At 37.9% G+C, this 72089-nt stretch overlaps 1 long non-coding RNA gene across 1 annotated transcript; it reads left to right on the top strand.

The window, feature by feature from the left end:
* Positions 1–15751: 15751 nt before the first annotated feature.
* Positions 15752–37315, top strand: LOC113257721 (uncharacterized). Its single transcript, XR_008961601.1, has 5 exons — positions 15752–16120; positions 17075–17988; positions 31600–31863; positions 32252–32326; positions 36672–37315. It is a non-coding gene; the product is annotated as an uncharacterized LOC113257721 (long non-coding RNA).
* The last annotated feature ends 34774 nt before the right edge of the window (positions 37316–72089 follow it).

Below are 72089 nucleotides of genomic sequence, written 5' to 3'. Positions count from 1 at the left end.
TCACCTTTCTCAGTTGAATATAGAAAGTACAGAAGATCGAATTAGCACACATATAAAACATAATCACATTGTTTTTCAAGTACACATGGTACATTTATCAAAATAAAATCAAATGGAAATGCTAGGAGTAACAGGGATAGTTACAGAAAGAGAGAATGCCCTTGTCAGGGCCCATTTGTACACTGAACGAGCTAAGGAAAGATTAGTGAGTGAACTTGAAGACAGGTTAAAAGATACGGCCCAAACTGAAACACAAAGACAGAAAGGATGGAAACCGAGAGAACAGAGCATTCAAAAGCTGTGGGACAACTTCAGTCAGCTGAATAAACATAGAATTGTGACGCCAGAAGGAGAAGAGATGGGACAACCTCAGTCAGCTGAATAAACATAGAATTGTGACGCCAGAAGGAGAAGAGAGAAAGAATTGTACTGTTGCACTCCTTAACCATTCTTGGTCGTAATATGTTAATTTTTTCAGTTATTAATCAGATTTTTTAAACTAATATTGTATTTGTAAATTGGGCTGTGTATTAAAAAAATGAAATTGGCCTATAGTTTTTTCTCTCTCTCCCTTTTTTCTATCTCTCTCTGTCCCTCCCTCCCGCCCCCTCTCCTCTATCTCTCTGTCTCTCTGCCTCTTTCTTTTTCCCTCTTTCTTTGTTACTATAGGACGTTTTGGTGTTAAGGTGTCTGGTTTGATAAAATGAACTAAGAAGCTCTATGTTCTTTTACTATGGTCTAGGAGAGATCCAATTTATCCTGAAATTATCTGTATGTAAGATTAGGGAAAATCAGCTGTGAAAGCTTGTATTTGTGCCCTTTATGATGAAAGAACTTTCATAGCATTGGTATGTGTTCACTTTTACTCAGTAATGCTTGCATAGCACACCAACTCTACATTTTTGAAATTTAAACAGCAGCGTTTTATTCTCAGAGGTCTGCACATCATCTGAGGCAGCTCTGCTTATCTCAGTTGATCTTGCTTATTCATCTCCACATGTGCTGGAGATCACTGGTTTCTGCTGGGCTTGGCTGGCTCCTCTGTCTCACGTGTCCCTTGCACCCTCCCTGGAGACATGGCTAGCGAGGCCATATCCTTTTTGTGGCTGTGTCAGGGGCAAAGAGAGAGAGCAGGAACACCTGAATGAAGCTTCTGAAGGGCTACGCTCAGAGTGCCATGTTTTCCCTTCCCCCACATATTCATGGTTGAAGAAAGTCTCACTGCCAAGCCTAAAGTCAAGAGGTGAAAAATACGCAATGACCAGGGTGCGGATGTATGTACTGTGAGGAATGTACCACACGTTGTAAATCCCTTCTCTTATAACAGTTTATATAAGCATTCTGCTCCTGCTCGGGTAAATTTTTATATTTTGCAAAGAAATTAGTTTCCTCTGGGTCTTGAAAATACCTATCATAATTTGTAGATGGCATTCTTTAATAATTCTTGTATTACCAACTGCATGATATATTCTCCTCATTTCTAAACTTTATATCATTTTTCTTTCTGTATTTTTCCTTTAATCAATCTTGCTAGGAATTTTCTTGTTGGCCTTTTCAAATAATGCAATTTGGATATATCTATGCTTTCTTAAACGTTTTGTTTTCTAGCTTTTCCAACTTTTGTTATTAACTTTGTTTACGTATTTTCTTTTGGTTAATTTTGTTGGTCTTTTTCTAATTTTATACCATGTAACTTCTTTAAATTTGAAAGTATTCCTACCTTAGCTATACCCTATATTTTGGTATAATGTTATCTCTTTAAAAATTTTGAAATTTTAATTTTTAGCTTGTGATTTAAAGTTTCTTTAGAAAGATAATTCTTAATTTCCAGAGAGTTCTATGTAATTAAGTTTCCCCATTACCTTTTCGTATCTTATTGATTTATGATCAGTACATTTATGATTTATGATCTGTAAAATCTCCATTTTGATTTCATCTAGGCTTCCTTTGTAGCAAAATAATTGATTTTTCATTGATACCAGTACAGTTTAAAAACTATAAAGATAGAAATTAATCTTGATCAGTTTCAGTTTTTCAGTTGAAGGGGTGCAGGATGAGACACCCACAAGGATTATTTTGAGTTAAAAGTAATAAAAACCCAGCAAATGCAGGAAAAGCTCTCTGCCTCTTCCTCAAGGCTTAAATTTACATGGGAAAGAAGAGCCTGTACCAGGAAGATACTCCCCACTATGTAAGGGACTTATGTGCATAATAAGATAACCTTTGTTCTTCCAAACCTTTGTTCTTCCTTTCACCTTCCTGCTAATGGCTTTTCTCCCCTTTCTCCCCTTTGTATCCTCAGGCCCTGCCCCTCTCCAGAGCCCAATATTCCATTGTCTTTGGAATCTCATGTCTGTGTGGATTCCCCGAACATCAGCCTATTAAATTTCATTTTCTCCCGTTTATCTCTCTCATGTCAATTTGATTCTAAGTCCAGCTAGAAGGACTCTACAGCAGAGTCCTCCCCAACACAAATAATGTATATGACTTTATTTTTGTCCTCTTCATATTGCTGTGTATTTGACTTTGCTATTTAAAAAATTTTTTTCCACTTGCTAATTTAGAATTTAATTCTGGCATCTACTCTACTTGTCGTTAAACTTTATCATGTTTGCTACAATGAGGTGATGGTGTTATTGATGGAGAGATGCCAACAGAGAAAATGCAAAATGTTTTTAATGACCAAGGATACGGAATGTGAATATCACTAACAAGGAATGAGGATTCTACTAGACAGAGAAGCTCCTTTTGCAATTCTCATGGAAGTCTTTATTTCTTGATCTCCCTCACATCTGCCTGTTCAGAAGACTGGCCTGCTCATGAGAAGCAAGTGGCCAATGTAAACAATTCCAGCACATTCCAGAATGTTCACTGAGATATTGGGTACAACAAAGATCAATTTCCCAAAAACCCGGAGCATTCCTCAGCAGATTAGGGCTTCAGTTTGTCTGCAGTCACCTGCTGCTACCCATTCTAGTACCTAAAATTCCATCTGTGTCAACTCAACAGCCCTCATCTTCTCTTTTTTCTTCTTTCTTTCTTTTTTGGGTTGTTTCCTTAATATTTTTCACATCACAGCCAGAGTATAAGGAGGAGGATGTAATCTATCACTTAAACTTATCAAAGTACAGTTGACCCTTGAACAGCATGGGTTTGAACTGCACAGGTCCACTTAATTCTGGATTTTTTTTTCAATAATACAGTACAGTACTATAAATATAGTTTTTCTTATGATTTTCTTAACATTTTTTTCTCTAGCTTACTTTATTGTAAGGACACAGTATATGATACATGTAACAACAAAATATGTGTGAATTACCTCTGTTTTCAGTAAGACTTCCAGTCAATATTAGTCTATTAGGAGTTAAGATTTTGGTCAAAAGTTATATCCAGATTTGTGGCTGTGTTGGGGGTCAGTGCCCCAACTCCCACGTTGTTCAAGGGTTAACTCTATTTGATCATTGCCATTAATGGAATGATTTATCTTCTCTGAACTTGCTCCATTTTTAGTAGAAATTGATCACTGACCCCTTGACGACTCCCATCTGTAGGTATGATTTTTCTAGCATACTTTATATTTTTTGTCTTTTTCAAGCATCCTCATGTACATGTAGGCTATAGCAGGTTCAAATGATTTCAATCAGTCCCCTTTTCCCAGAAAGTCTTAAATCATATTACTACTTCCAATTCAAGTAACTTTCTTTTTTCACTCTGTTTTAATATGAGTTTATTAATACCCTTCCTTCTCTTTTCACTAGATTTGGTATACCATGCTAGAATAGACATATCAAACAGTGTGTTCAAATTAGTGTTGTCCCTATTTTTTAATTCTCCATTTCCCTCTTCGATAATCCTGGAGTTGGATCTAAGTCTGTTGTTCCCATTAGTATACTAATTCTGTACAAAGAGTAAGAAGGAAATTCCAGCTCTTCAAGGGCACTCCGAATACTACACAAGCATAGTATGTATGATAACTCAGCGTCCTGTTCAACAGATAAGGGACATCAAATGGACATTAGAGACAAATAGAGTTCTTTGGATTTTACCTCAAATTATCTTCTAACTGTTCATGTTCATAAGCATTAAAGTCATATGTAAATTTTTATCTCAAGCAGTTTTAGTAGTGTGCTCTAGTTTCTTGAAGACTTTTGGAAAGTTGTAGATGTAATTATTAAGAATACTGTAGTCATCAGTATGTCTCAGTCCAGTCAAAACCAATTAAGAAAGAATGCTAGAAAATACAATCAAATTCACATCAAGAAATGTCAGCAATGTTTACAACTTTGCCTAGAGTTCAAAGTGGGGCAATTTCTTTAGGTCACAGTTTTTTTACATTGTTGTGTTCCACCAGAGGCAGCTCATAAAAGACACTAGCATCTTTAGATTACGTACAGCTGTGGATGATACCACCCACAGAGAGTGAGGCTCTGACCAGGTGTGAGAAATTCCTTTTTGCCATTACCAACGGGCTTTGCAAAGGGTGGGGTCGTGAACACCCACCACCCTTCCTGACCCGCCTGTTCTCCAGACTCTGGCTGCATGCCTGCAGTGAAGGTCAGTTCCTCAGAAACACCCTTCCTTTTTTGATGCTTGTAATCAAACACATATTTTCCCCCTTTTCTGCAAAAATAAGATACAAACCCAGTGCCTACCACACTAAGGCATTCTTGTTCCCAGCTGTGTGTCTCCTCACTAAGCTAAAACCTGAGCACGGTTTTACTTCCCCGTGCCTCCTCGTTGGCAGGGGAGATCTCTAAGAATAATTCACTTCTGCCATCTCACCCAGCCACATCTTACTAATTCCCAGATCGTACTAAAACAGCTAATCTTTTTAATTCCAAACTAATATTAGATTTTTCCTTTGAATATCATTGTCAAGAATCCTGATTTAACATTTGATTGAACCATTTGAAATTGTTGATATGCACACATTTCGAGATATAAAAACGGCAATTTCATATGGTGCAATCCGATACTTACATCACCTGTTTCCTTTCACTTTATTACCATTCATTTACATTTAACTACACATGCCAAGATTTTTTGAGTACCTTATTTTATCTTGGCATCTCTATTTCATTTATTGTTAGATTTGAGTCCCTTCTTGGCGAGTGCTCTTCTCTATTAGGACCTAAATGACACAAAAAAGATAGCGCAGTGTTGTGTAGTGTATGAGGACACAGCCTCTAAAGCCAAATACCAGGATTCAAACCCCAGCTCTGCCAAATCTAGGTGTAGGAAATTATATAAGTTTTTGAACTTTAACGGAATGAGGATAATAATAGAACCCACCACGTTTGGGCTAATATTGGTAAAGTGCTTCAACAGTGTCTCACGTGGAGTACAACTGCAGAACTATTTTCGATTCATATAGAACTGCAAGTTATCTTTCTTTTAACCTACAGGTAAAAAAAAGAAAAAAAACCCAAAAACGTTTAAAAACATAATCATTGACAGGTTTTTGTCTTCTCTGGCCTCTCTGATTAGATGTCTAGACCTATGGGATTTTGGACACCCCTTGATGACGGCCCTGGCAGTGACCTGCTTTATTCTGAAGCTTTGGGGAAATGCAGAATATGTCTAAGAGGCATACTCCATTTGCTACTCATACTCAAGGGAAAATGACTTTTCTGATGAGGTCTAGCCAAGAATTCAAGACATCATTAATGTAAAGGAAAGGGAAAATGCAAATAAGGGCCCTGAGAAATTCAGTGCTGTTTATGAGCGGAAATAAGACCGATATAAAATGTTAATTAAATAAAGATTCCCTTCAGTCATTAAGTTGTAGAATGTAGAAAATTCCCTGTGACATGTCCCTGCTGTTTTTTGTTTTGTTTTGTTTTGTTTTTTACCACTGATGTCTCACTGAGTGGAGTATTAGGATGAAATCCTAAGCAAATATTTACACTATTTCAAGAACTACTCTAAGCTAGTTGGGAGAAAATGGATGATGTCAAGAAGGAAAGAAATTTAGGCTTTGGTAACCTGTCTCTGCCACAAACCTATACCGATTTGAGGATGAAAGAAGAATACAAGGACTGCTCAATTAAAAAGCTTTATCAGGGGTAGGCTACAGGCTTGGCGGGTGGTCCATTAAAAGTGAAGTAAACATGGAAAATAGAGATAAATAGAGAAAAAATACAACTGGGAAGAAGTAAAAGTTGAGAATATAAATATGCCATGAGTAATCTGGTGAATCCACCAAATAAAAAGAGAGATTAAAATTAATTTTAAGCGGCAACTTGGGAGAGCAGACTGTACACCTCAAACAGAAACAAGGATCAAGGGTAGTGTGGGAAAATAGGTCCAGTGGAATTCCTTAAATCTCACTATAGTCAAAACTGGCCAATTTCTCTCCTATTTGTTTTTGTTGAAAGCAATGACCAGGAGTTGATTACTTCCAACTTTACTATTTGGTGTTGTAGGTCAATAACCATACTGAAAAGGAAATACTACGGTGTAATGGAAAAGAAAAGAATTCCTGGAATCGAGATGTTCATGAATGACCAACACTGAATAATTGAGAGTGTCTAGTCAGGTTGGGCTCACCAGTAATTAAAGGAGTTGTTTCTACTGGGATAAGACAGTATTTCAAATAAGTCCAAGTTGAATGCATAGATTCAATAATATCTTTGTAGTTTGGAAGATCAGTTTTTAAGTAGGGAGTTCCATTTCTTGAAATGATGGGCTAAGACTCTACCAGAAAAAAAGGAAATCTATAGAAAGTAATTATAACATCTAGAAGTAACACATAAAATAATTACCTGAAGGTACTGGGTGGTGAACAGAAGACAGACCTGATGGGGAATCCTCCTTAAAGGAAGGAACAGAGGGAGCTCTCTTTAAGTAAATTCCCCTCTTGATAGCTCTTATCCAGGACTAAGTGCCATACAGGGGATATAGAAAGGGTTGGGGCTCCACATGGAAAGATCTAGACCTGGCCAGCTGAATTAGAAGCATGTATCCACAAAACCTGATCCACACAGGTAAGAGCCAAAAACGGGATCCCCAAGTTCTGTCTGCCCAAATTTCTGACTCCCTGAACCTTGCATGCATGAAGTAGACTCCGAGCAGCCTAGCTAAAGGCAGAATGTCTAAACTGGAATGGAGGGGCCATTCAAGAAATCCAGAAGAGTTTGAAGTTCAAGCCTAATGGAGAAAATTACTTGCTAAAACAGAAGAAGCAATCCAGAATCTCCACAACTTAAAATTTATAATCCGAATACAATCCAAGATTACCCAAAATATGCAAAACCAAGAAAAAGAAACACAATCTCAGGAGGGGAAAAAATTAGTCTGGTGAAGAGGAACTACATGTTAGAACTATAGGACAAGGTTTTTAAAAGTGATATAACTGTCTTCAATAAAGTAAAAAAACAGCAAAAACAAACAGGCAGAAGAAAAAAAAACATGCTTTCAATGGATGAAAGTCTCAATGGAGAAATGGAAATTCTGTTAAAAAAAAAAAAAGAAAGAAAGAAAACTTAAAAGAACCAAATGGAAACTCTAGACTGAAAAATAAACTTTATAAAATAAAGATGACTTAATAAATGGAGGGATTGTTTCATGAAATGTAAGGCCATTTTTATGCAATGGAAGATTCAATTTTGTTAACTTAGCAATCTTCCTTAAAGTAATCTGTAGATTCGGTGCAATCCTATTTAAAATCCTAACAGGCATTTTTGAAGAAATTGATAAACCTATTTTAAAAAAACTCATGTGGATAGGAAAAGGACCCAGAATTCACCAGGTAGGTGGGATTACGCATGCTCTTCACTGGTGGGCATATATCATTCCTAGCAAGGACAGAATAGCACCATCCCATTTACCCAGCAACTCAGGTATCTAGAAAAAGCGGATGACATATAACAATGTCTTTGTGGAGGAAGAAAATGGCTACTCAATACTCCTCCTTTAAGTTATGTAAGAGAAATGAGAAACCTCTCTTCCACCATTACTTCAGAACAGGTTAACATAAAGTACTTTGTGTTGTTTTGTTGTTGTTGTGTTTTGTTTTTATTTTATGTAAAGTAGTTCTAAGTGAGTATGTGTGTACATGTGTATTGATGGAATATCAGGTCCAGGACAGGATCCTCAGAAAAATAGGATTTCAGAGTCTAATACGGTTGGGAAATAATTCACACCTAATATCTCTGGAGAGTCACCACGAGTGTTTACTGGAGCCGTGGCTCAGAGTTATTACAGGTTCAAAGGTACTTCACATTGTCTTTCAGTATACACAACTGGAGAAAATCATTTGGATAGCATATAAAATTAATATTCATTTGAAAGTCTTGGACAACTATTGTATGCTGGTGGCATTCAGGTCTTCCTAGGAAGGATAAAACAGCAAATCAGGGGCAGTGGGACAGTGGCTATGAGGGAATATTTAAAAGAAGAGCCATCACCAGCCATCATCTAATTAATGAAAAAAGAAAATGAATCCTTCACAGTCTAATAGATACCAAAAAGATGCATGCCATTCTACTTAGCAAGGCAGAATTACTAATAAAATGATCATAATGACAATAATAGAGAAAAATTGATATTATACTCACCCCACATATTTAATTACCAAGTTCTATTGATTTCTACCATCAGTATGTCTTTAGTGTTTGTTCTGCCTTCTCCATGTTTAACACCGCTTCCCCAATTCTGGCCCTCATTTTTATCAATTATTGAAATATGATTTTTTTTGATTAATGTGTACATTTAAGGTGAGGAAGTATATTACAGTGGTTAAGAATGTGGATACTAAAATGTCTACAGGCAACAATTGAAATAATGTAGAGAGGTGAAATCTCAAAGTAATTTAAATAAGTAATTTAATTATATCTTTCTAAGATTTCTTGGGATTTGAACTTCTTTATAGCATTTAGCAGAAAAACATCTAGTTGGGGCACCTGGGTAGCTCAGTCAGTTAGGTGTCCAACTCTTGATTTCATCTTAGGTCATGATCTCAAGGTTGTGAGATCAAGCCCCACATCTGGCTACGCATTAGGCATGGAGCCTGTTTGAGATTCTGTCTCTGCCCCTCCCCACTCTCTCTAAAAAAAAGGAAAAAAGAAAAAAACTTTCAATTGCACTGATTTACTTAAATTGATTCTTATTTTCTTAATCTGTATGATGATTCTAAAGATCAGTAAGTAATTAAGACTCTGGAAGGAAATCAGAACGATTGAAATGTGTCTACCATTCAGATGGGCCAACCTCAATAGGCTTTGTGTGAAAAGGAGTTACTAAGCAGTAGAGGAAAGGAAATATTAAAATATGATGTATTATGGTATGTTCAAGGACATCAGCCTTAATTCCCATGATCAGTGTCCAGAAGAATAAGAGTAGACTATCAAATGTGCATTGGTATAATTGGTTACCCCATTTTAAAAAATATCATTGACTTCTGGATGTCATGACAACATGGAGGTCAATCAGATCTTTTCTCAACTTATGTTTTTCCAGATTGCATTTCTAATAACTTTAGTCAGACTTCACCCACATGGCTCCTAAAATGATTTTTACTTTTCCTAGTGTATTTTCCAGTGACATTACCTTTCTCTTGAGTGGGCCAGCTATTTCACCCTTCCTCAGAGAACGGGCCAAAGACTGCCTACATCAGAAACATCTGGAGTGCTTGTTAAAAATATACACTTCTAGGCTTAGCTGAAGACTCTGGTGGAGAATATGTATTTACCATAAGCACCTTAGATGATGTTTGCATCCATTAAAATTTGGGAACCATTGAATTATTGGATAATGCTGAAGGGGCAACTAGATAATTACAACTTCACCTATCTAGAAAAGCAAAATAATGGCTGTCTCCTTCTTCAGGGCAATCTTTCCAGTTCTTGAGAGTCTGAATAATAGGGTTAAGACTCTCAATCAGCGGAGCGCCTGGGTGGCTCAGTCATTAATCATCTGCCTTTGGCTCAGGGCGTGATCCCGGAGTCCTGGGATTGACCCCCGCATCGGGCTTTTCTTCTGGGAGCCTGCTTCTTCCTCTCCCACTCCCCCTGCTTGTGTTCCCTTTCTCGCTGGCTGTCTCTCTCTCTCTGTCAAATAAATAAATAAAATCTTAAAAAAAAAAAAAGACTCTCAATCAGCTTTAGAATAGGGTTGCCAGTTAAAACACAGAATTCCTAGATAAATATGAATTCAGATAAACTATAAGTAGTCAGTATATATATGTCCCTAATCTTGCACGGGACATACTTATACTAAAAAAAAATCATTGTTTATCTGAAATTCAAAATAACTGATTGTCCTATATCTGTATTTGTTAAATTTGGCAACCTTACTTTAGAATTATATAGTCTGGGTTTGGATCTTCCACTTATTAGTTGGAGGATCTTGGAAAATTTTCTTCACCTTTTTTTTAAAAAAAGATTTTATTTATTTGTTAGAGAGAGAGATAGCAAGAGAGAGCACAGGCAGGGAAGAGAGGGAGAAGCAGGCTCCTTGCTGAGTAGGGAGCCCAAGGCAGGGCCTGGGATCATGACCTGAGCTGAAGGCAGATAGATGCCCAACTGACTGAGCCACCCAGGCTCCCCTTTCTTTACCTTTCTAAACTTCAATTTCCCAAACCATAAAATGAAGCATCAACTACAACAACAACAAAGAAAAAACAAACAAAATAAAAAACCAAACCAAAAAATCCCACACAAACTTTTCTTACTGAATTATCAAGAAAATTATGCAATATTTATTATATAATGTTATCTTTCTACGTATAATACACTGTATACTATGTACACTGTATATAATGTCCAGAATATATTAAAAGCTCAGTAAGATGGAGCTTTTATTGTTATTGTCAATGCTAATAATATATTACAAGTCAAAGGGAACTTCTAAGCCGAGTTAACAAATACTTTTGGTTGAAAATCAACAACTATAAGCTTTCAGACAATGTGTTAATGGAACATATAAAACAGCTGATTCAATATTCTATCTTCTGTCCACCACTTCCTTCTTATGTTTGGTTCTTTATTACCATTGCATCACAAATTTAAGAACAAAAATGTGAATCCATGGATTTTTCATTCAATGCACTCTCTTGTGGTTATAAGTTTTACAGCAGATTTAGGAAATCTAAGCAGTGTACTCCTTACTTGTAAAAAAAAATAATACTAGATATACTCCACACAAGTTGAGGAAAGATAATTATATTTTTCTGAGTATCAAGCAGTATTTCAATAATTAAAATTAATATTGTCAATGTATTTCACTCCAAATATTAATAGTAAATATACATGGATATATTTAGTTTCTTATTTCTGTTTGCTTAAAAAATATTTTTGTTGAAGGAAACTCTTTTTGCTAAATTATTCCGATGAATATTGGCAGTTATCCAGAATCTTGGTACAAGTAAGGAATGAGTGGTGCCTGGGTGGCTCAGTCGGTTAAGCATCTGTCTTCAGCTCAGGTCATGATCTCAGGGTCATGGGATCAAGTTCCCTGTGGGGCTCCCTGTCAAAGGGGAGTCTGCTCCTCTCTCTCCTTCTGCTCCTCCCTCCAGCTCATGCTCTCTCTCTCTTGAATAAAAACAAAAAACAAAAAACCTCCAAGCAAGGAATGAGTATGCCATTCAGTATCATATGTCAACTTTCTTGTTCATTCTTGGGGAAATTTCCTACAAAATAATTGCTTGTCTACTAGCATTTGTCCAAACATGAAGTTTAATTTGGCAGTTTTGCAACAAGACATACTTTTGAAGTTATATGCAATATTTTGGAAAAATAGTTATTTACAATGAATGTATTCCTTCCAGAATGCATAAACATTATAAAGAGTACATTTTAGGTTCTAAATTATTTATGTACTTCTGAGCACATAGAGATAACTCAAAATCAACATCTATAAATCACGAACGTATCATGTTGAAAGAAAAGTTGTAGAATTCAATGTAGAATATAAGACCTATATATTTGTATAAAACAAGCAAGTCCGTACTATACAATGTTTATAGATGCATTCAGTTCTAGTAAATGTACAAAGCTATCCAAAGGCATAATATGCACCAAATGTGGATTAGTGTTGACCTTCATATATGTCATGGGTGGAGGTTTAAGATAGGTTCTAGGTGGGTGGCATGATGAGCTTAACCATATCTATTCTATGTTTTAAAAAGGACAGAGATCTGAAGAAAATATGACAAAATACTGAGATTTAATAGGATTGGTGATTATTACATACAGATATGCATTATATCATAATTTTCTGTATGTTTGGGATAGTTCATTTAAAATGAGGTGGACCCAACTCTCGGTCACTCTTTCCTACCACACTCACATCTCATTGGCCAGGAGCTGGGTAAGCAAGCCACCGATGGGTCACGGCAGGCAGTAGCCACTTGACAAAACTCTAGAATCAAATGCACTGCTGGGTGGGCTTCAGAGAGACTGTTCAGGCCCAGTGGGGAGAAATCAGAGCCCAAACTAGTTAATTCCTGTGTGATTCAGGAATCTTAGAGAAAATGGTGTGTGTGTGTGTGTGTGTGTGTGTGTGTGTGTGTTCACGTGGAGTTATGGCAGAGAGACCAAAGAAGAGGGTCTATTTATGACGCATGTCTGTGGAAGCAGGATGGAGTGATGTTGCTCCAGTGGTACGAAGGAGGCTCCACATGGAACCTTTGGGAGTGGGGACACCAGCGGATGGAATGTGACATATTGTTCTTATTTTCCATGTGGGAGAACTGGCTCTTTCATCTGCAAAACTAACATTGTCCAAGTGTGTGGAAGAAAAGAATGACTTAAGATAGGGTCTTGTCTTCCTTCGTGGAGCTCATGGTACAAAGGAAGTGGGGTAAAGACAGACGAGCAAATAAGCCACTGTCAGGTGTTGTCGGTGTTATGTCAGCGGGCGTGGCACTAAGCAGGTGTCAGAAAAATCCTTTGCATCACCATAGATTGCATGATTTTTCCTTTGACTTGAAATAATGTTTTACCTTGTAAATTTGCAAATTTTCTTTCTCTGCTAGCAGCTTTCAGTCTTTATAGTTGATACAATACTCTGAGTAACAATAGATTGAGAATAAAATAATCAAATCAAAAAATGAGCATGCACTCTAAAAAAGTTCATACAAAATATAATTTAAAAGCTTCCTCTTGGAAATATTTAAATTTTTAGGGTAACCTTTCCCCCTCCAAATTATGATGCTACCATTTATCTATGGCCATAAAAAGCATATCTTATTTTATAGTATAAATTTCTTTCTAACACTGCTTCATGTATTAATTTCAAGTTTATGGGGGGGAGCACTTTTCATTGCTCCATAATTTTGTTCCCTTTTCATTGTTTTCCTGTTATATTTTTCTGTATATATAATGACACAAAGTATGTACTTATAAAAATTATGTTCCACAAATGATGTAGATATGTATCAAAGAGATTTTACAATTTTTGAAGGCCTATAAAAGTTTAGCAAGTATCCACTTTTAGACACAGTGTGGACTACCTTAATTATCCAGGCAAAGATTGCAACAGCAAATTCTATTTTTTAGTCCTCTGTTTTCATCATATGACTTAAACTAATAATGGCCAAGTTACCAGAGTGAGGTTAAAAGGACAGACTAAGTTGTCTTCTTTGGGTCTTGAACATTGTAAGTCACCCATGATTCTCAATATGATTTATTGGGTTGACAAGAAAACAAAACAAAACACTTCTTCAAAGTCCAAACTTATGTAAATAAAGTATAGCATTTCAGTCTTATGGATATCTCTGTGTCTTGGATTCTTTTAAACAAACCCTTTAAAGGAATTGTTTTAGGATTTTCATCAAAACAAGAGTACCTTCTAAACAAAGTGTGCAGTTACTTTGAAGGCCTGCTCTGAAGTCTTAATGGGATTTTTCTGGAGGGAAAACCTGGGGAGAGGGAAAGGAGGGTTTGAGATGTGAAAACCCTGGCAGATATAGTGTGAAAATGAGTATTATTTAGACCACCCACTAGAAAAATTCATTTGAATGCATTTTGCTTTACAAATTATTTTATCCAGCTAGGATGTAATGCGAACGATTTTTCTTAATTAGATTAGGCTAAAGAGTTAGAATTTAAATAAATAAAGCAATTAGCAGAATTCCCCATTAGCCCCCCCCCTTTTTTTTTCCTGAGGCACTCCTCAAATTTCTGGGTCATCATAACTGTAAAACAAATTCTGAGACTCTCTAAAAATCTCTGTGACCTTAGGTCTCAGATTTGTCATTTTTATTCTGTGCTTTTTGTATCATGCAGAGAAAAACACCTTTCTGGGAATCATTTTACATTGAAATATACCATAGAAGTGAGAGTTTTGTTTCAAAATAAACTTTCTTTTTTTTCATAGAAAAGAAAAAGGTTGCTAGTCTGTCTTAGGAAAGGAAGCTTACTGGCAAAAACAGTAATGGTAACTCTCTCATGAAGCATTCTTTTCTAGAGTTATTAGCTTTAAACATAATGGCAATTCTGATACTGACAGACAAGCCAGAAAAATCTAGCTCTACTCTTTAATTTCATAGAAGAGAGTACTATCTGACTTTAATATCTGACGATATTTTTATGAATAAATAAGGTAGTTTTCTTTTGTACAATGAAGTTTATTTTACAAGACCATAGCTTGATAGGCCCATATTGGTTTTGTTTATCCTGGCTCTGGGGAAAGGGTCTGTGCTCTGTTTCTGATAAATTTCCCCTTGTTTTCAGTTATGACAGATATTCCTTTGAATATGGTGTATGAAAATATTCTAGCATCAAACCAAGGATATCTAACCTTATTTATGTCTGTATTCGGTCCTTAAACACAAACAGCTGTACACACATACATCTGTCTCACGTCTGACCAAGTACTGCTGTCCAGGACTTCATATACACAAATAAAGGTTCCCCCTTTTATGGGAAATCGTGGCTGGCGCAGCAGGAGTTTCAAAACCCACATGCATTTTTCAACTCTTACTTGCACAAACAAAAAGAGGAAAAATACAGACAAACCAGGTTTGGAATCCTGACTTTTAGAGTCCGTACCAAATGGCTGAAGAATCCCTATTTTGATAGAGAGAGATAGAATGTTTAAAAAAATTATAATTTGTCAAATTTTTTAAGAGTCTAACTTTTGCCTTTGAAAAAGAAAAGTAATTCTAAAGTCTTCATTAGGACAGCTTTCTGTATGATTGTGAGAAAGTAACTTACTGACTGATCATTGGTAAGACCAGATGAGCAAAATGTTTGATACATTTCTTGGTATCATTATTAAACACTTCGAGAAGTCACAGGTCAAGCAGAGATTCAAGAAATTCTTCATTCTAATGATAGGATTGGGAGACATTTTCATTCTTATTTCATTCATTATGCGCGTATGTGTTCCACAATTTTCTATAATGAACATAAACTACCTTTATAATCAGTAAGAAAAAGTTGTTAAAAATAATTTCCTATATTTGTCTTGAGGTTGATAGATTGAACTAGCTATGTTAAAGGCTGTGGACAGATTTTTAAAAATATACATTGCTATCTTAGTATATTTTTAGAAAAATGTTTTATTCCTTGTTTCAACCTTTCTGGAAAAAAAAGAACTCACACTACCCTGGAGAATTAATTCCAAAATAAAATGAGCGGATGAAACCAAGTGGCAGAATGTATTAGAAGCAAGTGGGAAGTCACGAAAGGTCCTGCAAAATATTACCTACTTTGTGATCTTTGGCATTCTTCTAGTTATGTTATAGTAGATGGCTCTATTTTGTTTAGGGTATCCATGTATAAATTAATTCTTCTATACTTGTAAAAGTCAAATGACACATATAAGGAAATTCGAAATCTTTCTCAAGGATTTATAAGTTAACTTCTGTTCTGATCACCAGCTGAAGACGGCAAACGAAGCCCATGTATTTAATTTACCGTACCTCTCTATTTCATTAAAGTACAGTAAAGATGCACCAAAGAAAATAAGTCTATAGCAGCACAGAGATATTAATGGCCCAGAGATGATGAGGAATCCCAACTGAAAGATAGGCGTGAGATTTAAAACTTTCTGAAACACAAACCAGTGGGAACTCACTCTTCCTGATCGAACCTCCACTATTTCTGTTTGGGACGGTGATGGGAGCAAAGAGAAGGCTGCAAATTGATTAAGGGACTGTATGCTTCAAAACAAGGTATTACTTATTTTTCTTTTTTTTTTAATTTAAATTCGATTAGCCACCTTATAGTACATCATTAGTTTCAGATGTTATGTTCAATAAATTATCAGTTGCGTATAACACCCAGTGCTCATCACATCACGTGCCCTTCTTAATACCCATCACCCAGTTACCCCATCCCCCACCCAGTTCCCCTCCAGAAACCCTCAGTTTGTTTCCTACAGTTAGGAATCTTTCATGGTTTGTCTCCCTCTCTGATGACTTCCCATTCAGTTTTCCCTCCCTTCCCCTATTATCCTCTGCACTGTTTCTTATATTTCACATATGAGTGAACCCATTTGAAAATTGTCTTTCTCTGACTGACTTATTTTGCTCAGCATAATACCCTCCAGTTCCATCCACGTCGATGTAAATGGTAAATATTCATCTTTTCTGATGGCTGAGTAATATTCCATTGTATGTATGTGTGTGTGTGTGTGTGTGTGTGTGTGTATACACCACAACTTCTTTATTCATCTGTCGATGGACATCTTGGCTCTTTCCACAGTTTGGCTATTGTGGACATTGCTGCTATAAACATTGGGGTGCATGTGCCCCTTCTTTTCACTGTATCTGTATCTTTGGGATAAATACCTAGAGGTGTAATTGCTGGGTCATAGGGCAGCTCTATTTTTCACTTCTTGAGGAACCTCAAGATACTGTTTTCCAGAGTGGCTGCACCAGCTTGCATTCCCGCCAACAGTGTAAGAGGGTTCCCCTTTCTCCGCATCCTCACTAACATTTGTTGGAAAACAAGATGTTATTAAATACAAACTAACTCTACAAACTCCAACCCCAACTCTACTGTGCACAAAGACCTTAAGAGCAGGCTAAAAAAATCCTCTAAAAGAGATGAAAAACTATGCAGGGGAGGGCAAGTTAGGAGGATGAGTGGTGGTTGCTGACTCCTCTCCTGATTTCACCTGCCAGCTCCCATCTCATGCAATGCAAAAGGCAGCTTGTCAGTTGAACACTCAAGAACATCTGAGTCCAGAAAAAACAGGTAATTCAGAGAAGAGAAGAGAAGAGAAGAGAAGGTAATGTATACCTATGCAGGTGTATGTGAGATACTGTTTAATATAGAGATTCTGAAAGAGGGAGGATCTTTCTTCCTTTAGGATTTGAAGCTGTAACTGTGTAGGCTTGGAGAGGCCAGCTCCGCAGTTTCCAGGAATGAAGCAAGACCCACCCCCTGAATACCCCTCTTATGTCATCAATAAATAACCTTTACAAAAGTAATATGATTAGAAATACATTTCAAAGTACAGAATCAGCACTGTCTCTATAAACTAAGTTACAAACACAGACTTTAAATTCTGTCCTTCCCCCAATCCAGACTGCCCGGGTTCACATCCTGTTTGAACCATGCAGTAGCTGCGTTACCTTAGGCAAGCCGCTGCAGTTCTCTGTGCCTTACTTCCCTCCTCTTTAAACAGCTATAATAAGAGCATATACCTCGTGGTATATTTGTGAGGATTAGATGAACTCATATATTTGCAGTATATATAGAGAAGACCCTGGCCCATAGTACTCATTATATTAGTATTGAGGTTATTATTATGAAATAAAGAAAAAAGTTGTTGCAAACACTGGGGAAAACTTTGAAAAGCATGAAAGAAACAATAAGAAAATCTTCATCTGCGTGAAAATTTAAGTATCTCTGTTTGATAAAATACAGGTGGGATGAAATAAAAATGAAACAAAAAGATCAAACTTGGAACTCTTCTTTCTGAGGAACAGCAAAAACAAAAAATAAATTGAGAAGACATCTGTAGAACGCCAATAATCTGCCCAAATTAGAAGAGTTGAGAACTGGACATGCAGGAGGCCACAGGCCGATAAAGGTCAGAGCATTTGACTTCATATTATGGCTCTATTCTAATATTAATTTATTCTTCTACTCATTTATCTATTCATTCAACAAATCTATATTGAGTCTCTACTGTGTGTCGGGCACTGTGCAAAACAGTCTACTACGTGGAACTTAATGTCTAACGAAGAAGTTAGATATTACATATAAACATTTAATTACGAATTATAGGTGTTTTGATGGAAAAGAATAGGGCACAATGATGATGAAAACAGTGTAAATTAAAGTATATTAACGGACTAAATGATAGGGCAGGACAGAATCAAGAACCAGATTCACACATCTTTAGAAACTTGATAAATATCAGGTGCAGGGATGGAGAAAGGAAAGATTATCCAATGTATTTTACCAGAATAGTTTGTCATTCAGGGCACCTGGGAGGCTCAGTTGGTTAATCATCTGACTCTTGACACAAGCTCAGCTCTTGATTTCAGGGTCGTGAATTCAGGCCCAGCATTGGGCTCCACGCTTGCTGTAGAGCCTAGAAAGAAAGAAGAAAGAAAGAAAGAAAGAAAGAAAGAAAGAAGAAAGAAAGAAAGAAAGAAAGAAAGAAAGAAAGAAAGAAAGAAAGAAAGGAAAAGAAAGAGAAGAGAAAAGAATAGTTTGTTATTCAGATTGGGAAAAAATGAAATCATATTATTACCTTTCACCCTACACAAATATAAATTGCAGGAGATTAGTAGTGAAACTGCAAAAAAAAAGCAAAACTTCAGTATTAGAAATAGAAGAGAAATAGAATATATTCATAACCTTTATATAAGGAAGAATTTATTGGGTCACAAGGATCATACAACATTAAAAACATCAATAAGGATGACTATATAAAAATACACATTTCAGTACAATCGGTGAAGGTTTTATACCTAGAAAATATAAAGGACAATAAATACATAACAAGGGGCGCCTGGGTAGCGCAGTCGTTAAGCTTCTGCCTTCGGCTCAGGGCGTGATCCTGGAGTTCCGGGATCGAGCCCCACGTCAGGCTCCTCCGCTGGGAGCCGGCTTCTTCCTCTCCCACTCCCCCTGCTGTGTTCCCTCTCTCGCTGGCTGTCTCTCTGTCACATAAATAAATAAAATCTTTAAAATAAATAAATATATATATAACAAAACAAAAAATAAGGCAATAGAAAAATGGTCAAAGGGCGTAAAGAGACAATTCAGAAAACAAACAAACAAACAAACAAAAACGAAACAAAAGAAGACCCTAGAGAGCTTTGGCTTCTCTGATTATCTTGGAGACAAAATCAGCTCACACTTCTGATGGTTATTCTGACCAATATAAGTGTGAAAAGATGTTCAGCCTCATTAGTGTCCTTGCTGTCCAGCCACAGGCCATGAGGAACATGCCTACGGTTGAACAATTTGGGTTTCTTACTTGTTGCATGAAGGATGATGCTCACTTTGGAACCAGGAGGTGCTCAAGGAAGAGAGGCTAGAAAGAACTTGTGGATGCAGCCTTGAGTTAGGTGGTTTGGGAGAGGGCTTAAGAAGTGTGGCTTTGCTCTGAATTGTGCGGGAGTGGGATAAATCAATGATCACGTATTTTATTAAATTTTATTTAGAAGGAGAGAAGTCTAGAATGAGTCTAAAGCTATAATTGGTAAAGAAGAAGCTGTCAGTCATATTAGCTAAAGAGGGATGTTTGGTCATTTTTGTTGAACAGTGTTCATGTTTTTGTCTATATTCAGGCATGATTACATGGTAAGCACAGCTAGTTTGTGTTCTGATCCATCACTACCATGGAACGGCTATGTTTGACGTTGACATTCTGTGAAATTGTTTGTGTTCAACTTGAAAGCATTGAAGTCGAATTATTATAATAGGAAAAAGTTGGAAACTACCTAAATCAAATTATTATAATGGGAAAAAGTTGGAAACTATCTAAATGTCCATCAGCAGGGGAAAATGGGTATAAAACAATATGGAACATTAAAAACATACCAACCGAAATTATATATATGGCATATTATTTGAAGTATACAAAGAATATATATATGCAGAATAGAATTTTTTAAAATGTACAAAAGATACAACATATTGTTAATGAATATATCATTTGTGATGAAAGTATAAAATATTTATGGGCATAATCAGCTACAAATTTAAGATAGTGGTTACATCTGGGAAGGAAAGAAAGTAAAGGGTACTGAGGAAAGGGTACACTGTAAGCTTCAATAATATGAAATACTTTATTTAAAAAAGATTTTTAAAAATTAAGGCAAAAATGCCAACATTTGATAAATTTCAGTTGTGGGTACATGGGTGGTTATTATATATGTATGGTGCTTGATTTTTTTCATAATTAGAGAAAATCAAATCACAGTTTCAGGAACTTACACAACAAAATCTTTTGGAATTTTTCTTCTTCATCCTCTACTTACCTGGAGAAAGTCTACTCACAGCTCCCTATAGTAAAAGAATCAACCATAAAATAATATCCTCGCAAGAGGTGTCTGTCAACCTCACACCTGCATAGGTAGAGTTCGTATGGAATGAGTCTGCTCCTATGCTTGAAGTTCTTAAAGAAAAAGAAGAGGAGGAAGAAGATCTTGAAGTCTAAAAACAGTTTGGGAAGCTAACTGCCAGAGGCCCTAGCTGAGTTATGTAAGCCCTTTAGAATTACAACCAACACATCCTGTTTATCTCATTAGTAGTTAGAAATGCCCCCCAGGTAGTAATTTTAATGCAGCTTAGGACCCTGGTATGAGTGATCTGAACAATCAGATTAGGGAGATTAAGGCAGGAAAGTGGAATGTTAACAATTGAACTGGTCTTCTCCATTCTCTGGGTTTGGTCCATCTGGTTATCACCTAACCTACCAACATTATTTTCAGAAAGAAAGAAGAAAACATGAAAATCTATTCTAGTGAAAGGAAATATTATTTTTTGGTATGATTATAATAAGTCTCACTTTCTGGATTGAAATACAGTTTTCAAAACAACAACTTTATTATGTGAAATTTCTTAGATTAAAAAGATTTTAAAATTATTTTAACAACAACGTCATGTTTAGGAAAAATGGTGTAAGTCTACAAGTTGATTAGAGGCCTAATGTTTCTTTTCCAAATTAAAGAAGCTCAGCTCTTTTACTTGACTTTGAGCAATTTTTTTTTTTACACTGCTGAGTATTACTTCTTTATCAAAGAATACTGCCAATCATTATGAGTTTATTTGCGAGCTTAATTCTGGGACTTGACAGGTTTCAGACCATTATTTATAAAATATTCCAAGCAGCTTTACTAGATATAATTCTACTGAGTCCGTATTTTTAAAAATCAATTTCTTTTGGTTCTGTGAACATTTGGAAAGGTAATGGTATGAAGTTAAAAATTCTGCAGAAACACATGGCACAGCTGTCACAATTAATCAAAAATTCACAAAAAGTGGTTGATTCCAAAAGATATTTTTAATGAAACAGAAGAAAGGCATTAAAAAGTGTTAATGAAAATTTTTTTGTGATACTTGCTAAAGATGGTAGGAAATATTTTTGTCAAGGGAGTTTTGCACCAGGGAAGAGAGATTGGGTTTAACTCTGAATATGACAAGGATAAGTAGAAATTTATAACCAAAGTACAGGGTGAGGGATAGTGGATGGAAAATTACTAAGAGGGAGTACCAAAGGTAAGGGGGTGTTGGGTCACCTGACAGGTCAGGATTCTTGCTGAAGGGAAGCTGGAGTGGTAAGATATCATTAAACTGACCCAGTAGGATTCTTGCTAAGACTGGCCTAAGTCGGCCAAGGACAGGGCCTAAGGTTGGGACCTAATCAAAAAGGGACTCTGAGAAATCTGACTTAGGTTTGGAGAGAGAGACTTAATCAAATGTTAATATAAATTTATGGCTAGCCCTTGGGAAGAAACCATGTTAGGGTGTCAAGCATTTGGAATAAAATGATATAAAATATAAATCCTAAACTCTTCAACAGGGCCTGCAAGGCTCTTTAGTATCTGGCCACGATTCTAGGCTTTAACTCTCTAGTCAACAGCTCCAATCACGGAAAAGAAATAAAAACATTACCAGTGATGGACAGAATTGCCCAGTAGTCCATAGCCACCTGCCCCTTAGGGAAACCTTTTTCAATCAGGATGATGACAGTCCAGGGCGAAGCTCCGAGGGTAACACACTGGTGGGAGGGGGAGTCGCATCTGCAGTGCTAAGCGAACAACAAACAGCTGTTGTTTCCTTCGCTCTGCGGCCTTAGTCAACACGAGTCATAATAAAAGATCCAAGGTCACATAGTCATGGATAAGATCCTTCTATCGGTTCTGCTGCCTAATAATAACCTGGGAGCAATGGCTCCCCTACTGCTCAGTGTGGAGCTACCCCACTAGCTTGGCCGAACTCTGAACGTTGTGGAGCACAGCCCTCTAGCCCCACCCACACCGAGGGAGGTTAAGAGTGTCTACCAGAAAGGGGTTTTTATTTTTCATTTATTTTTATTATTTTTGGAATTTATTTATTTATTTGAGAGGTAGCGAGCACACGTGCGAAAGAGAAAGAGAGTGAGAGAGTGAGAGAGCGCAGGCATGAGTTGGGGGGGAGGGGCAGAGGGAGAGAATCTTCAAAAGGACTCTGCGCTGAGTGCGGAGCCCCATGCAGGGCTCAATGTCACAGCTCTGACGTCATGATCTGAGCCAAAACCAAGAGCAGGCCGCTGAACGGACTGAGCCACCCAGGTGCCCCCAGAGAGGGATTTTTAAATTCGCGGGCCAAGGACAAGCAGAAACAGTACTAAATAAACAAAATTATTTATATGCACATCTGTTTCATCTCTAGTCTATAAATGTGTGTGTACGTGGAGTGGTCAAAGTGAGAAACCTGGATTCAGACTGAAGTCAGAATTCGAATCCAGCTCCTTCACGTAGTAGCTGTGTGACTTTGGATAAGTTATTTTACTGAGACTTAGGCTCATCATAATATAATTATAATGTTATGAGGAGCAAATGCAATAAATAAATTTTTAGTGCTCAGCACGGAGCTTAGCATAGAAGTAAAAATAGTAACCATTACTATTGTTATTATTATTGTTTGTTTTTATATCTCCACAACCTACCACACCACTTTGTGTATAATTTACGTTTAACAGATGTTTGTTGAATTAATTCCAAAATCAAAATCATAATTGTCTGTTAAGTTTTAGCTGAGTCTGGCCAGAGACCAGTGAGTGAGATATCTGGGCTCCCTTTTTGTAACTCTGGGCACCGCTGCTCATAAAATCATAGCTGGGACATAAAGCTGACATGGTGACTGTTTAATCTGCCGCAGTAAGCCACTGACTGGTTTAGAAGGTTGTAGGACTGTGGCATCTGCATAAATCTCCAGCCTGCAATTCAACTAAACTTAAATAGCCAAAGGAGAGTTAAATTGTGTGTTGCAGATGCCTCGCACAGAATTCCCACTTTTTCAGAAGATTTGAAAAGAGCTTAAGGATAAGTTCAGACATTTTGAGAACCTGTTATAAAATCTTCATTTGGAATGTTCCTAGACATAAATACTCTTGGTCACGGCCCACGGGGGAAAATGTGTCTGTAAGACACTGTAGCATATTGTATAAATGTTTATGGAACTGTCAATATTCTAATCGATGCTAGGCCTCCAGATTGTTTAATCCCAGCTGCAGAACAGAGAGAAGCAGGTCCTAAGCCTATCCTGAGAGATAAGTCACATTAGACGTGTGAAGCAAAGTCATTTTCCTGATATGAGAGGAAGATACAAGAGCCAAATAGAGCAAATGTAATAGTGTGACATCTGAATAAGAGCCAAGGCCAAGAACCACCAAAAAGAAGCACATGGTCACAGAATGGGAATTTGGGAAGGACATACAGATGGCCCAACATGCTTCCAGGAAGGCAGTAACTTACGGAGATTCAGCTTCTTTCAAGGGTGGAGGATACACATCGAATGCCTAAACAGCATCTTTGGCTTTCAATGTAAGACACGCTAGAAGGATTCAGTGGTGACTAAAAATGGCTGTTATTCACTGAGAAGATGGCCAGTGAGACGGCTGACCTGCTGATCTTAGGAACCAGGCGGTGTGGGCCTTCAGTCCTGGCTCTACAGTTTGCTTGCTGTATGAGGACGGCTACCTACACTGCCTGTGCCTCTGTTTGCTCAGCTGTATACGTGGGGATAAGGTTAATATTAGAGAGCTGTCACGAGGATTCAGTGAATTATCTTCACAATCCCAGGATGTCTTTTTTGACATATAGTAATAGTATGATCATCCAAGAAAATCAAAAAGTTTCCCAATACTCTAGGTAGATAGCACGGCAATTTTTAAAAAGTCAGTATTTACTTAGAAGGTCTTAAAAACAGTATTGGAAGCTGATGTTCTGAGCGACCTACCTTTGTTTCTCAGTGCAGTTCCATATGTAACTGGCTTCTGTCCCAATTCATTGGACATTTATAGATGTATTTGTTTCTCTGAAAATGTAGTCAAATGTCCGAACAAGATATCTTCAGACTACTTACATGTAGTGTTGCTGGACTAGAATAATTGTGTCAGATTATTTTGGACCCTGTTTTTTGGGAACTTTTGATGTTCTAAGATTTTCAAGTTTATAATTGTTAGAAACTTAACATTATTCTGGGTTTTATATTGGGTATATTGGGTATAGAAGAATGTCCAGCACACAAAAAAATCCTTTGTTGAACTTCAGACCTTTCACAAGTCTTCAATGTGAGCTCTGTTGATAAAAGATGACATTTATGGGGAATTAATATTGTTTTAACAGAAGGTTTCAGTTCTTGCCCTATTTCCTCTTTCCCTGCCCCCAGTTCCTGTTGGACCTGCTAATGGGCTCTTAAGCAGGTTTTGGCCTGTTCCAGCTCTTGAGCCAAGTCTGACTGGGCCAGGAAGTAACGTTAGCCAAGTCTTCTGAGGGGGCTTCAAACTGAGTCATGCTGGAGGCCAGCCTGGTTTACTGCGCCAAAGTGGGTGTCTACATAGCTGTATCACCTCTGGGCCTTTCCTTCTTCCCTCCCATTCTCTCTCATGTTAGATCAGACTTCTACCTCTTATTCCACTCCTCAGAATACTTTGTGAAAACAACAGAGACTTAGAAGTTTTATCGTTCCTGTCACTATACTCATGTTAATGAATGTATTGCTGTAATATGCCGTATTGGATGATAAACTGTCTCAGGTTGTATGTGTGTGTGTGTGTGTGTGTGTGTGTGTGTGTGTGTGTGTGTGTGTGTTGGGGCAAGGGCATTGAAGGAAAAATAGAAAACATGAATGGCTAGAAAAAGTTTGAGTCTTTGGTTTGATTTAGAATAGTCGCATCGGGGCATCTACCTAACTTCCCATGAGTGGGACGATAGCCCAGATAGTCACGTGATAAAATTTGCTTCCCTGTGAATTTACTGTTCTCTCTGGGATCACTCACAGCTCGGTATGATATAAGATTTCCTGAAATCGTTCTGAGTATTCACTGTTAATGCCACACTCAAAACATTCGTTCTTCTGGCAACTTTATTTACATATCTACTGAGCATGTCCTCTGTGCTGGGCATTAGGGAAATACAAGTGAGTGATGGTAAGAGCATCCATGTTGTAGAGACCAGACTGATGGAGAGAATGCTATTGAAGTACAGGATAGGAGTGCCTCACTCTTCCCAGGGCATGGAGTGCTAGGGGACGTTTCCCACACTAAGGCCTGGGGGAATGAATGAAAGAAGTGGAACATCATCCATTCATTCAGTGGATATTTGCTCAATGATAGAGTCATGAAGTACAACCTCTGAAACCGCTGACCTCATGGCACTTACATTCTGGTGGTGGAACAACAACACAAATAATAAATAACGTAGGTGTTTCAGGTGGTGATAAAGGCTATGGAGAAAAATGCAGCAGGGAAGAAGGAATGGGAGTTTATGGAGTAGACAGAAGCTAGGCTGGCCAGGAAAAGGCTAACTGAAGGGAATTTGAGGAGAAGGAGTGAGCCTCATGCCTATTTGAGGGAAGAACGATCCAGGCAGAGGGACACTGGAAGCTGACCTGTCATTTTGGAGGAGCAGTGGTGGCACCAGACTGGCTGGAGCAGAGCACAGATAAAGAGATAGGAGATGAGGGCAGAGAAGTAATGGGGAGACAAGAGTGTGGTGCCTTTTGGGTCATTTGCAGTCAGTTTGGCTTTTACTTGACGTGAACTGGAAAGACACTAGGATCATCAAGATCTAATTTGTCTCCTGACAAGATCACTTTGCCTACGTGTTGAGAAGAAGCCGAAGGGGAATAAAGCTTTCAGAGATGTACTGTTTTGATGCCTATTGCACGTCAGGGGCTGGGATGGGAACCCTGCCCTCAGGAACTAACCTTCTCATCATGGGAGAGAAATTTGACTGATTTTGTAAATACGATGAATGTCTAATGGTAGACATTAGTTGTTGACTCATCTGGTAGTCACCCCTGATTTTGGTTTAGGGATCCAACTCTTTCCCCCTCTCTGAGTAGGTGGTTTGATAGACCCCATTGACTAGTTAAGGGAGGGATTATAACCTTCGCCTAAACCGATCAACCAAAGGCCATCCTTCTAGCACAGATTCAGGAATGAGCATATGACTCAACGAAGCCCCAATCCAAATGGATCTGAGGACTTTGTACGTGGGCATCGCTCTTCTGGGATGAAGATGAAGGATCTGGATATGCTGTAGCCATCTTGTGTCTACATAGGGCCTGACAATGAAACCACATTAGCTTGTAGTTTGCAAGTCTTGTTGGCTTAAGTTTGGGGAGAATATAGATAGTACTTTTATTTTTATAAGTCAAATTTTTATTATTTTTCTATTGTGTTCAACAAAATAGCAACCTTAAAAAAAAATAGTTTCTACTGCTCAGGTGGTGCTCATTGCCAAACAGTACTGTGTTGAGCAGGAGTAAAACCAGGAAAAGACAAAAAAGACTTCAAGAAGTCCTCCCTTATTGGGACAAAATCATGAATCATTTCAACACTGACCATAGTTCAAAGGGCCAAAAATCAAGAAAAGGAAGTCAAAAGAATCAAAGGGAACATCCAGAACACACAGAAATGAAAATTACTTTTCAAATTATAAAGTATTCTGCTTGACTAACTCGGAACCTAAAAGCGGAAGTTGTGCCTTTTCTATAATGTGGAGTTTTTGCAGATACTTTTAAAGGAATCGTTTGGCTGACTGACCTTCAAAAACAGCTCCTAGTCTAGGACTGTACTCTGCCTGCTTCTGAACCAATTTAAGCGAAAATAACAGGATTTATTTAACTATTTTCCTCATTCGAATACACACCAACATTGCAGAGGCACAAGTTCACTTTTCCTTGCTGGATTTTAGCCTTGCGAGAGCTCTGTTAAAAATTGTAGAGTAAAATTGAAACACGACACACTATTTACATGCACAGTCTGTGTTGCAAAATTGAGACTTGCTTAATACTAATCACAATCACCACTTATTAAGTCCCTTCTAAATCTCAGAAATTTTGTGTTTCCTAATTCTTATAACAAACCCTTAAAATTTGTATTGTATTTCCTATTTTTACATAAGAATTGAAACTGAGCCATAGAGAAGTATGTGGATTGCCCAATGTCAAACAGCTGGCAGATGGGAGGTTTGGGGAGGGTTGGAGAATTTTCAGCCAAGCACTGTATTCAGCACTTTACTTGTGTTACTTGATTTCATTTTTACAACAGTCCTCTAAAGACGAGGAGACCTAAGAGGAAATTCAATAAAGATAGAAGCAAGACTTATTCTAGGATGGTCTGACTCCAGAACCCGAGATCGTACCAGTGTGTAGTTTGTCTTTCTAAACGACTTCTGAATTTTCCACTTGAAAGCATGTCTGAAGCTCAAAATAGGTTGTACTTGATTTCTCATTTGTTAATTCTCAAACAAGTCCAAAATGGTTATTTTTCACCCAAGAGTTCAAAATTGGACCTAAAGAAATGAGCGTTGCCTACATCTCTCCTGAAGAAGTTTTGCTTCAAAAATTGATGTGTGCCGACATTCTGGGTTATTAGTTTGTTAAAGTTTGACAGTCTTCAGATCCTTTCCTTTTCCACAGACGCTTTTTGGATAGTCTGCCATTTAGACACATGTGGAGTACTTAGTCCTCCCGCGTTAGGCTGAGATAGCCTTGAGATTACTCTAGCCTCAGAAAGTACTAGTTATGTGACTTTGGTCAATTAGACAACCTCTCAGGTCTAAAAGGAATTCTTACCACCATAAAGTATAATATAGTTAAAATCAATTCCCATTTGTCAGGTTATGGTTTCCCAACACAGTAAATGTGAGGAAATTTAGTGGCAAATTCAATGCATGGAATGATTTCACTGATAATATCAATAAGACGGAGAAAATAGATCTACCCAGGGAAGCTTTATCTCTTAAAAATCATTGAAGATATTTAGGAGTTTTTTTTGGACTTACACTTTTTTGTGTAAGTCCTCAAAAGCACCAACAGAGATTGAAGAACCATGGTAAACAGTGGGTTTTTATATTTAGGAAGAACTAGGTTTATTAGTATTTGTATCTAACAGTTTTCAGGTGGCTAACTTGAACAATGAAGACTTTAAGAATTATTTATAATAATTTGATTCATTCCTGAGACAATCCAGACCAAAAGATGGAGGGCAATTCAATTATTTTCTGATTTGTGCTTTATTTTACCCATTTGCTGAAAATTTGGAACCCAAGTTTGGGATCTCATGTCTTAATACAGATTCTTAAATGGGTCTCTAATAGTCATATTTGTTGTTGTTTGTAATTTTCTCTCTCTTCTATCAAAGTTTGTTATCCTTATGGGATCCATAAACAAATTCATGAGTTTGAGTCAAAAAATTATAACAGTCTACCATTAGAATTCATATTACTTAAGGATTGGAAGGCATAAAGCTAACGAGAGAAATAATAATCGTGCAATTTCTGGAATTATACATTCTTTCTACAAATATTTATTGAAACCCTAGTAAATGCTAAGAATGAACAGAATGGCTAAGGGCACAGACTCTGGAGCCAGACTGTCTGTGTGAAAATCCAGGCCCTAGCACTCACTCTCTGTGGGTGACCTGGGGCAAGTTTCTTCATTTTCTTGCTCCTATTTCCTCACCTGTACAATGGGGATGATAATAATAATAACAACATCTCATGCATATTGAAGGTAATTAAGATCAAATGAATCAATGTGAGTGAAAGATTAAGACCAGTGCCTGCCGCATTATGAAGCTTGAGTACGTAGTAGTTAGAGAATGGTTGTCATTATGATTATGTCAAGGAACCAGATCTGGCCAATTGCTTTCACAGCGCTGAGAGGCATTGTATTTAGACCACAGAACAGATATCCATCAAAGACGTCTCATGTTCCAGGTACAACAGAATTACATTATGTATTATTGTGTCTAACTCTCATAAGAACTGTTTCAAAGAAAGTTTTATGCTTTCCAGTTTAGAGGTGAGAAAATGGAAGTTTACAGTGATGCAATATAGCTCTGCTAAAGTTTCAGCCTGTAAGTGATGAGAGCAGAACTCAGACCACAGTGCTGTGCATTTCACTGTACACAGCTGGTCGTTTAGAGAGAATGACTTGACTTACTAGGAAGACAGTAGAGCCCAGTGGTTAAAAGCACAGACTCTGAAGACATGTCATGAGGATTTTAATTCTGCCTTTCCTCTTCCAGAGTACTGTTCCTTGGGCAATTTTGCCAACTTTTCTGTGCTTCAGTTTTCCCACCTACAAAATGATCATAATAATATCTCAAAACAGAGATGATAGAAGGATTAAATGAGATAAACTATAGCTATTTCTTGCTTTGTACTAAGCACTCCTTATTTGATTCATGGAAATTGGACAGTGTAAGCAGTTGTCTATTTCACCTTTTCATTTGATGTTCATGGGTGTCAAAGCCAAGTTTCTAGAAATTATCAGGCAGGCTCTAGATGATTACTTGGCTAATTTAAGAAAATCAGACTTTCATCATTTAGTTACCTATGAAGACCAGAGCCTTCTGGTCAGTGCTGCCGTTCAGCTGCCAAGCACCTCTGCAAACACGCTGGCCACACGAGCGGTGAAATAAGGGCTTCTGTACCAGATGGTAGATGATTTAGGATCCTGAGCCCAGGTGTTTAGTGCCTGCAGGTGAGGGCGACTCAGCAGCTGCAGAATGGACTGAGATGGCCAATGACAGAAACATCTACGTCATTCATCCCCTGCTCTGGAGTGGCCCAGAGTTGATGAGGGCGGCAAGGCACGTAACAGGGCAGACGAGTGAGTGACGCTGGCTGGGTCAGGTGTCTGGATATAGTCTCAGAGCACTCAGCCTCTCACCAGCAGCACCGCAGTACCAGTAGGAAACTAATACTACCAATTTCATGGGGAGAGATCAGGCTTCCTGTGTCCAGTTGTAGTTCAGAGAGAAGCATCCTCGAACTAGTAACAAGGACATCAAACAAAAGAGCACGCCAGTAATTCCTAAAATTCAACGAATGCTTGGAATTATTAGAATGCTTTGATGATCTATGGGCACAATGACTCATATCACTTAGTCAGCAATTCTCTGTTATCTGTACCTTGGTTTATTCCAAAAATAAGAAGGATTTCAAATATTTTTGATTTAGCAATTGCTTCTATATTAAATTTTTATTTCCAGTTGTTAAATATGTTTAATTATAGGCAAGTATAGGCATTAGAGAGACCATGGTACAAGGATAGCAATGTCCCACATAGATTCTTAAAATATATTTCTACAAAGAAGGTTGGAATAATCTCTCCCAAATAACCCAAAATGTTGTTTTCTAGGCAATCTGCAAGTGCAGTGCCCAAAAAGAAATAAAGGAAGGTGGGGAAATCTGCTAGCCTTGTCAGATATTCTAAAAATGACAGTATAAGAGCTGATAGTTTATAAAGATATTTTATATTAGGGACTCCTGGGTGGCTCAGTCTGTTGGACGTCTATCTTCGGCTCACATCATGGTGCCGGGGTCCTGGGATCAAGCCCCGCATGGGGCTCCCTGCTCAGTGGGGAGCCTGCTTCTCCCTCTCCCTGTGCCTCTGCCTTCTACTCGTGCTTTCTCTCTCTCTCTCAAAAACAAATAAATAAAATCTCAGGGGGAAAAAAAGATTTTACTCTTTTTTGTTTAATAATATCGTTCCCTCCTTCTTCAGTTCAATTTCTTTAACCGTTAGTTTCCTCTTCTGTTTCTGAGGAACGTCTGCAGTTCTGAAGTGGTTAAATGCCCCCATTCAGGGGAGACACTTGATAGTGGCAGAGAATGGATCACCACCCAAAGAGATTAGAATCAGCATTGGAGGGATCCAGTTTTCTGCGTCTAAATTTCAACACATGGTCAGATCATGCTTCCTCGGTTCATGACATTTCTGTTCGGGTCTGGCACGTGCTATGTGCCAAGGATGCAAAGGGCACGAGAATGACCCAACCCTCAGGGAATTGACAGCCTCGACTCATCTGGAGGCCAGGTTGCAAAACCGTAACACACCCTAGCAATCTCTTGCTGCAACGGTAGTGAGAAGGAAGGCAACCCTCTACCCTTTGGGAGAAGGGAACCAGATTTGAGGATACTCTTAGTCCAGTGTTGGAAAAAAAGCATTTCCTTCTCAGGCAAGTGCGAGGACTGTGGAACAGGCATTGTGGGCCAATAGCCACTCCTGAGAGAACGGAAGCTACAACGCAAGCTCTTCCAGGTACGGGCACCTTCAAAAAAATTCGTTTGGAAGCTCTGGGATCTGATCTGTCTTGATGTTGTGTTTTATCAAAGTGCCTTGGTTTTCCAAGTAGGGGGATGATTTCAGCAATACAGTTTTACTGGGACAACGGACAGCTTCAGATGAAGAGGAAAGTGACTTTGTCCTTTTGCTTGTTAAGGTAAATTCAATCTTTGCTTCATTTGTGGAACCAAACTTCTTTAATGTATCTTGGGTTAGATACTGAGCATTTTCTCAGTAGGCTACCTTTGGAAATAGGCTTGGGGCTGAATCACAGCAATTACAAGCCTGAGATGAAAGGAGCCACATGTATACCGAGGCCTCTTAAAAGACTCAGCCAGGCTTCATTTCCTCTCACGATGGGAGGCTTTGGGCTTCTACTGACTAGGATGCAACCACAACAAAACAATATCTCTCTGTGTGGGTTTTAAAAATAAACTAAAGTGATTTGTATGTACAAATGGCGTCTTAGAAGAAGGAGTGTAGAAAAGCCAAGTTAAAAAAGAAAATAAACAATGCTTGAAATCCTTCCCTTTCTTTTCCTACAGGTCTTCTTCCTCCGAAGTGTTGTCTGGAAAACTCATCTACTGTCGTGTCCGTGTGGAGCAGCTCACTGACCCCAGGTTTTGCTTTGGGATTCTAATGCTATTATTATAAATACTATTATAGATAAGCTATAGTATGGGGTCTTCGCCAGGGTAAGGAAAAGCCTCCAGGCTTTTCAAAGGAAACACGCAGCACATGCGTTTCTTGTCTTGGTGACATGATTGGCAACATAAATGATTCTTTGGAGCCTTGAAAGGTGGGGTCAGCCCTGTCAGTTTGCATTTTAGGATAGTTTAATCAACTGATTAATGACACGAAAGAATATATCCACTCACCTGATGTTTCATTTGCATCGTTTGTCAGGAGATTTTTCTGCTAATTTGCATACTCTACTGCTTTCACAATTAGAATAACGAGAAATCATCAAACTCTATAAACAATGGCTACCAGCTAAATCTAAGTACAGAAGGAAAACGAGAATTTATCTAGACCACTATCATTAGCAAATACATACTTTTAATTTTTATAATTACTAGCCAGCAGAAATTGACCAAGTCATACAGGCTTTAAATTATTTAGGTTTTATAATTATCCTTAAATAGAATCAGTATTCTTAGTAACTTAGGGAGATTGAATCATTAGATCAGAAAACTAGTTAAGATATACTTTATATTCAAATTAAGTTTGCATTTGAATGTCTTTTCACTTGCAGAATCCCCAAGTACATGAAAAATTACAATGACAAGGCATTTATATTAAAAAATGATATAATTAGAGAGGATAGTATTGCATAAATCTAAAATACTTAATTAAAAATTTCAGGGGTGCCTGGGTGGCTCAGCTGGGTAAGTTTCTGCCTTTGGCTCAGGTCTTGATGTCAGGGTTCTGGGCTCCCTGCTCGGTGGGGAGTCTGCTGCTCCTTTTGCCCTCACCAACCCTGCCCCCGGGTGCTCTCAAATAAATACATAAAATCTTTTAAAAAAGTAAAAAAATAAAATCTTCAGCCAATTGTCATCTGTTCTGTCTATAAAACTATCAGAACGCTGACAAACAAATGAATATCTCTCCAAATATGTAGATAATTAAGTTTATAATTATCAAATAATATCTTTGGAATAGTTTTAAAGGAATAAGTAATGACTAAATAGTCAATCTACCTTTAAAATTCTGCTATCATTTCTGATGTTCTGAAGTAGTTTTAAATATAGGAAAGAAAAGGAGCTTTGATAAAACTCAACAAAACTTTAAGAAAGTAGATCCCAAGGCTTTCAAATGATTTCTTTTTCTTTTAAGGTCCATATTCCTGGAGAAGGTTAAATTATGTGGCAGCTTGTGTTCCCCCCAAATTTAAGCTTTTGTGTCTGTGTTGGCCCAGAATGCCTTTCCCACAACCACAACATTTGGCTGCTAAGGAAACATTGTCTTCCAAGACTGGGTTAAGAGATTTGACTTCTTTCCCCACAGAGGATAGACGATTCTCTTTCTTGCTATCTATGGTGTAATTATTACATTGTAATGATGTAGGTATGATATTGTGTCTTCCAGAACTGACTTTATAAGTCATTGTATTTTTAAATGAAAGATTTTACTAATTCATAATCTTCTTTGAGTCTAAGAAATATAGGCGCATGAAAAAAAGAATTTTCTTATGAACCTTTATGTACCTTTTTGAGTGGATCCAACAAAAAAACTGAATTTTGATTGAACACAAACTTACTTTTAAAAACATGTTCACAGGGGTGCCTGGGTGGTTTAGTCGGTTAAGTGTCCAACTCCTGATTTTGGGTCAGGTCATGATCTTAGGGTCCTGAGATTGAGCCCCGCGTTGGGCTCAGTGCTCAGTGGGGAGTCTGCTTGGGATTCTCTCCCTCCTGCTATCCCTCCCCACCCCCACCTCCTCTTGTCACTGGCGCAAGTGAGCCACGCTGTCTCTCAAATAAATAAGCAAAGGAATCTTAAAAAAAAAACAAACAAACCATGTTCAGGAATACTATTGACTAGTTAAAAAATACTCTAGAGAGTCTGAAAAGTGAAAATGACATTTCCAAAGATTTCCAATTTTTATTAAAATTGGTAAAGTAGAACTAATCTTTTAATTGATTTATAATCGACGTGTAACAATTTATTAGTTTCAAGTGTACTACATAATGATTTGATATTTGTATATATTGCGAAAGATCACCACAATAAATCTAGTTAACATCTGTCACTTTACATAGTTACAAATTCTTTTTCCTGTGATAAAGACTTTTAAAATTTTCCTTCTTAGCAATTTTTATTTTTTTAAAAAATATTTTATTTATTTATTTGTCAGAGAAGGAGAAAGAGAGAGAGGGGGGAGGAGAGAGCAAGCACAAGCAGGGGGAGTGGCAGGCAGAGGAAGAAGCAGACTCCCCACCAAGCAGGGCGCCCAATGCAGGACTTGATCCCAGAACCCTGGGATCATGACCTGAGCCAAAGGCTCAGATGCTAAATGGACTGAGCCACTTAGGTGTCCCTCTTAGCAACTTTTAAGTATTCAATACAGTATTATTAACTAAAGACACAATGGTGGACATTACATCTCAATGACTTATTTATTTGTAACTGGAAGTTTGTACCTTTTGGCAAACTTCAAAATAGAGCTAATTATAAAAGAGTAATTATAAACATTTCTTGTGTTTTTTTGTTTCAAGTGGAAATATCTGATGGATTCACTAAATGTATAAAATCTTCATATAAAATCACCAGAGTTAAGATCTTTTTTCAGTCTACCTGGTAAAAGTAAGCGTTACAGTAATTTTTATAAATTAAATAGAGCTTGTTCTTCCCTCACACCATTTGCTTCCTCCAAGTTTTCCAGTCTCTGTGATGGCCAGTGTCCTACCCAGTGGGTAAAACCAAACTCCAGGCAGCATCTTGATTCCACCCCTCCCCCACTGTCCCTGCAGTAGAATGTCCCTGCAGGAGCATACTGTCCTCGACACATCAAGATTTGCATACATCTTGATGCTTTTTTTTTTTTGGCATTCAGATTTTACCTCAAAGGCCATCTCCCTGGCGAGCAATCCCTGAACACTCCACCTCAATTAGCACTCCTGCCCCTCAAAGTCACTCCAGGGCCTCAGATCACATCACTCTGTTCTACTTTCTTCACATCTTTCAGCACCATCTGGAATTATATTGTTCATTGGTCTGCTTAGTTTTTCTGATTTCTCGACCAGAATATAAGCACTCAAAGGCTAGGACATTTCCTTTCTTGTTTTCCCCAGTATTCTAGTACTTATCACAATGCTTGCATATAATACATGCCCAAAAATATATTTCAGATGAACATTTGAGAACAGATTTTTAAAAATGTGTCTCATTCAATAAATACCTTATTGTGCTAGGCAAAGGTAAGGGACATATATTGAAAGACAGCCATTTTATGACTTTCTACTAACTTAAAGAAATGAGATAACTTGGCATCCTTCCCCTCTCGTCTGTCCCTTTCATTTCTACCTCCCTCCTCCCAAGGACCTTACTCACAGGAAAGGAGGCTGGTGAAATGGAAGAGCACGGGGTTAGACAGGAGTTGATGGGTTTGTGACTTTCAAACTGTGTGATCTTACACGAGTTGTGTTGCCTCATGGATATTGTGTTTCTTCACCTGAAAAAGTGGAATAATTGTTCCTATTTTATGGGTTGTTGTAAAAACTGAATATGGTGATGAACGTGTGTAATAAATATCTTAGCACATTATTGGCTTTCAATAAATGGAAGCTTTTATTGCTACTATCTCATGAAGTGATCTGAGGTCAGTCATGCACCAAGCTAATTTACTGCGGAATAGTGCTTACATAAGACCAGTTTCTGAGAAGATAATTGGCAACTAGCAAGCATACTAAAATACAATGTATCATATTTTTAATGGTCTGACTCCTTTCCTTTCTGTAAGAATAAAGCAAGAGATAATTGTGACTCTGATTCCTGTTGCTTCCTGATGTGGCTGCCAGATTGCACGGCGAGCCTGGAGGCAGGAGTCTGTCAGTCACGGCCCGATGAATAATAAAGTGCAGTAATGTCAGAAGCATGGTGCCTCGTCTCATAGTTGGTGGGGGGGAGGGTGGTGTGAGGTCAAGTGGCTGGCTGAGAAGATGGCATCTGGTAGAGACAGACAAATAGCTCTTTCCATCCAAGAGGCAATATGAAGTATATCTGACTGTATGCTATTCTAAGAAGTAGTCTGGAGCTAAGAGAATATGTCTCTGAAGCCAAAGACTGATCAAATGTGGGAGCTTAAGTCAGCAGAGATGTAGTAAATTTTATTAAGTATCTGGCAGGACTGATTTTATTTATTGCTTGATAGACAGCATCTTTTTAACCTAAAACAAGTTCAGATAATAAGTTAGGTGCTTTGGCAAAAGGATCTAAAGCATTTTCTGTTCCGTTTCTATTCAGGCTTAAACCACCCTTCTGCTTGAGTTCTTGATTAGAACTCTCGACGCAATAGCCATGTCTGGAATATATCACCAGCTCCGACAGAGACACCAGCACCCAAAGGCAAGTGTGTGTATGTGCCTGCCTGTGAGTATGTATGCGCCCGTGTTTACCTTTTTGTACACGTATGTGACGTTTCCTACAATTACTGCTCTGACCTTGGGGAAGACTTGAATCCTCTTCCCTGTTATGTCACTGAGATAACCAGAAATCAATCAGCCTTTTCATCTCTTCCTCTAATTGGGACTAAAGCAGAGCTTGGAACCCACCATATCTGATGGGTCGCAAGGTAACCTGGGACTCTGCACTTGCTTGAAATGATCCAATGCTGGAATATTTCTAGATTGACTAACCTCAGTAAAATACTTTGTTATAAGAACCCATCCAGATCTATTCGGGGTTGAGTCTAGTTGGAGTGTATATTGGAGCTGGTTTCTTAAAGCTACTTTATATCTTCCTTGGAGCCACCCCAGAAATATAAGGCTCCTGTAAATTGGAGAGAGTCTCAGTATAACTACAGCAGAAACAAATTCCTGGAGCTTCCTAGACTGATTCATACCAAATCTCTCCAAAGGCAATGGTAGAGGGGACAAGTTTCAGAATACTCTCAGGGCCATGGGAATTCTATGCTGTCAAATATGGTAGCTACCAACCCTGTATCACTATTAGAATTAAATTTTAAATTAATTAAAATTAGATAAAATAAAAAATTCAGTCCCTTAGTTACATGGAATTCAATAGTTACATGTCTATGTATTAACACGGATATAGAACATTCCCAGAAGAGCAAGATAAACATTTTCAGTAAACTTCAAAATTAGTGCTTCTTGTGGGCTTCCGATAATCGTGTGTTGAATAGTTGAGTGAATCATCTCTTCTCTACACCTGCTTAAGCTCCTGCTACCCCTTCTGTAATGCTCATCAGGCTTCTGAATATTTATGCAATATCCATCATCTCCATTAAACTGTGGGCTCTGTGAAGGCAAGCACTGTGTCTCATTTGTCATTGTATCTCCAGCATCCAGCGTGACACCTAGAACATGGCTATATTGCGCAATAAATATTTGTTGAATGAATGAAGGAATGAATGGATGGGTGAATCCTAACTTTTCTATATATCACTCATGGATAAAAAAGCCGATTCCTTGGGGGTAAGTGTGAGGACTAAATGAAATAGCATAAATAGCATAAATAAAGTACCTGGCACGTGCCCGATACATAATAGGTGTTCAAATACTACTTCCTCTTTCACTCTCTGCTTAATAGAATAGGTCACTTGGATCCACAAGTCACAGAGACTTCTGGTCAAGCCAGCAATTTCCCTGGGTCTCAGCTGTTGTGCTTCCTTCCCTTTGATCACAAGCTTGGCTTAAGTTATTAACTACAAGGGAAAAAGATCAGAGTTCAGCTCTGCTATTTGGCACTAAGGCAGCAGTTCTCCAAGGGAACAAAGTACTAACTCAGAGTGGTTAGCTTCATCATTCATTCTAGAAATCTCTTCCAGACTAAAATTCTGGCCTTTTACCAACCATCCGGTTCATTCAGCCTTCTCTTCTCCTATCAGAATTCTGAATACAAAAGGGTGCCAGCAATTAAGTGTTGACACCATTCCTAGAGATTCCTAGACATAAATTAGCACTGCACGGGCAACTGGAAGGAGAAGTTTGGAACAAATAGTATTTTAGGATGAGAATTTGAAGTCTTTTTCTTTGTCCTTGCTCTCTGCTTTCAACTTTCCCCTTAAAATGCTACCTTTGTGGGTTTTTTTTAGAAGTAGAGACGGATGGCAAGTTTTTGTTTAGCTTAGAGGCAGTAATTGGAAAAGCCAATTCTAAGATGTACAAAACAAAAAAGGGAAAGGAAAAGACCCTGAGTGTTTTCCAGGGTGGTTCTAAGTATTATGGAGCATGTTGTGGAAAAATTCGTAGCCATCTGCTAACGGATATTAGTAAAAGTGGAGACTGTGCTAAATAATAAAGTGTTGGGTTGTCCTTTGCAGAAAGTTAATAAAAAGAAGGAAGTGAAAGACTGCTCATTATTTTTAATGACCGTGCTTTCCAGCAGAGTGCCTGTGTCTCCCTGCCTTTACTTTCTGCCTTCCTTCAGTTCATTAGAACACACTAAACGACTCCTTAGAATGATAGCTTTGTTCTAAAGCTCAGAGTTCATTTAAGAGGCTCACAGTCCCAGGCTGACCGGCTGTTAATCACAGGTCCAGTGCCAAGGTGATGATGCAAAGATGAGCCCAGGACATTGTCGATGAAACGGTCACCAGCCACGACTGCCCTGGATTTCCTTCGGAGCAGGTCCTCATCCTTTCAGGGATTCGGCTCTCAAATGCTGCATTGTACTTGGTGGGTGATGTAAGTTTCAACCATCCATAAAAGCTGTTGTTACCAAAATAGTTCCTCTTATTTTGGTAAACCAGGAGAGACGATGGTGTGGTTAGAAGTAGTCTTGGTTTTTGAAAATTCCTCATAGATGTAATATTTATATCACACTTGCCGTTCTAGTTTTATTAGCTCCCCATACACCGTATGAATGCATATACTTCATGCCTTACACTTAGTTAGTAGCTTTCTGTGCTTTGGCTATCAGCTGCCGGAGATCCCCCAGATAAATTAAAGAAACGTGGAGAAAAAATTCAGTAATTGTGAGATAGGAAAAAAAAAAGTAATCCTTTATTTACCAGGATGCTAAAAGAAGGTGAACTCTTTAATCTAGGCACATATGTGTTTCAGAAGCAGTAAAATAATGTAAGCCGATGAGTAATACAAAGAAAGATGCGTACACACACAGAGAAGGGATGGAAATTCTAGCTCGAAGCTCTAGGTTAGGCATACCGGCTGTCTTTGTTAGAATTTTTTTAACTGTGTTTCTCTTTCCCAATAAGGCTATATTGGCTGTGCTTTGAAAAGCCCTTTGAACTTTGTATTCACAAGTCCTTGTGTTTTGAAAAAGAGACAGGCATTCTGGAGAGTGCCTGAGATGGGTAAGTGACACCAGGCTCTTGAGCGGCGGGACTGGAGCGGAAAGCGCTGCAGCCGTGTTTTCTCTGAGCGAAGCAGGACTGAGTCCCTCTGACATTCTTCAGGCAAAATAATCAGACATTGACTTACTTACAGACTCAAGAATTGGAGTGACACTCTGCCTGGTTTACTTGCGTTTCCATGTGAGCATATGTGTTTTTTAAACAAAATAAATGGGTCTTTTTGCCAAAAAGTATTCAGGCACCGTATCGTTAGAAAAAGACTTGCTAGAAATAAAGTATATGTTTATTCATTAGCTGTCAAGCAGTTCTGGGCTCAGTACCCACACACACATGCTGTGTAATGCGGAGTTTAATAACATTCACATAGAACCGAGCTGAGGACTATCTTGGTGGAGAAAAAGCCATACTGACAAAGCATGTTGGTTTGTTTATCTTCGTCCAGGAGGGGAAAAGTTTAAGGATGCTCTGCTTTAACTCAACACCGCTATGCTGAGGATAAAATAATAATAATAATAATAATAATAATAATAATAATAATAATAATGCACTTTACTGTCATGCTAGAAATGAAGAATGAAGCCAGCCAATTTGAGAGAAAAATGAGCATATTTTAGTTTTCTCCAAAGCCCAGCAGAGATTTAGTGAGAACTATTTTTACCTTCTCCCCAAATGATTTAACTTTATTGTCTCTTGACAACAACCTAGTGTTGTTTGATCTGTGCCATTTGAAAGAGACAATGTTGATAAGCCACTGAGCAGAAAGCAAATTAGGAAAGAAAGAGCTCATTGGATTGCTGGAGAAATAACAAAACGAACAAAGGAAAGAAAGCAAATGTTCTGTTCTGTCATCGACTGGGCTTACACTGTGCGGAGCGGGTTACCATCATTTTCCCCAAGGCCAGGCCTGCTTGCCTTGACTTATTAGTAGAATCCATAGGAAAATCATCAAACCTGGCTGGGACAACACGTTTGAAGAGCTGGTGATGTGAGAAGGGTAGGGATGGCTCCGTGGAACGCGAGGAATAGCAGAACAACGCCTAGCGTGAGGGGTGAAGATATACCATTTGGGGAAGTTAATTGTTAGTCACATTGGGAGTTCAACTGCTCTATTAGGGGTTACAAATTGAGATGCTTAACTGCATTTCCATTTCAGGATGGTAGGCTTTCCTGAGACTTGTGCTATAAGTCTATAATTTTCTAGGCATGTGCGTGCACAAGGGTGTGTCTTTGCATGTGTATGAGAGAGCAACTGAGGAGAGGGAAGAATGGAGAAGAAAACTGTTTCTATTGCATAAATCTCTGCTTGGAATTGTAGCATTTAAACAGATAAAAACTATTAACAGTAGATCGGAATACATTGTCCTCTTAAAAGCTCAGTTTGCTCATTTATAAGAGGCAATATAACTGACTCACGGCTTAGTTATGAACATCAAATGACAGGATATGTGTAAAGCATACTTTAATACCTATATAAGAACAAATAAATATTTCTTTTTCACCTCTCCACCCTGAAACCTTTCCCAATAGCCATTCCCTTTTGCAACCTATCCAGGACAAAACAAACAAGAAAATAATGCATAGTAAACTACTGAATGGGAGAACTAAATGCTTACCCTTCCTGTACCTAAATATAGAAAGAAGGTCGGATGGGGTAAAATAATGGAGGTATTTAGCAGATTATTGGTTCTCAATTTAGTTTCCTATCCATTCCACTCTGATTATTTTGGATGCCCTGGGGTAGCGAAATAGGGACACATTGCTACAGTGATAAACCCAGAGTTGGACTAAAAATAACTTTTAAACAGTTCTACCTCTTTCATTTTTTTTTTAAATCAAGACTATTGAGCTCATTAGCTTGGAGTACCAGCATGAAAAAGAATTCCTGAAAACAGGTAATATTATTGGAAGCCTTGGGGAAATACTCTAATTTGCTTTCCAGATAAATTTAAAAAATAGGTATCCAAGAATTATTGCTCAATTATAATAAAATTCCTATGAAATTGCATGCTCTAAGTTAATCAGCGTGAGCTCATTTTGGCCCACCTGTTATTACAGCGAACACCACAGTGTTGCGGTGAAGGGTCAGACAAGACAGAAACAGAGGATGTAGGTAACCAGGAAGCCAAAACCCAGAGCGGAGAAGCTAGAGACAACAATGGGTCTCCACTGAGAAAAAGGAGGGAGGCTGGGGGGTTGTGCAATAAAACTTCTTTGTACTTTAAAGTTTCACTTCCTGAAAGTGTTGCAATACCATCGCCATCTCCAAAAGAGTAAAGTTCTAGGCTTGGTAAGGAAGGAGTAAATGGAAATTGCAGAAAGAACTTTTTCTTCCTGGAACAATATAAAAAATTTGGCTGCCTCTTCTGGCAGAGAAATGTTGAATTATGTTTCTTTCTCATATAATATATGGCTTTTGTATGAGATAAGTCTTTAGGGAAATGAACCAACATCCTTTCCCACCCTTACAAGTTGTCAGATTATTCTGTTTTGCAAATTTCAGTTTGCTAGAAGTTATCCATTGAGATGGGCCAAGCAGAAGAAATCAAAGTGTGTACCACACACACTCATAATCAACTCAACATAACCAATTTCTCATGGACCCCAGACTGTCATTTTCCAAATCTCATCCATCCGCAGTCGAAACAACTTGAGACTGTTCAGTTTAATTTTATCTGATAAACAGGATCAGGTCTGGATAGTACCTTAAAGAGAGTTCTTTGGGGGGAAAAAAAGCTTCACCCAGAAAGGAATAATGTTAAATTCCCAGTCAGGTTGCACCATGGAGAAGGATATTCGAGCAACTGGATGAATGAAACAGTACTGTATCCTGGTTCATTTTTTCTCCAGGTCCAGGTCTCTGCATGCTTTCTGCCAGATTTTTACAATATCATCTGAAGCTCATTTCCCAGTGGTTATCCATATCTAACATCAGAAAATTCTATATTATTTGCACTGTTGGTCCACCGCTATTGTATAAATGATTTGTTTCATTTTTCTGTCTATACTGCCTCTAAATTTTATACTAAAATACTCCTCATGAAGCTCCTTTCATACAATGTACAATCTCTGAGTTATTCTGTCGATAGTGATGTAAAGTTGATCAGCAAACTACTTTTCTATTAATAACTAACCATTAATTAAAAAGGTACATTAATGGAAGACTGTGACTCGAGATCTTGGAACCATTAATCCATTAGTTATATCATAGAAGCTCATCTGAAGTTTGACTTATCACTGGAACCCCCTAGAAACAGGTCTGCCATATCATTGGATATTAATAAATATTAGTAGAACGAGTGAATACATCGATGAGAGCTTATCAGTCCAATAACTTTATTTAAATTGTTGTTTGGTGAATTACCAATCCAATTTGTAAGTGTCCTTTCCTACAAAAATGAATTACATTTGAGTATTGCCCTGATGACCTTACAATTTAGGTAGAGAGCAAAGACATAATGGGTAAACAATAAAACCACCAGGCGCTAGTTGGCATTAGAGGAAGACCAAAGATGGTGTCATGAGAGCTCAGAAGAGAGGCGATGCTCAGGATAGGATGTGGTGTTTGGGCAGAGCCCTAAAGAGTAACTCAGTGGGGTGAGAAGAGCTAAGGTATTGCATAGACTCTGGAGCTGGACTGCTTAGGTCAAACTCTAGCCCCATCCAGGGGAGTCCGCCATGTGCACTGGTGAAGTTACTTAACTACTCTGGGTAAAATGGCAATGATAATCGATTCTGCTTTCCGGGGTGCTTGTGAAGACAACCCTAGTCACGATGTGGATTTTCCTGATAATGGCACAATAGCAGGCTCACCTCTACTACTGGTGATCTCACTCTTACCATAGTTGGCAGGTTTTCTTTATGAAGTGAAATATTGAAATGACTCAGGTGATACCACTAGCAGCATTTCTAGAAGGAAATGAACATCCCATCATCTTCGAACATGTAATCCTGGACTCTGCCAATGGCGACTACCGCCAGCTACGGAGGGACTCTCTTCTTCAGTGCAGTCTGGAGAGATCTGCTCCTCAGCAGGATTTTCCACAACCTGCTGGAAGTCATCACAACATTCGCAGGGGTAGTAGCACTACGATACCTCATTTGGCAACCAGCATATTTGACGGGAATGTAAAACCATAGGCCGGGCGGATGGGAGCTGAGAGGGCTCTAGATTCTTAGATTTAGAAAACTATGCTGCTCTTTCAAAAAACCTCTCCAATAAAAACAACTTCCCTTCATGCCTTCAGGAAATGTATTTCATAGGATGTGAAGAATTTATGGTGAAACTATTTCATCCGAGGCTCTAGGAGGCAACCAAGCAGGGCCCAATGTCCTTTTTACTTACTCAAAACTTTCCAGGAACTGCCCTGGAAATGGCTCGATTCTTGAAACTGCAGCAGAGCAGTCCTCATAACCCTCATTGAGTGTAGAATGAATATTAGTCCTGGTCAGTGAATTTCTTCTGATCTAGAATCCTTTTAGCCTGAAATCTCTACCCCAGGTCGGCCTTCCATACCAGGCACAAAGACCTGCGTACATTTTGTCCACCTCGCTGACTTCTTGGGGAAGACAGTAGGGCTATAGAAACGGGAAGTAAATATTCTTCAAAAGTAATGGCACCATAGCATGTCCTTTTATACGGCTTCATTTCTGAGCAGCAGTATAAAAAAATAACTGGCTCCAAACAACTGGCTTATTTGTTGCTTTTCCTTAGGTTGTTAAAAAAAAAAAAGTGAAAATCAGAATATGATTGTTCATAGGTTTGAACATCCTGGGAAATTAGAACTTGCTTACAGTGCAATCGTTTCAGTCAAAATGAAAATTAAACTCATTTTAAAAGCCAGGTTGATTTGAATTCAACATACCCCCTGAGACTTAAGAAAGAAAAATGAAAACTGGTACCAGTGTTGTGTAATAAAGTCTAGCATTTTAACTTCTCATAAAAAATGTTGTGTTTACTTTAAAATTCATTTTCTTCCAATAAGTTTCACTCTTCTTCATGGAATATGTCATGCATTTATACATCCAATTTTCAAAGAAAGAAGACAAATAGCTTATATTAGAGGGGTCTCATTTTGTTTCCTGCCACTACAGAGAGAAAATTCCTTGATGACTAAAACTGTTTTACTTTGAAGTGGACAAGAGAGGGCACTCATGTATTTCATATATAATTGTGCATAATTTTTTTTCAGCTGTTAAGGATTGACTACCATCCTTATTGCATTTTTAAAAATACATTTTAAAAAGGCTCGGAAAAAATGAAAAATTAATACATCACAGTGACACAAACCTACTATTTTTTATAGATAAAAGTGAGCAGGAAAAGAGAATTTTTGAAAGATTACTGTATATGTCACTTTAAAGGGATTTTGACAAACAAATTCAAAGAAGAACAAACATTTTTTGCTACTAAGCTTGATTTTAATTCGATCTGAAATGAGCATGCTTTTAAAAAAATACTATTTGGAAAGAACGAGAAAGACTTCTGTTTCACCGAAATTTGGCAGAAGCTAGACTTGGACTTGAAAGGAATCACGGCCTCCGACTGATAACATGGAATCAAAATCGCCAAAATTTGTAACTGAAAAGAATGAGGTCATCTCAACTCAGTTGCAAAGCGAGGACTGTGCCCTTCCCAAAGGGCAGCCTGACGCTGCCTTTGAACGAGCCCACTGACGGGCCGCTGGAACTTCCCTGCGCTGGCGAGGAGGGAGGTGAGGGGCAGGCTGCGCTGAGCCCTTGCTGTAAATGGCATTTCTTGCCCCCGGTGCCTCTCAGTTCCGTGTCCAGCCCATCTTTCCGCAGAGACTCACAGAGCTTGCCTGTGAGCGGACACTTACACTTTTCCTGAAATCATTAACCCGCCAAGTGCTAAATACAAAATCCCAGTAAAAGCCTCCAGACAGACATTCCTGGTGGACCTCAGAAGGAAAGGAGCCCGGAGGACGGCATCCTTATCCAAAGATCAAAATGTGAGGCAAACAGCCAGAAATCATCAGAGGCTTCAAAGCAGAGAAAGAAATCAGACATTTTTCCCCCTAAAGATAAGGGATTATTCATTATAATCTTTTCCACAAGTATTTGGTTCAGAGTTGGAGAACAAGTCATAACTTTTGCTACCTTTAAATATTCTAATGTTTTTATGTTCTTAGTCTTGCCTCTTAGAATGTAAAACACTCAAAACCACAGGGAAACAGCACTGTCTCCCCAGTTAATTTCAGCTTTTATCAAGACGAGTGCTCTACAGAGATATGGATGCATTTGTGAATTTGATCTTGTTTATTGATCCTTACACGATTCTCCTAAATTGTCATAATAGCGACTATTACTTCTGACGCATTATCAATGGGAAATGGGGATTCGGGACAAACAGAAGCTGGTAGTGATGTGAGAGCCTGAGCCATTTATTCATTCAGGCTTACAACAATGGGCAGTTAGAAGCAGTGAGTGAATGGAAGTGAAGTGACTCAACATTTATTGATGGGCTTACTGAGAGCGCATCAATCACTCAGGGTCCAGAAGAGAAGAGATCTCAAAGAGACGTGAACCAGAATCGCTGTGACACTCTCTGTGGCACTCGTTCTCAAACTTTTAGTTTCAGAATCTCTTTCTATGCTTAAAAAGTATGGGACCCTATAGAGTTTATGTGGGTTGTGTCTTTCTGCATTAACTAGATGAGAAATTAAAACTGAAAAAAAAATGAGATATTTAATTTATTTAAAAAATAACAGTAATAAACATTTTCCTATGCAAAACAACTTCCCCCACAAAAAATTACTTGTCAGAGTCAAATTGTTTTCTACTTTGAACCTCTTTAAAGGTCTGGGTTAACAAAAGTTAGCTAGATTGTCAGAGCCGCTTCCTCATTCAATCTGTTGTGATCTGTTATTTTGGTTGAAGTATATGAAGAAAATCTGGTCTCACACATACAGAGTTGGAAAAGGAAGGAGTATTTTAATAGCCATTTTAGATAATTATGACTATCCCTTCATACTATCCTTTCAAAATTCAAAAAGTGGGAGTTTCTTAAAGGTCAGTTGTCATAAAGAATCTGAAGCCATATTCGTAATTTTTTTTTTGTGGTCTGTTACGTTGGCCTATCTTGCACCTTGAATATATTTTTTTTTATCCATGCATGATTTTTTTAACATCATGACTTGTTATTTGAAACATACTGGCTCATTCTTGTATGTAGATCGGCCAAATGTACAGTAGAAAACTCCACTATACACTCATGAGAAAATGAGCTTTTATAGGCAAATAATGTACTAGCATTATTATAACAGTTGCTTGACTTCACAGATTCCCTGAAAGTGTGTCAGGCAGCCGCAAGGGCCCATGCTCTTGGACAACAGCAGCCCTATGCCTTTTATTTCCTCTACAGAGTTTAAACTCATTCATTACCCCTTCTACTCTTACAGGTACCTTACTCTCACCACTTTGAACTTCCTTCCGTTCACAATGTATATGTCACACTTCCTTCTCATTTCAGAATCTTTGCTAACTTCTACTTGGCCTTCAGTAAAATTTTAGTTTAGAGCTTACTTTCTCTACGCATCCTACTCTGACTTTCCTTAACCTGAATGAGGTGCCCTGTCCTCTAAGTATTGCTCAACACATGACTTTTCTACTTTCCCGTAATTTCTAAATAGATTAAAACCCGTACCAGGCAAGAATCATGACTGTCCGGATCATTATGTAACTTACATTTTTAATAAAGCTGGGATTTTTTTTTTCTACTTTGAAGAATAAAAACCAAGAAATAATGGTATGGGGTAGAGGTAGAGAGATGTTTTTAATGCTACATTAAATTCTGCTTCCTTTGGTCTGGTATTAGATTCTTGAACTAATAAAATCTAGTATTAGATTCTCCAGATAGAGCCCAAGTATGTTATATGGAATTTTCTCTTTGTAGGCAAAGATAATCGCTCTCCTAAATCTTCCCATTCTGCAAGGCACAGGTCAGCTTACACAGCCTCTTAAAAAGAAAGAAGAAGAAAGAAGAAAGAAAGAAAGAAAGAAAGAAAGAAAGAAAGAAGAAAGAAAGAAAGAAAGAAAGAAAGAAAGAAAGAAAGAGAAGGAAAGAAAGAAGGAAAGAAAGAAAGAAAGAAAGAAAGAAAAAGAAAGAAAGAAAGAAAGAAAGAAAGAAAGAGAAGGAAAGAAAGAAGGAAGGAAAGAAAGAAAGAAAGAAAGAAAGAAAGAAAGAAAGAAAAGAAAGAAAGAAAGAAAGAAAAAAGAAAGAAAAGAAAGAAAGAAAGAAAGAAAGAAAAGAAGGAAAGAAAGAACGAAAGAAAGAAAGAAAGAAAAGAAGGAAAGAAAGAAAGAAAGAAAGAAAGAAAGAAAGAAAGAAAGAAAGAAAAAGAGAAAAAAAAGAAAGGAAAAAAAAGGAGTGTTCCTGACCACCTCCATCCTACAGCTATTGCTCATTCCTTTGAACACACGTAGCCCTCAAATATTTTCATACTGCTTATTCGGCAACATACCATGTATTCATTACCTTACAGCACAGGTTATTTTGGGTCCATGTTTTTCCCACAAGCAGTTTGCTTCTTGAGAGTAGTGACTGTGTCCTCTTCATCTTTGAAGCCTCCCTGTACAATTCATACTTCTTGAAACACAGCAGATAATCAGTAATTGAATTTAACTGGCTAATTTGTCATTGGGATCTCAGGCCTGCTTTTCTAAAGGATCATTCCAAAATAATATATCATTGATTTTGAACTTGCCGTACAGTCTTCTATCACACTTTCATCTGGAGAACCTGCAAATTGCAAGGCAATAGTTGTCCATGTAAGAAGAAAAGCACACTCTCGTTCACACCCTTCTTGAGTTCATTCACGGAGTACCTTCCATTAAACTGAGTAGGCAGGCCTGTGCCCCAAATAATGTGTACTTTTCTGGAAACATCTGATTGTGTAAGTAACAGTTGCAAATGACAGAAAAGCAATTCAAAACATCTTAAGTAAAAGGGAAATTTATTGGCTCATACAATTGTTAAGTCCATGGGTGGAGATGTTTGCATTTAAGCCTGATTAAATCCAGAAGCTCAAACAATAATAGCAGCTTATCCATCTCTTGGATCTATCCAAAGATCTATTTGTTTTTTCATCTCTCTTCCTGTTGGCCTCATTCTCTCATGCCTGAGACAGGATATCAAGGAAGGTCTGGTCCCTGGGCTTTCAGCCTACAGTCCTTAAGGATAAACACGCTGTCCAGCGTCTATACTTGGAGTCTCTGTGGAAGCACTCTGATCAGCTCAGCTTATGTCACGAGACCATCCCTTAGGCCAATCCTTACCGATAAAATATCGGAGCCCCATGGTTAGGTAAACCCCAGCCCTATGCCCGCTACTGTCACTCCCAGGCCAGCCATAACCAGACGGGATAAGGGTGGGGTAAAGCCCACCAGAAATGGAGATGTTAAACAGAAAAAAGATTATAAATATTGACTGTGTCAAGGTTCACAGATTTCTCTGAGATAATGACGAATTGGTATTTGGTCAAGGCAAGAAGTATTTAAAATTGGATACAAAGGAAAACATTATGCTTGGTTTATCAGCTAGGAAAAATATTTGTTACCTGGGGAGAAAACAGTCTTTCCTCTTTAAAAAAAATAACTAGGGGGCGCCTGGGTGGCTCAGTCCTTAAACGTCTGCCTTTGGCTCAGGGCGTGATCCCAGCGTTTTGGGATCGAGCCCCACATCAGGCTCCTCCGCTAGGAGCCTGCTTCTTCCTCTCCCACTCCCCCTGCTTGTGTTCCCTCTCTCACTGGCTGTCTCTGTCAAATAAATAAAATCTTTAAAAAAATAAAAAATAAAAAAATAACTAGACTCTTCAAATTTGAAGAGAAGAAATATGTACTTACCAACGTATTAGCTGTGGATGATAGGTAAATCCTATACCCTTTCTGAGTTTCAGTTTCCTTTCAGTAAAATGGAAGAATTTTTATTTTTCTTCTACCCTTTTAAGGAGAAAATTAGATGATGTATTTGAAGTACCTAGAGTGGACCTGCCACGTGACAGTTACTCAATACATGTTAAATCCATTATTCTCTATTATTTTCCTTCTCCCTTTTCCCTCCTGTCTACTGCAAAAGAGAAGGCATCAACTGGCCACTTGTCTCCACCTGTCCTGTTCACATTTGCTCTAAATGAGTGGTTTTTAACTTAGATTATGCATTAAAGTCACCTGGAGAGCTCTTAAAACTCCTGATGCCCCGCTGCACCTAAGACAATTAAATTAAGTCAGAATCTGGGACAGGGATTTGCCTCGTACTTTCACGATTCTCCGGGTGATCCCAATGTATTGCCAAGGTTGAGAACTCTCTCTCTAAATTCCCCTTCTTTTGGTATTTGATACACGTATTAGTGGTAAACTGTGTGGTTAATATTTCCCAAGTTTCGGGTCATTTCTGTATTCTGGGGCTTTGCTGACCCTGGAGAGCCAGCCTCCCTAGGTTTAGCCAACTCCTAGAGGTGGTGCACAACTCACCTGCGAGCGTGCTTTTCGAATACAAACAAACCAGTTCGGAGCCACCCCTCCAACCACTTCCTTCTTGGGCTTTTACACTCGGACTGCACTCTACGTACACCCCTGGGCCCGGGACCGGCAGCGAGGGAGAGATCTCCCATATGCCTTCAACGTGCTGAAATGATTCAGACTAACCACTCCTCCAGGGGCTCACCCAGCCTCACCTGCCTCTCCCCGTGGGCACTGCACCAAAGCCTCTCGCCCCACAGTCCCTCCGTCTCCCTGCCTCCCCACAGAGGCTTCCCGGAGTGGGCCCTCATGCCGTGTGTGTCCTCCTCTGCTTGGAAACCGAGTAACAAGCTCTCTTTGCAATGGCAACCGTCTCCTGATCCGGCCGTCTTACCGTGCTGCGGGGTTTCTATTAATACCCTATCTTTTAAAGCAGTTTCTGTCAAGTGGACTGTAAGCATCTTGAGGAAAGGGCCTACCTTTCAAATTGTCTTGGTATCCTCCTAGTACTTAATTTACTGTGGTCAGGGCTGGGTTTTCTGATAAATACTTGCTACTTGATACAATTTAGGACCTATGGATTTAGAATATTGTGCAAAATTGAAAATTATTCACCGGAGAAGCCCAACTGTTCACTTAATGTGAATTGTTATCTACCTTAGTTCTTTAGGAAAATGGGTACAGGGCAATGTGAATGATTGATATGAGGAGTTCTAATGAACTCTTTCCAGTTCTTTCCTTTGTATCTCTCATTCATGTTCCCTTAAAAAAATAAAAAACCTAGGCTCATGAGTTGATGTTTTAATAGCCTTCTAAAAACAGGTTCTCACCTGCTTTGAAAACCAACATATACATGAGGCCAAGAACAGGTTAAAACCTGGTCACCTCATTAATACCTCTGGTAGGGGCCAAAATCAGGTTAGGACTTGGTCACCTCATTATTACCTTATTTAGGTACCTCCAATTTAGTAGCCAGGCAAGGTATTAATGAGGTGGCCGAGTTCTAATCCACTTTTGGCTCTAGGAAAAGCACAGCGTGTAAGGCAGATTAGGGCATGTTATGAAAAAACCCTGTTAGACATCAGTAATGCAACCTATTAAAAAAAATATGGTTGCAAGATTGTTAAAAATAGTATTAATGCCTTCTTACCATGTTTCAGACTTGAAGCAAAGCATTTTGCTGGTAATTCATTACATACACAGAACACATCTGTATGGGAGATTCTATTATTTGGCAAGTGAGGAAATTGAAACTCAGAGAGCTTAAGTAACTTGTCCAAGGTCACACAGCAAATAATTGGGAGAAAATGTCTGCCTTCTTTTAGTTCAGTCACTCCCCTTTCTCCCTTCCCCAGCCCTGGCTTCTTGTTTGGAGAACACTCCCCAGGTGATTTTGATGCACAGCTGGACGTGAAAAGTAATGAACTTTGGCGGTATTTTATAAACTCCGGGTCATGATGTATTTGTATGTAGGGAAGTCAATTTGGTGGTCTGCAAAAACTATATAAAATCAAACAATATAATAAAATGGAAACTATCAGAGTGCATCGCACGCAGTAAAGGTAAATATTTTTCATGAAGCTCTCGCTGCCCTTTATATGTATCCTGGATGTGGATGAAAATGGAGTTCTTGCTGTGCTTATGGGTTCAAAAGCATTTGAACACTAGTCTAGGGGTTATGAATTAGCAGTAGAGGCCACAGAGCAGACTGCACCTCTCTTGCAGGGGAGCCCTGTATTATTGGAAGCAACTACCTAACCAATTTCTTGTCGGAGAACCTTTGAAGAGAGAGAAGGGAGCAATTAAGAGCTGCAGGAGTGGGACGGGACAGGCTGCTGGGGGAGCAACTGCTCTCTGAGAGGAGAATGCCTCCCTCCCTTGTTTGTCCTTGAAATGCAGAAAGCCTCATGGTTTTTGTGGTTACGTTTCTCTGCTTATTAGACTGGAAGGTTTTCAGCTAACATGGCTCATGCAGAGACATGTGACTTTGATTCGTACACGATAAACCCGAGATGGTCTGCGGAAAGCTGGCTCGCTAGCAGTTACACTCTAATCCTCTCTCGGCGGTACACGAGATATTTCCTTATTTTTGCAGCTGCCACGGACTCGGGTTTGAAGCAAACCCCGCTCAGCTGTGCAACTGACACAACCGTAATTTTTAATGCTAATAAAACAAGTACAGTTCCGGGAAAAATAAGTTTTACCAAATGTGGCCATTTATTTTTTCTGAATAATTTTTCTCGGTCCTTCGGGAAGTTGCTTTCACTTTGAGCCTTACTTCAGGGAGTTTCTTGGAATTCCTCCCGTTGACAGGTTGGCAGAGCTGAGCTGGTATCACCTGGCATACAAGCGCGCACTGTCAAGCTTCAGGGTTGACAAGGTAGCTGTTACTTTAAAACCAAACCAAACAAATGCCAAATGCCTTGTCTTTACCTCTTCGTAGAAGAAAGAACATTAAAAGAATTAAAAGTAGTGTTGAGCAAATATTGCTGTCAGTGTTCTCCTGGAGGCTTGTTGCAAATTCCATAAACATGTTGCCCAACGCTTGCTCATCTTGCCGACATCTTGCCGAAACCTATCTTCCAGCAAGGTGCGTCCACATGCCCCCAAGACTGCCTACACATGTCCATTCTGACCTAATCATTTTATTAGTGCCTGGGACTGGAGCACTGCTTGTTCCCCCAGCAATGTTCTGGCTTGCAAAAGAGGTAGCCATCCAGTGGAAGTTTTCAAGTGGAATCCCAATAGGCAAAACATGGCGTCATAGTCTCATATTTTGAAAATCGTTGTTAAACTCAGACATTGGGGTAAGGATGACCGAGGTAAATATCAGCCTGATCTCTTTCCAACTCTTCCCTGACCCCACCGCAGATGACATCACGCAATCACTGAAGTTCATTAAGGTATTTACTCCATTCAAAATTATTCAGTCTGCTAAATGAACATGTAGTCATTGAAGTTTTATGTAAAGACCTGTTTGTGGAGTGTTCCAGACCTACTCACACACAATCGCACATAAGTAAAAGGGGGCTAAACCATTTCCGTGGTATTTCTGGTCTTGCTCAGCACCTGACGAAGTTCTCAGAAATAAACAGGCCAGTGATTTCTGGTTACAAAAAAATAGATTATGATCCTTATTTTCCTGGGCGCCTGGGTGGCTCAGTTGGTTGAGCGTCAGACTCTTGGTTTTGGCTCTGGTCATGATCTTGGCATCCTGAATTTTGCTCCAAGTTGGGCTCCGTGCTCAGCACAGAGTCTGCTTGGGATTCTCTCTCCCACCCTCTCCCGCTGCCCTTCCCCCACTCACACACGGTCTCTCGCTCTCACACACTTTCTCTCAAACAAATCTTCAAAATCCTTATATACTAACAAATTATGAAGTGTTTTTTTCTTTCTCTCTTCTCCCCTTTTCATGTAATTGTTCATAATAAAAAATCCAAAATAGAATAAAACATTTAAAAACAATTCCTTTATCACTAAAAAAGTTAAAACATACCAAGATTTCTAACTTTTATCAAAATTGTGTCAAATAGAATAAAATGAAAATTTGTTAAATAATCAGCGTGTCCGTATGTGCACGGGGCTGACACCATTTGGATTTTTTGCTATGATTGCCGCTGTCGGTGTTTGTATGGTATTATGGATGCCAATATGAAAAAGAGTAGAATAAGCTTACTTATTCTTGGTGCTTGTTATTACAAAGCTATAAGACACTTTATATGTTTTAAGTGGTGGTCAGCTCATGTTTTGACAAATGATCTCATTGAATGTAACAAATTGTGCCGGAAGCTTTGGTTAAATTGAGTACACTTAGATCCCCAATCTCTACAGACAATATACAGGTCCGCTATACCATCACTCCCAAAATGCAATGTGTCCATTCATTCAAGCTTTATAAAATATATACTTATTTAGATTATACTGTACGCTTTAACCAGAAATAAAGTTGTAAGCACTAAACTAGAATCTGTGTGCTATTAGAAATAAAATTTAACAAAAATGAAAAAATGAAAAGCACAGAACAATTCTTTGTATTAAGCAATCCAAGACAAAAGAAGGAAATCAAGTGACGTATTCATGGCCTAATTATGGAGTAAAATCTGCCAACAGTGACATGATTCTACTGAATTTTTTCTTTCATTATAAAATTCATCCTTGCATGTTGTTTCAGGTATCTATATTCCATGCATAACTCTGAAACAGTACTTATCACACAGGATCGAAATGGCTTGAATGATTTCCTACATTTCTTTAGAGATTGTTCCCTACTAATCTTTGTATCTAGTAGCTGGTATATAATACTCAATTAGCAGGTATTTTTCAGTCAATGAGCTCAAATCAACACACACACATGTATATACATATGTATGTATAAGTGTGTAGAAGTATATTATATAGGGTGTATATACCACCATTCCATTCGCAAATGAGATATCCCATTGAAGGCATTGTCGCACCAGAAATGTGTGTGTTTCTTTTTTAATAAGAAAAATTGCCAGTAATATCAAGGTGCAGAGAACAGGAAATCACTTTGGGATTGCTGAAGACCGTGTCCCTTTGAAGGGGAGTTCTAATCTTTCTGGATATGAGGAATGGCCCCAGGGGAATGCATGCGGTTGCCAGAAAGAAATGGAGGATGAGGATTCTAGGCGTCAGTGGTGGGAGCTGCTGGGAAATTTGAATATAAGAGACTTGCGCTTAAAGCTGCCCCAACAGGAGCTCGCGCATGCGTAGGGCAACCTTTACTGAATTACCAAGGAAATGGGATCCTCCGTAGTAGTGGACAAGTATTACCTGTTGGGATATTCGGGAGGATAAAACAAGCACATGCTAGTAAGAAAGGGTAAGAAGTAGTGAGCCCTTTTCACAGCCCCTACAGTTTTAAGACAAGAAGTGGCTAGGAAATTGGACTTTCTGCTAATATGGCACATATTTAAAACTAAAAAAATCTGTCATTATGTTTGTAACTGAAAGTATGAAGTTCTTCATATGGGGAATAAGTGACTGTGTATTTAGCTACCAATAGTGAGAAATATACAAATAAACTGCATCACACGACTCATAATTTTACTTGAGGAGTATTGTTTCAAAACTCTGTCATATTTGTAAAGAAGATGGAAAACATTATATGGCTGAAATATGGATTTTTAAAACATTGGAGTCTTACTTTGAATGAGAATTACTGACTCATCACTCAACTACTTGTTAATTTTTTGCCAAAGCAGAGAAAGTACTAGGGAGGAAGTCTGCAGTCTGCTGGGAATCTTAATTCCCTGAGACAGAAGGGAGTTAAAGAGCTTGTGCTCCTCAATACATTTGACATTCCAAGAAATTTTATAACAAAAGAGGAAGCAATCAATCTATGAAAGTTTTTTCATGAAAGGAAAAGCACTACTACTTTGAAGAGAAAAAAAATTGTCATGCTCAACAATAAATGCTCTGTAGATAAAATACACCTGCGCAGGGAGTGGGAGCAAGAGGGGAGAACTGGGAACAGCGGTCCAAGGGGAACACTAAGCTCACTGCCAGAGCCCAGAATCCTGGAGGAAGCAGCCAAAGGCCACCATGCTCCCCGCAAGAGAGAGAACTGGGTGATATTGTCAACAGAGCAGAACATTATCACAATGGGCAGCTGCTGCCTAGGAATAGCCAGGGCGAACTGAGATGTTTACATCCCAGGGTAAGACAGTCATGTGACTTGCTCCCATTTTCACTCTCCTATTCTGTCCTCCTAAAGGAACTTGTTCAATTTCAGAGAAGATGAAATAGTTACAAAAACTGAGTGCTTACTGGGGCATATCCCTCTTAGCAACAGTGACCGTCCTAGGCACAGGGCATAGACTCCGTCAAGAGCATTTGAACTGAATCAAGAGATCACTATATATTGAGTTACCTAAAGAGGAATGGGCTAAGGTCAAATCTCCACTCTGTCCCACTCTACCTCTGGTGCGCTTCCAAAGTATTTTCAACATTTGCCCTCATGGTAAAACAATTACTTGTTTATGGGTCCATCTTTCAACTAAAATTTGAGGACAGAAAGATCAACGCTACGATTAATTATTTTATCTTCATTATCTTGCACAATGTTATAGATACATAATACTCAATAAATACTTGAATATATTAAGATATTAATAAATGCATTAGTTTATTCTCATCTCCTAGTCCTGCCTTCATTGCTGTGGGATAATGTAAAGTGACTCAAATTTGATGCCCTGGAGTAAGAGTGACTTGCAGGATTTTTTTGGGGGGGGGGTCCGAAATGTCTTTATTTTAGAAGACTTCTTTCTTCTTAAAAAAAAAAAAAAGACCCAGCTTCATTGAGCTGTAACTTATATATAATAAAATCCAACAGTTTAAAAAATATACATTTTGGTACATTTTAACAAATATATACAGATATGTAGCCAGTGCCACAACTATGATAGGAAGAATTTCTAGCACTGCAAATTGCCCTTATGCCCTTTTAGTTAATTCCTTCCCCCCATTTCTGGCCTCTGGAAACTGCTTATCTACCTTTGTCACTAGATTGTGGTATAAGTAAAATCCTACAGTATGTACTTTCATTTAGCACAACGCTTTTGAGATTTATTCTTGTTGCTTATACTGGTAGTTCTTTTTTATTGCTATTTCATTGTACGGATATACCATGATTTGTTTCTTCCACAGTTGATAGACATTTGTTATTTTGGCTCTTCTGAATAAGCTGTTGTGAACATTGGAGTATATCTTTGTGTACGCATAGGTTTTTATTTCTCTTTGACAAATACCTAGGAGTTGGATTACTAAGTCATATTATAGGCGAATATTCAAGGCTATGAGAAACTGCCAATCTGTTTTCCAGAGTGACTATACCATTTTGTATGCCCATCAGCAATGTATGAGGGTTCTAGGTGCTCCCCATCTTTGTGAGCGTTTGGTATTGTCAGTCTTTTTTTCATTTCAGCCATTCTAGTGAGCATGAAATGGTATCTCACGTTGTTTAATTTACATTTTCCTACTAACTAAGGATATTAAGCATCGTTTCATATGTTAATTTGCCATTCATATCTCTTTGGAAAACGGTTCAAACCCGGTTTTCAAATTGAGTTGCTTGTCTTATTACTGAGTTTTGAGATTCTGTATACATTCTGGAATAGATCTTTTATCATGTATTTTGAAAACATTTTCTCTCAATTGGTAGATTGTCTTTCATTAAGTACCATTTGAAGAACAAAGTTTTTAATTTCGATGCAGTTCAATCTATTCATTTTCTTGTTTATGGTTTGTACTTTTTATGAGCTAAGAAGTCCTGTGTAAAGTTAAAAGCCTTCTTCCTGATTTCTTCTGAACGTTAATAGTTTTAGATTTACATTTAAAGTTATGATCCATTTTAGTTAATTTTTAGGTATGTTGTTAGGTAAAGATCAGAGTTTGCTCCTCCCCTTGTCCTGTCTGTCTGTCTCTTTCTCTCTACCTTTCTTCCTCTCTCCACATTGATATCTATTGTCTCAGCATCATTTGATGAACGGACTATTCTTTCCTCATTGCCTTAGAACACGTGTTGAAAATCCTTTTATCAAATACTTGTGGATCTATATGTGATATCTCGTTCCATTAGTAAGTCTATTCTTATGCCAATCACATATTGTCCCAATTACTAACTTTACCGTAAATACTGAACTCAGGAACGGTGCGGTCTCCAACTTTGTTTTTCTTTTCAAAATTGTTTGGACTATTCTGTATTCCCCACGCTTCCCCAGGTATTTTAGATGCCAACTTCCAAATCCTACAATATAGTTTTCCAGTTGGAATTGGACTGAATCTACAGATCAAAAGAGTGATAATTGACTCGTGACAATACTGAGTCTTCCAATTGATATATGCAATCAAACTCTCCACTTATTCAGATCTTTAATTTGTTTCAGTGATATTTTCTAGAGTATCGTAAATAGGTCTTCCACATATTTTCTTAAATTATTCCTACATATTTCGTATTATTGGTGCTGCTATAAATGGTATTTACAATTTTTAATTTCTAATTTTTGCTGGTACCTAGAAACGAAAAAGGCATTGATCTTACATTCTATGAACTTGCTAGATTCCCATTTCTAGTTTTTTGTGAATTCTTTAGGATTTTATACATAGATGATTATATTGCCTATGAATAAAGATAGTTTTACTTCTACCTCCTAATTCATCTATGGATGAGAGCCAACTTCCTTGTTTTATAGTAGAAAACCATTAAATATGTTGCTGTAGGTTTATGTTAGATGGCCTTTATTGGGTTGAGGAAGTTTCAGTGTATTACTAGTTTACTATTTTTAACATGAATGAATGTTAAGTTTTTCCAAATGATGTTCTGTATCTACTGACAAAATATTGGTTTCCCCTCGTTTGTTAATATGGTAAACTACACTGATTTATTATCAAATGATAGAACTACCTTGTATCTCTGAGATGAACCCTACTTAGTGATGATATATTATCTGCTAAAACTTACTTATGGATTCTATTTGCTAAATTTTCTTAAATGCAAAATTCTTAGGTGTACAAAGTGTATTGGTCTGTAGCTTACTTTTCTTGTAATGTCTTTGGGTGGTTTTGATGTCTGAGTATTTCTGGCCTCATAGAATGAGTAGGGAAGTGTTCCTTCCTCTTACAGCTCCTTACAGAATCCTTTGAAGAAAATAAATTCTATTGGTACTATGGATTTAGAAATTAATGATACAAAGTGAGATTCGAGTTCTGTGTCTCATAATGCATTATAATATACATGCTATAATGTTCCATATAAAAGAGATGTTATAATGTAGAATTATAGATAAGCATCCAAGTTAATGAAACATGTTATCTAGATACTTTTGTTATGCATTCTACAGAAATGAATTATAAATCAAAACAGCCTGAAAGGGAAGATTTCTTGTATAAACAATTTAATAACAATATTTTGAAACTATACCTTATATTACATCAACAAATAATAGTGAATGGGCAGGGTGTGGAGAAGGAAATAAAAGTATGTTGAATTTCTCATCTTCTATAGGATAAAGTTAAGCTAAACTTTTTTATTTTGGGATTTCAAATTTATAGAAACATGGTTAAGGCATGTTTTTCAGTACTTAAATATAATTACTGGTAGAACTAAAAGCAGTTTATATAAGTGGTTAAGCGTCTGCCTTCAGCTCAGGGCGTGATCCCGGCGTTCTGGGATCGAGCCCCACATCAGGCTCCTCCGCTATAAGCCTGCTTCTTCCTCTCCCACTCCCCCTGCTTGTGTTCCCTCTCTCGCTGGCTGTCTCTATCTCTGTCGAATAAATAAAATCTTTAAAAAAAAAAACAGTTTATATAACTACCAAATTTCTGCAGAGTTTAAAAGAAAATAAAAATGGTCCATATGTTTATACATATAGGTATGTGTAGGTGTATCCATCCACACGGAGTCTTAATGAAAAATATAAAACTCAAGATGAAAACTACAATTTTAAACATAGAATTTATGAAAGAAAACAATAATGTTTTACTCAGTTTAATAATAATACACATTTATTTTAAAAAGACTGCTTTTTAAGCAGAAAATCTAAAGACAAAATGTCAGAGAAATTAAACAACAGTCAGAACAACGAAAGGATGCTCAAGAATGATTCAGCAAAAACAAAAAGAAAAAAAGAAGCGTGGAAGTTAAAACATAAGGCAAAAAATTAAGTGGGACTTGAGACCTGTCGATAAAATATTGTATACATATAAATGAAGAAAGAAAGAACAATGACCTATTTTATTAGAATAAATAACCTAACTTCAGGATAAAGCAAATAAACAAGCAAAAAACACTTTGGAAAAAATTTAACCAAACACAATGCTTTGAGTAACATTACACACCAATTTCAGCTTTAATAAATCAAACTGGCATAGAAATAAATGAGTATAGAAATTAAGGTGAGGTTAAAGGTGTTGATAAATGTATATATAGACTGTATCATAAATCATATGCTATAACTTAAAATATTTTAAAATTTTCATTAAAAAATAGTGTGCAAACCTCCATGTAGCCATCATTCATCTTCAATTGTCCTCTTCACTTCATCCCACTCTGGAATATTTTAAAGCAAATCCGAGCCCTCCTACCATCCCAACTATCAAAATTTACTTTTTATCTTTAAAACACAATTTTAATAACATTATTACATTTAAAACTTAACAATTATTACTAAATGTGATCAAGTATCTTTTCAGTGATTATGAACCAAAAAATTCATTTGTTCAAATCAGGATGATTGTAGCTGTTGTTTTCATTTAGCTTTGCAATCAGAAAACCAATGATATACTTAATCTCCTAGGAAAAAATTCTAGAAGGAAATACATCAAAATGCTAAAATATTTATTTTGATGTGGCAAAATAAAAGTTTTTAAAATTGTCTTTATGCCATCTAAAAATTTTCTAAATTTTCTAATATCCAATAGACTGCTGCAGTCATTCATGATCATAAATAAATTAATGACGCATCTGTTAAAAGGAATCTGTTTGATCAGTTAATAATGGTTACCCAGTTGTTAGTTAACTGTTGCTGTCTGTTTTTCTTACTACATTAATTTGTGAAGACTTTGTCTACATATAACATACAAATAAAAAGAGAAGGGATTATCAATAAAAAAACATTATTTTTCACTATCGTGTCTCTAAGTAGAATTTTAAAGCATGGTTCCATTAGCCATAATGTTCATTAAGGTGCAAAAAGCAATTCTCCTTAACCAAGTGCATTGCATTTTCAGATTCTTTGCAAAGTAGAGTCCAGAAACCGTCAAGTTAGGTTAGTAAAATATGTATATTTGTATTACTATGCTATTTATATCCAAGAAGCTCATTTCTGGAAAGAGTCTAGATACTCAGTGGTATGTTTGAACCGTAGGTCTGTTTCATGTCTTGTCCCTGCTGAGCTGATGTTCCTGCATGAAACTAACTGTGGTTAAACTCCTATATTTGTTTCTCTGTCCCAGAGCCCTGTCTGAGGCTTCTTCAGATGGTGTTACAATGATCTTCTATGTGGACTGTCTGGAGGTGTCTCTTATTTCTGTGATATTAAAAGGCAAAGTAATTTGGTTTGGCATGTAGCAGAAACTCAAATACGTAGACTCTAACATGCCTCCTCTTCCTCCTTGTACATGTCCTCACACCCCTCTACCCCACTACACCGATAACCTCTTTGTTCTCTAAGGATCTCTGATGAATCCAAGGATCTGAGGACATTTCATTTTCTATTGGGCTCAAAGTTTAGGCTGAGGAGAAATACTTCAGAGAGGAAAACAGAGATGCACTCCACATATCCAAACCCTCTTCTAGATACCGAATTTCCTCACAATACTGCCCTGTTGTTAGCTATCTAATTTGTTGTTTTTCCTACGTGTTTACAAATCTAACGTTTGAATTTGAATTTTCATTGCAAAGAAGGCATATTTAGTGAAATTTCAACTCTAGAATTTGAGATTCAGTCACAAACAAGTTGGGAAAGGACGGTAGGGTAGGGTTGATATATTTGGGACCAGCAGGAGGGAAAATTTCCATAGTCTTCCCGAAATCATGCAACATCATTAGTACCCAATTTTCTGGACCTGGGTATGGAAATATTTTGCTAGAGGACCCTCTGGAACACTACGCTGCATCGCCTGCGTGTTCACTTACTCAAGGGCACAGACCTGGTATGTGGCAAGGGTTTTGATCAAAGAAGTGGTGTTGTAAGGAGAAGCCCTGCTCAGCACAGAAACAGGAGCCCTGCCCACTCTTTCCTGAGAGAATGATGCCTCAGGGTTTTGTTAGCCTTGTTCTGGTGAATTCCATTCACGTGTTTATCTCCAAAACAAGTTTAAAGTTTGGTCGGGCTGTTCCAGTCCCATTCTCTTGCCACCTTTCTTTTCATTTCTCAGTGTGTTCCCATAACATAGTTTATTTTTTTATTCTGGTGATTTTAAACCTCAGAAAATAGTTTGAACATGGAACAAAGTAAAGGTCTTTGGTTGTACAGACTGTAAATATTTCCAATAAAAAAAAATGAGATGCTTTCATGTTTTGAGTTCAAGTTAGATGTAAGCCATATAATAAAATATAATAACTTGAACATATAACATCCTTGCTTATACAATTGAGCTCTCAAGTTTGATGTTTACAGAAACACAGATCTTAGCTGAGCAAAGCCTTTATGTTGGCTTGTTTCTAGGATTCCCTTCAATCTGTGCAGCCTGAGGGCCTGAATCTGACTCTCAAACTCTGAAGAGAGAAATATGGTAAGAGAAGGAAGTTAGCTCCACAGGAACCATTACCTCAACTATTTGTTTTTGATTCCTACTTAACACGTGCTCACCAAAGATTTAAACCTACTATAGGCGTTTGAAACAGCAAGGAGGATTGCTAGCTTAATATGGAAAATCTAAAATGTTGGTTCCTAACTCCAACTGTCAACCTTAACTCTTTCCCTTGAATTCCAGTTAAAATGTCCATGGATGTATACGTTAAAGACCAAAACTGGCAGCAATCCAAAAAGAAAAGAAAAAACAATGTGTCAAAATTCCAGGTGAAATAGACAGTAATTGTATCCTTTTTGCAGTCCATGAATATACCCAACCTTCATGATCCTGAATAGAAAAGACAGCCCCAGAAGGCAGCATTACTCTTTGACATATCCACTGACTGTGCCTGGTAGGTCCCAAGTCCCACAGACTTCAATTCAGGTCATTGTATGGATTTTGATCTTTATCTAAAATGCTGTGAGAATCTATTGAAGGGTTTTAAGCAAGCAAGGCATTTACACTTTTAAATAATCACAAGGACTTCAGTGGAGAGAGTGGCTTGTAAAACAGCAAGAATGTGTTCAGGACCAGTAGCAGATGGGAGAGGACAATAGTATTGGCGACTGGGAAAGTGGAGAGCTTTAGGAGATAATCTAGGGGGTAAAATGAGGAACCTATGTAGATTGACTAACTGTAAATGGTGGCAAAAGAGGGGAATTAAAAGAAGAAAATAATAAATACATTCTTATCTAAATGCTGTAATAAAATTATTTAATCCAGCATCTCTTCCTACTTAAAAACAACAAAATAGATTATAGAACTAAGAATAGAAGGAATTTTCCTCCTAGTGCTAGTATTAATCTTAAAACAATAGCCAACCTCATAATATAGTTTCATAAAACATAGTTGGATACAATATAATTTCCATTGTAAAATGCCTATTTCAGGATTTAATGTTTCTGAATTCAGGTGTGTCCTGAAAGCACTAGAAGACTTCAACCACTTACCGGCCATCAATCAGAAGACTGTCATGGGCTGTCTTCACTGCGTAGAACAAGTCTTTCATGAGAATTTCTCAGTCTCTCCTATTTATTTTCTTTCCAGTTTTGAGATAAAATCCCCTATCTGAAGTTAAATGCTCCTCTGATAGTCTCCTAAGACTATCTTCTTCTCATCATATTTTAATTCTGTTTAATAAGGTCAGGTAGACCCAGATTCAAATGCCACATTTCCTTTTTATTAACATCACCTTGATCAGATAATTGAACCTATCAGATGTTTAGTTTCATCATCTTAAAATGGGGATGGGTGGACATTTATATTCTAGAGTTGTTTTGGTGTTTAGAAGGGATGCATGTGTAGAACATCTTACGTTATAACTGACGAACTATAGCTGCTCGATAATGGTGGTTACTATTTCACCAGGACGCCCCTCTATCATAATATGCTGCAAAGGAGGGAATGATGTTAAGTCCGATGAAAACCCACTTAATCTATACCAAACTCTGCTCGGCATATCACTACCTCAACGTTTTTTCCATGACCACTTCATTTCCTGATTGCTTTATTCCATTTACCACTGTAGACTTTCCATCATTCAATTTCCCCCAACCCACTAGAATTCCAACATCTGCTCTGTTACTAAGTCTTACTGCCACTATCTCCAAAGTATTGCATTTGTATTTGTCTCCGCATTTCCATTTTCACTGATTTTTTATTCACGTTATCAACTCTTTAACCATCAGCAACTTTAAATCATTGCAGTAGCCACTTAACGAGTTACCCACTTTTACTGTCTCCTTATCCCCTGCCAGCATCTATCCTTCTACCTGTGGCCGTGTTGCTGTATACTGTCGCCAAAATTTTAGAAGTTTCCCAATAAATAGTCAAATCCACCCCTTAAGCTCTTCCATGTTCTATTTATATCCAACTCTTAGGACTTTATTTCCCATTATTCTCCTACAAAGACTTCATATCTCAACATTAGACTACCAGCTGCTTCAAAAACACTCAATTTTCTTCTGAGTCTTAGCTCAGATTTTTTTTTTTACTGCTTAGACATCTTTCCTTGTGATTGAAATACTATTTAAGATTTAGTTAAAATGTCTATTCTTCTATGATGCTTTTTCCTTAAGTCAGTCCATTTGACCAATTGAATAAAAAGTCTACTTTCCTCTGAAACTTCATAGCACTTTAAGCCTCAGATGTACCCCTTAGCCCAGAGGGATTTGCCTGAAGACTTTACAATTCATATAATATCTCTCTGACTCAGGGTTATCATAAAACCTGTAAGTGCCCTGGGAAGCTACTCATCTTGTGTTTGTTCAAAAAGATACTCTTCAGGTAAGTTTTCATTTATTTGGAGAACAGCATGAGTGTTGCATGGAGAACGGACAGATGTAAACCACTATCATTCAAACTGTTTTCTCTAAAAATTCAGCCATGGATTCCTTGAATCATAACTTACTCCATAAACAAAACCAATACACTTATCATAAAAATCACTTTAATAGGAAACTATTATTTAAGCATGCCCCTTTAAGAGTGTTCCTCATCCTATACCCAAAGTGCCCTATCAGGAATCCCTGCTAGCACCTATATGTCTCTGTATAAGGATTCTGGGATACGCATTTTCTTATTTTATTACATGTATGATTCCCCAATGACGTTTTAGTACCTTGCGTAGACTTACATTCTAAGCAAGTGCCTGACTATCTTATTTATACTATATTTTGATCTCTGGGGAACTTTGAGGTGCTGAAAAAATAACTGCAAAGAAGATCCCCAACTCTTTGAGGCAAAAGAAATTATGTCATAAGTAATTGCATGTTTTTAGTTTATACTGACTTTATTTGGGGGGAAAATATGAGTTCGGTGAACATGTCAACAAACTATCTGATGATAAAGAATGATGGAAGGGAAAACCAATTTAACTGAGTACCAATTATTGCCTCTCTTAACTAGGTATAGCCCAACCTTCACACATCTTCCTTTTCTTACTGGTGGCTACCATTTTGGTTTTATTTTATTGTGATATCTAAGTTTCTGGACATGAACTACTAATACATATAAATGATAAACTATTCTAAAGGATTTTTAACATGCACACCATGCAAATTTTTTTTTAAATTGGTGTACTGCAGTATTTGTAGTGCAATACAAGGATGAAAACAGTTTAAATTAATGACTCTCTCATCTCCCATTTTGATAGCCCCCTTTTCAAAGCACTAGTATTACCCACTTAGAAAGTGGATTGGTGCCAATGCTCAGAGCACTGCTTCTTCCTTCAGCACACCAGATGGTACTAAAAATTCAAAATATTTCCTACAACAACTGTATCTTTGACAACAAAATTAATACCAGCTGAAATACCACTGCTACGTGAAAGGCATAATGATCAGACTCTTTAGTCTAATGCAACTAGCCGTATTCTAGGGGATAGAAAGAAACAACAAAAACACCAAAACTTGATCTGATCAACTCTTGCTAGCTGTCGATCAGGTGTTCTGCCATCTCAAAAACCAGAAGCATAACCCCCAGTACATTTATCATGGAACAGCTGCTCCTCTCAGAATGTGAATTACACCTTCCCCCGGAGCAACGATTAATCCATTCACACATTTTCACCACTAAGCTTTCCGAAAGAGCGTCATATTTTTAAGCTCTGTCTTTATTTGTTTGAGGAAATAAATCTTTTAAGAAGGTTTTGACTAGAAGTTAATCTTGAAAATTCCTTAGATTGATATAGTATCATCTTTTCTATTGTAAGACTTAACAGATTTTGCGAAGAAATGAGGACATAAAGCCTGGTTTAGAATAGAGTTTGAAATATATAACTTGTATCCAACAGCTTGATGAAACTATATATCTGATTTGTACATACCTATAAAAATATTAAACAGGTTATTAGTTTGAAAGTCAGCATCTGAAGGTAGGGATGATGAGTATTAGTTTAAGTGCAAGGGTGATTAACTTATAGTTTTAATAAACACCTTAGATGAAGATGGAGTAATAGTAACAACAATGTCCTTCTTTTCCTTCACTTAGGTGAGTAAAATAACATACTAGGTAGGGGTTCTATGTGGCTATAAGAAAATACAGAATGCAAATTCTGTTAGAAGTAATAAGTGAATACTATTAACTTCCAAGGGAAGTTTTGCTTCAACAAAAGGCTAATTGTTAGGTTAGTTAGCGATCTGCCCTATGAGTGTAAAATATGTTTGTCTCACCTGAAGTCAAGCACATTGTGGTGGTGGAACAGACTGGGTTTAAGCTAGCTCCTATCCAATAGAATGTAAAGACAGAAAATTTGCCGGGAGACTTATATAAAGTTTAGTCTAAGAGAGTGTCTTCGTTTGCACATTTGTCGTTAAGAGCCAGATAAATCAGATTTCCTCAGATATATTTTGAATGAGAATTAAAAAGGAATCAGTAAAATATTTTTGATAAGAGGAGTGAAGATAGCCAATTGCGATCTTCATATCAAGGTCTCTCGCTCAGCAGTGTTGATTTGGGAGCTGGATTAGTTTCTGCGGTTGGGGAGAGAATAACGACCCTGTGGCTTCTGGAGAGGTAGCGGCATCCCTGGTTTCTTCCCACTAGATGTTACTAGCATCCTCCAATTGTGACAACCGAAACTAGCTCCAGGCTTTGGCAAATATCTCCTAGTGTACAAAATCTTCCTCAATTAAAAACCACAGCTTTAGACCAATGGATTTCAATCCTTAGGTGGGGATTTTATTTAGGTGGATTAAATAATGACCATACCACCCAAGTACAGACTCCTTGAGGGTGTGGACCATCTTTTTCTCATGACTTCCTCGTACAAATCTTGTCAGAGAGAGGCAATTAATAAAGAAGGCAACGACAAATCAAGCTGAAAAAAAATCACATATTTGTGAAAATGAATTAAAAGGGTGCCAGACAAATGAGAGCAAAACATTATTTAGTTCAGGGTGAATTTCCACATTGTGAGCACTTATCAGAAATTCCACGTACTATTTTAAACATGTAAAAGTCGCTCTAATTTACTTAGTTGGTTGACTAAAATCTGGATTCAAAACTGTTACAAGATGAAGATGACAATAGGAAGCACCAGGAGTTGGTCTCCCCACCTAGACAAAAATCTCACTGGCAGAATCTGTCTGATGTAAATATTTTGGAACTTTGCAGTGTATCGAAGGCTTGTGACTTCCAAAGGAAGACTTGGATGGTAAGTTGTAGTTAATTTTGGTCAATTTTAGCTCTTAGCACAGTGGCAACTACCCATCAGCCACTTGGCAGGCAGCTGTGAACACGTCCTAGAGTAGCTAGCACACAGCATCTGGGGTCCAAGAAGGGTAAAAAGGACCCTATCCTCCAAGTAGTAGGGATCTGTGCTCTGACTGCTGTCTGCTACTTCTGGTCACAGAGGTATAGACAGAGAAGCATCCATTGTTGTTGCACCTCCACCACCCCCTCATTGGAAGTCCCTCTCCCCCACCCTCTCCAACTGAAGTGACTTCCAGGGAATTTAAAGGGCCAGCACTTTCCCCCTTCCTTTATTTTTCACATTTTTTCCCTTTCAAGAGACAGACATTAAGGATTAGAACATTCAAAAATAACTGCATATAAGGAAAATTTGAAAGTGACCATCCATGCTCAGGAGAAAGCTCAGAAAAGACTTGAAAAGACCTTATGTTTATACCTTGGCATTGACAATAACAAAAACAATAACCAGCAAACCCTAGGGGAAGGGGAGAATCTGATTTTCAGGGTTACCACATTATTACGTTCAAATGTCCAGTGTAGTCAACAAAAAAATCATAGGGCATACAAAAAACAGGAACAAAGGCTCATTAAGAAGAAAAAAAATCAATAGAAACTGTCCCTGAGAAAGACCTAATGGCAGATACACTAGAAAAAGACTATTAAAAAAATTTTTTTTACGATGTTCAAAGAACTAAAGAAAGATGTAGAGAAAATCAAAACAATACGTGAACAAAATAGAAATATCAAAGAGGGAGAAAACCTTTAAAAATTCTGAAAAGCTGAAAAGTACAGTAACTGAAATAAAAATTCACTAAAGGAACTCAAAGACAGATTTGAGTAGGCAAAAGAATCCATCAAGTTGAAAATAAGAGAATGGAAATTATCAAGGCTGAGAAACAGAAAAGAGATTGAGAAAAGCCAACAAAGCCTAAGGGACCTGTGGGACATGATCAAGTAGTCCAACATATGCATTGTGGGAGTCCCAGAAAGACAAGAGAGAGAGAAAGGCAGAGAGAATATTTGAAAAAATAATGGATGGAAACTCCCCAGATTTGATGAAAGATATGAATATAAACATCCAAGAAGTTTAATGAACTCCAAGTAAAATGAGCTAAGAAATCCGTACCAAGACACAAAATCACATTTTCGAAAGCCAAATACAGAGAACCGTATAAGCATCAGGAGAGATGAATCATCACATACAAACTAGCTTCAATAATATCAGCAGATTTCTCATTAGAAACTTTGGAGAACAATTGATAGTGGGACAATATATTCAAAATGCTAAAAAAAACAGGTTGTCAGCCAAGAATCCTAGATCTAGTAAAATGTCCTTCAAAGTGAAAGTGAAATTAAAACACTCCCAGATAAACAAAAGCTGAGGGAGTTCAAGATCCCTAGACCTGAAGGGAGGCCTGCAGAGTGAAATGAAAGGACATGGGACAATGACTCAAAGCTGTACGGAAAAATAAAGGTCTTAATAAAGGTAAATACACTGGTGATTATAAAAGCTAGCACTAATGTAAGTTTGGTTTGCATCTTCAAAGCTTGTTTTCTTCATTAGTTTAAGAGCTCAATACATTTTTAAAAAATTATTAGTTTATGTAATGGGCACACAGTGTATAAAGATGTAATTTTGTGATATCGACAACCAAAGAGGTGGGGATGGAGCTATAGAGAAGCAGACTTCTTGTATGTTATTGACGTTAAGCTGGTATAAATTCACATTAGAGTGTCCTACCTTTAGGAAATTCAATGAAGTCCCCATGGTAACCACAAAAAAAATAGGGATAGAATATACACAAAAGGAAATGAAAAAAGAATTTAAACATTTACTACAGAAAGAGAATCAACTGAACACAAAAAACAATGTGAGAAATGAAGGACAAAACTTAAAACATATAAAAAAACCACAATAACGGGAATAAATCTTTCCATATCCATAATTAATTTAAATGTAAATGGATTAACCTCTCCAATCAAAACATGGAGATTGGCAAAATGGATAAAAACACGTGATCCAACGACATGCTGTCTACAAGAGATTCACTGGAGAGCCAAGTGTTACGTAGGTGCCAGTACCTCACGGTACTAGCCCTTCAAGCAGCGCTCACAGGCTGTTAAAAAAAAAAAAAAAAAAAAGTGGCACGCTAGATTTGACCTGTAGACTCTAATTTGCCGATCCTTAATTTATATGACGAGAGCATACAAAGATGTCCCCTTTAAAGTTAAGAGGTTGCTCCTAAGAAAGACATAGAAATCAGTGGGTTTCTTTGCATTTTGGAAACAAGGTATATCGCATTGAGGTATAAATACAATATTTTTACCTTTGGCATGAAAGGCCAGTTTTGATTGGGCCCATGGAAAAAGTGCTCCCGTTGGTTCAAGCTGCAATGAATGGAGTTCTGCCACTCACCTGACATAGTAATTTCAGTGGTTCTCAGGGTGTTTCTATCAGATTAAAAGACCATGTGAAGCATATGACATGAACTAGGAGCAAAATTGTAGTGGGGGCCCTAGGATTTCATTTTTCATTTTTCAAATTCTGTGGCTACTATTTGCTCTTGAGCAGTGTTCATCTGGTAAGCATTTAACAACGAAGTGACCACGCAACCTAAGGTTCCTACCGTGAACTGAATGCTCTGTAATCTACATAGACATGAAGTCAGACGTTCTAAGCAGTACTTCATCGACGAGTAGAAGTCGGGGGAAAAAAGGGACTAGATCTGACTTAGTCCTGTAGAAACAAACAAGTTGTATAAACCAGCTGCTTATATTTCTTGCCTTCCCCTATCTGCTGTTTGCAGATTCCATTCCACATATGGTTTCATGGAGGTATTCCCCCTGATGAGATGACTGAGAAGGAATAATTAATTTAACTTATTTTTAAGTGTGTCTTTATGATATTCTGACACTAGCTGGAATGGCCTGTGGGTGCTTTAGAGCCCATTAAAGTGTGACGATAGTAGATGATGAAGAAGGGATATTTGGCCAGCGTAAAAAAAAAAATTAAGTAAAATATCTCATTTTTGTCTTCTTTCTTTTTTTAAAGTTTTTTTTAAAATCCAGCTAATACACAGTGTAATGCTAGTTTTAGGCGTACAATTTAGTGATTCGACCCTTCGTACAGCACGCAGTGCTCATCACAAGTGTACTCCTTAATCCCCATCTACCGTCCCCCCACCCGTCCTGCCTCTGGTAACCATCATCTTTTTCTTTTTCAGTGGAAGGAGAGATGATGGTCTAAATCAAGCATACATACAAATCTTAAGCTTGTGACTTGCGAATTTTTAGGAAGAGATATGGAGATAAAATTCCTAGAATGATCGTAGAATGTGCCCCATATGAGTGCCCACCAAAAAGCCCACACTTGTTGACAAGCTCTGTAGATGTCTTTCAGCCTCATTTCTCAATCATTGCCAAGGGGTTCACGGCAGAGTAGCAGAAGTTCTGAGTGTAATAACTTCATGCCTTGCACTCTGGACGAAGTAGAACTCCTTCTCTTGCTCTGGACCTAATCAAAAGTGATAGCCTTTCAAGTCAAAGATGAAGTATTATATTTATACCTCCATGTAACAGCCGTTGCCTCCAAATGCAAAGAAACTCCTCTATCATTGCCTCATAGAAGAGGGCCTTGATGGAAAAGGTCATATTCTCGGGGATACATGATTTGCATGGACTCAACAGAATGACTAGCTTTCACTAAGGTTGACTCAGCTACTGCCATCACCGATTGCTCACTTTACAAGCAGTAGCCGCATGACCAGGAGTTTTCATAGTCTCAGGGCAACTCGTTAGTTACCTGATGGCTGGTTGATTATAACGGAATGACTGCCTCATGGGTGGAACTACTTATTCGAATTTATTCTCCTTGGAAGATACTCATTCTAAATGTGAGTTTGCTTCCAGCACAATTATCAGTGGACTTACTAATGCTTTATATGTCATTATCCTATTTCATACCACATGTATCCTCCTCATTGTACAATTAAAGATTCAAAGCCTATAGCTGAGCCCATAAATTCACTGTTCATACTTAAGAAGGCTCCATTTCCTACAGCAGCTGGCCTTATGAAATGGCTGAGTGCTTTGTAAAAGACTCATGTATTCCACCATCTGCGAACAATGCTTTGTGAGGTTGGGATGCTGTCCTGCAGGCAAGGGTATAGGTTCTGAACCAGTGACCAATATAATTATACTATTTCTTCTGTAACCATGATATAGGAGTCAGAGAATAAAAAGGTGGACGTGGGAAATTTCTCATATCAAATAACCCAGTCACAAAATGTTTTTTTCTATTCCCAAGATTCTTGGCTCTGTCGTTTTATTTTTAGCCAAATGACACGCAGTGTATCTACCGATTTGGAGGATAAAACTGCCAGCTACCATTTGGGGATTTTTCA

The sequence above is a fragment of the Ursus arctos genome, unplaced genomic scaffold (assembly GCF_023065955.2).
Source record: "Ursus arctos isolate Adak ecotype North America unplaced genomic scaffold, UrsArc2.0 scaffold_26, whole genome shotgun sequence".
NCBI lineage: Eukaryota > Metazoa > Chordata > Mammalia > Carnivora > Ursidae > Ursus > Ursus arctos.
The sequence above is the reverse complement of the archived record's forward strand: the minus strand, read 5'-3'. Positions and strand labels throughout refer to the sequence as shown.